Source organism: Lepisma saccharinum, chromosome 30 (genome assembly GCF_977018435.1).
Source record: "Lepisma saccharinum chromosome 30, izLepSacc3.1, whole genome shotgun sequence".
Lineage (NCBI taxonomy): Eukaryota > Metazoa > Arthropoda > Insecta > Zygentoma > Lepismatidae > Lepisma > Lepisma saccharinum.
The window spans coordinates 31,114,879-31,182,318 of record NC_139258.1 but is presented as its reverse complement, the minus strand read 5'-3'; the positions used below and the strand labels follow the sequence as shown (position 1 = coordinate 31,182,318).

The window sequence follows — 67,440 nt, the reverse complement described above, 5'->3', positions numbered from 1 at the left end:
CTAACTTAACATATGTCCTCCTCCGAAATGCAGAATTAACTTCCTTGCTCGCAGGTGGACATCTATAGGAAAAATCCCATATCTCATAACTAGACCTCGGATTTTTAGATTCTAAAAATCCTGAAATAGGTCCTAAAAATCTTAAGTTAGACTCGAAAAATCCTAAAATAGGTTCGAAAAACCCTAAAATAGGTTCTAAAAATCAGTGACGTGCAGTGACGTCGACACTTGGGGTAGCAATGAGTGGCGTGCCCAACGGGTCATAATCCCCCCCCTTTTTTTAGGGCCCGGTATTCCTAAAAGAAGAACGTCAAATACAGGAAAAATTGCAAAGTTAGGAATGACTACAAAAAATTGTACACATAACTTCCACCCACTTTCGAAAATCAAAAACGATTTGATTTGACTACTGAGCCAGAGATGCCGGGTTTGAATCTTGGCTTGGCAATGGGTGATCTTTGTGTGTCCCTTGCCCTTCATCAATTTTATCATATCGTCTTCGCGATTAGCCAAATATGGCGGAAAGCGAAGTAAAATAAACTAAATCAAACAATCAATCAATCAATGATTTGATTTGATTCGCTTTTTTATACATTTGTTTAATCGCGAAGATGATGCGACAAAATTAATGACACCCATGTCCAGGTAGGGGTTCGAACCAGGAACTCCTGGTGTTGTAGCGCGCTGTGGTAACCACTCCCCCACGGTTGGTTGATTTGATGGTTGATTTGACGTTTTAAGTCCATTTTACACACAGAAAGGCTAATCGGGACTAGACCTATAGTTTAATGTGGGATACGAACCACTATAGGCCTCCATCGGGTACAGATCCGGTCGGCCGACAACAAACATGTGAGGAAGGCGCTAACCATTCGGATACGTGGGTATCGGTAAAGCAAACTGCATTTTTCCTGAGTAGTAATTTTCAGTTGAATTTTTGAAATACCATCTTTCGTTTTTTTAAAAATTTTGCATTGCTTGATTTCCATAATTTCTCACGATCTCGTTACTGAAGGATCCGGGCTCGAGCCCTGGCCTGTGCATGAGTGTTTATTTGCAACCACTCTTCACTCGTTTAATTTAATCAACGTTCATCGTCATGGCAGAAATTAGGAAAAGCAATGGAAGAGAGAAGAAAATACAAATAATTTCCTCCCAGTGCATCTGCAGGGTACTGTGAAATCAGGAGCCTAGAATTCTCTGTTTATGATTGTCCCTCACGACTTTCCAAGCTCTTAGCTACTTATTCCGATTAAATCTATACAGCTAGAAAAAGCGATGGGTAACAAAACACAACTTTAAACAAACCATTTTTCTACTTTCTTCAATGATATTCATTTGGCTTTTTGAGTTCTGGGATACATTTTTCATTTCTAATTTTCTCATTATCCACTGCAGGCAGAGTACAACACATAAGAACAAGAATGCACGCTCGTCACGAATCCCGGCCTGAATTGTTCTTTGCGAGGTCCCTTCATCAATTTCATTATATCATCACTCATCCTCATTTTCGCTATAACCAAATGTGACAGAAAAGCGAAGTAAAATAAACCAACAACAAGAATTAGAACGAGCGTTCACTTTCCCAAATAAATAAATCCGTATTTATGATTGTTTAGCTTATCCATTTTTTTATTGGAGGCCAAGAGATTTGTATATTTTAATAAAACACTACTAAAACGAGATCAAGAGAGAGTGTGAGCACATATTTGTTATTTAACCATTATATATTCCATATTTTAAAAAAAAGCATAACATTTTGTCTGCACAGAAGACGTTCCAATTGCATAAATGATAAAAGCACATCCCATAGTATACATACATATTGTACAACGTGTAAAAAGTAGTGTAAATACAGAAGACAGAAGTACAGCAGGAAAAATTCCCCTTAGTTCTTTAGAGGATTTCAAAGAAATCGAAGGGAAACCAATCCCCTATCTGTCCTATAGGAGATAGACTGGAGGACCTGAAAGCACAGGCTTTCAACCATTGCAGCGGGGGCGAGGGGGCAAGGGAGGTAGAGGCAGAAATCTTCCCTTTCGAAAACCCGTTTCTACCTGGAACTGTGAGGCGGAAAAAGAGCGAGCTAGGCCGCTGAACGCACCGAGGGACGAGAAGCGCGTGAAAAAAGTGTTGCATATAAACTGTGGCTTCAACAAAACAATAAATATTGTGATTTGAAAATAATTAGAGATTTGAGATTGATTGATCTATCTCTGCTAGACTAGCTACTCCTCAGTGCACGTCACTGCTAAAAATCCTGAAATAGGTCCTAAAAATCTTAAGTTAGACTCGAAAAATCCTGAAGTAGGTTAAAAAAAAAACTTAAAATAGTTCAAAATTTCTGAATACTGCTGATTAGGTATAGTCACCGGCAATGAAAATGGGACACATATATCCTGAAATATGCACTATCTTGCATAACGTTATGTGTGTTGCCTAACCCTACGGCGATGGCAGAACTCAACATTGGAAATTTGCTATTAAAATCCACTCATCGCCGTATAGTTAGGCACCAATCTGTTTTCATGTTATCCACAGTAAAACTCCGCAATTTTGTCTGTGAAGATCATCTTATATTCTGAAAATCTTACAACAAAAATATAGTGAGTGGTACAAACTTCAATGCTGAAATGTTAGTTTGCAAGGCGTGAATGCCACAAAGCATGGAAGTGACGCCAAAGTGAGCAAGACCACACAGATCAGACCACTTTGTATTGCACAGGTCACAGTGTAACCTAAAATAGGTTCTAACAAGCAAAATAGGTTTTTAGGCACTAAAAAACTTTTGTTGCGTTTTTTAACGAAACGCTGACATAACTTATTATTTCTTGCATGAATCCAGTATAGAAAGATCCAGTTACTCAACCAGTCGTTGCTTTGTTGCTGCACAATATAAAGAATTAAATTTGATAAATCATGAAGTTTTATCACTAATTTTAATTTTACGTGTGGTATTTGAATGTAACTTCACATCAAATATTTTCAAGATGGCTCTAAGCCTTTTTATATTCAAATAAGAGCTGAAAAAAACTCTAAAATAGTTTACACCTGTTCCATGTTACTTCAAAGTGGTCCCAAAACTCAGTTTGATGTGGAGTCGAATTATCCCTTTGCCCTAAGGGTTCACAGCGTATGGGTTAAATGTTACCATTATTTGGGGGCATTTTGTGAAGTTCATTTTTCTTCCATATTGAAATTCTGTGGACATTTCCTTCTTTCCAGTGTGTTTTTATTTTATGATCTACAGTGCTCGAAGTGGATACTCCTATAGCTGGTATGCTTGGTCGAGGAGGATTGGATTGATTTGGTGTTTTAAGTCCACTTTATGCACAGTAAGGCTAATCGGGAGTGGACCTACAGTTTAAAGTGGGATCCGAACCACTTGTGCCTCCACCTGGTATCGAACCCGGGACCCCTTGATTACAAGGCGACGACGCTACCACTGCGCCATCAGGGAGGCCTCTTGGTCGAGGAGGGTCTTTGTGTAGATCAGCATGGAGACAATGAAGAAGTGGGGGATGCTTATGCAAATTATCCTAGCAGGAGGCGATGGTTAATGGAAATGTACATAACTGGGGGAAAAGCACCCCTCTGCACTCCTTCTCCACACCTACAACTCCCGCACTGATGATCTATTATTAATATAAAAAGGTCTTGTTTCATGAAATATATCGAAAAGAAATGCTATTGTTGAAATTATTATTAATAATGTCCACTATTATTAAAATTGAAATCCTTTTCGGAATTCAGTCTTTCCGATCGACTTTCATTGAGTGACGAATTTTCAGTGAATGAAGTCCCATCACCGCCCTATTACCCGTCTTTCAAGGCTGGAGTTCCGCCATATTTCCTTCTACTAGATTTCAATTGAACTTGTGATGCTGGGTTAACACTGGAAATCTAGAGGTCCAGTTCAACCCCCAAAACAGAAATGAGCACATTGTTGAATACATTAGTTACTATTAGTATTAGAAGGCTAATGTGAGGGGATTACTTTATATCATACATTTTAGTCCGATGAGAAGGTCCGGAAAAATGCAGATAGATACCTCAAAAATTTTTAGATCCAATTTGTGCAATTGAAAACAATATTGATTTATTAGTGCGCAATTAATTTCCCTGGACGCCATGGCATTCTCTCTTTTACAACTTTTTTTAGATCATTCGTGCCCAATGGCTGGCTCCCGCCGCCCCTCTGAACTTGATGAAAACAAGAATAGCAGATATTGCGAGCGAAACAAGGAAGAAAATTTTACAAAATGAATTTTTATTTGCATAAAATTTGAAATCGAAGGGGTAATTGCTCGCATTAGCCCCTGTCCCCCCTGTAGTTGAGTCACTGTATAATGCAGACATATTTAAGCAATATATGTTTACTTTGGATACTTTAGGCTCACTGCCATTGTTAGTCAACCTTATTCTGCACAGTTGCTCGACTAACCTTGTGTTAATGCAAATACCACGCACCCTTCCCCCTTCCATCCAAACCGATTCTAAAGGCATAAGAGATAATGTTTTATTTCAACCCTATCGCCGCGATCACCCACAGGTAGGTAGAAAAACTATACATAATAACCAAAACTAAAAATCAATAACAAGTCAATCAAACGATAGTTTAAAGTGGGATCCGAATCACTATGTGCCTCCACCAGCAGGCACGTATCCAGGAATTCCTTTCGGGGGGGGGGGGGGGGGGCTGAACATCATCTCTTTAAGATATATAGATAGAACCTCACAATTGTATGTTTAAGGCCTGTGGTGGCGATTGGGTTCCAAAACGGAGGGGGGGGGGTGCAAGGAAAGTTTACTTTCTCTTGGTAGACAAGGCCTAGGAATAAGAGGCAAAAAAATGGGGAGCAACTATAAAGTAAATTGTTGCCACTGTTTAAGGCTGCCATTTTAATCAACGTGAAATCGGAACGTTTTTTATCACTCGACTCCCCTCTTTCCATGCATTAACATTGTGTACCAGTACCATCTGAGTGTGTGTGTTTGTCCAGTTCTTCTCATCAGGCATCAACACATCTATGGTGCCTGAGTGTTTTTAAGAAGCCGTTACACATGCACGGGATGGACAATCCACTCGACAATGCAAGATTGAAACTGTGGGCTGCGAGTTGGACGCAGACAGTTCTCGAATATTTCTCTCTGATTCGAGCCTGAACACCACTACTGTGTCTTGTCCTCCCATGTTTGCAGCTCTTATAAAAGCCGAACCCCACTAAATTGTTCATATTCAGGCCTCTAAAAAACCTTCCGTTCCCAACACATCTAATGTTTCGTCTCCCAATATGATCAAATGCTTACTTATTTATTTCTATTGACGTGCCGAAGGGAGCATTGGTGGGGTCATAACTCCATTTGATCCAGTATTCCTTAAAACAAAAAAAAAAAAACTTCAATGACAGGAAAGGATGGCAAAATGAGGACTGACTACCAAAAATAGTATTCGTAACCCTTCTCCCTACCGATAATCCTGGGAACGCCATTCTTTATCTCGGACACATTTTTTTTTTTAAATCAACTCACCAGAAGTTTTTATCATTTCGTATTCGAGACTTAAGTAAAGTCTTCCTGCAGGTTTGGATTTTATCCTTTAGAGTGCTTTCGCCTGCCTTCGCACCTAACCTTAACAAAGCCCTAATTTTCCACCCTTGTGACTTGGATCTTCAAAACTTAAGTAGATTTCAGACCGAAGTGATACGCGATACATGACGTATGGAATGAGACAATGAACAAAACGTTTCACACCGTAGCGACACAAAAGGCCTCACAAACCAACGTTCGACTTGTGAAATCCTCGGGCAACACAGTGTGAAAACTCCATCAATAGGCCACGAGCAGCAGCTCGTGTTGACCACCGAAGAAAAATGTCTCCTCAACCGGTGGGAATGCCCATCAGTTTTCTTCTTTCTCCTTTATTTTCTGTGCTTGTTAATAAAACAGGTAACATCTTACAATTTGACATACACAGAACATGTACTATGTAGCCTATACATTTTAGCGCAAGCTCAGTCGAAGTCAAGGGTGGCTCGTGGATCAGTTGGTAGAGCAATGGCATGGTGTGCCAGAGCCCTGATTCAGGTCCTGGTAGAGCCTGTAATCTCCGTTAAAATAACTACATATGCAACATCTTCTTGTTTCTCTTCTCGACATTCATGAAATTTTCGGCTGTCCCTTCATGGTAGTTAAGTATTTGTGCGTGTGTGAACCCAGTAGGCTTAAACAAATTTATTTCTTTTATGCCATGAAATTCTCGGACTGCATACATGAAATTTTGTTCGGGCACATCTAAATCATCACTCAAAACTTTGATTTTCAGTTGATCTGTGAAGCTTATTTCTGTTTTAATAAACCTCTGAAATATTCGCTTTAGAGAGAGAGACACCTTCGATCTCTTCGGCCGTCGACCTGAACTAGATGCACTACACTGAGGCTCCGGAAGTTCCGCTGTCGTCAATGTCTTCAGCTTTGGACCCGAACTAGTAGACTTCGTTACTTTACGATATTCAGTCCATTTTATTTTAGAATCACTAGATCTTACAAAGCAAGCAATGGACACTCACAGATCACTAATCGACTGTATGAATTGCCATACTCTGGAAATTCTGAAGTCTCATTAACCGATTCTGTTGTACAAATCAACTGGTAAATTGAAGCAGCATATTTATATCCTCATTATATTCTAGAACGTTCCGCAGATAAAACGATTCGTTAATATGGCCAGTAGTTCGACTCCTCTTATTCAAGAACGTTCCCTCTCGTGCTTTCCAGAGATTAAAAATTACAACGAATCGTCCTACTAGTTGCGCTACCTTTGTTGTGCAGCTTCCAAAAAGTTTGCTGCGACAACACCAAAAGCACAAGAATGGTTTACGTGCAATATTATCAACAAAAGGGTTATATAGAACATTCTCCGTCTTTATAATTAAGAATCTCCTTCAATTATCGTCACAGTATTCAAGAATACAAAAACATAATTTTATGTAGTGTAAACTGAACATTTCCTGTTTGTGTGTATGTGTGTGGGAGGGGGGCTCAAGTACCCTGATCCCCACCTTGGATACATGCAATTGACAATAACAGGGTTATAGAACATTCTCCGTCTTGTCTTTATAATTATGTATCTCCTTGAATCGTCACATTATTCAAGAAGACAAAAACATAATTTTATGCAGTGTAAACTGAAAAATTTCCTTAAGGGCCGGCTCGAGCCCTCTGATCCCCACCTTGGATACATGATATTAACAATAATAAGGTTATAGAACATTCTCCGTCTTGCCTCTATAATTATTACTCTTAAATTATCATCATATTATTAAATCTCCAATAACCTAACGAAATGTGAAAAATTTTACTGACGGGGGCTCGAGCCCGCTGATCCCCATCTTGGATACGTGCTATTAACAATAACAATGTTATAGAACGTTCTCAGTCTTGCCTCGATAATTATTTTTCTCCTCAAATTATCGTCACATTATCCAAGAAGCCAATAGCCTAATTTTATCTAGTGTAAACTAAAAAATTTCCTGGGAAGGGGGCTCGAGCCCATGATCCCCACCTTGGATACACGCTATTAACAGGGTTATAGAACATTCCCCGTCTTGCCTCAATAATTATTTCTCTCCTTAAATAATTGTCACATTATTCAAGAAGCCAAAAACCTAATTTTATCTAGTGTAAACTGAAAATTTCCTGGGGAAGGAGGCTCGATCCCCCTGATTCCCAACTTGGATACGAGCTATTATCAATAATATAGTTACAGAACATTCTCCGTCTTTCTTCCATAATTAATTATCTTCTTAAATTATCCTTATTTTATTTTATTTCACACCACAAGGAACCAAAAACCTCATTTTATCTAGGGTAAACTGAAAACTTTCGGGGGGGGCTCGAGCCCCCTAAGCCCCCTCCTTGGATACGTGCCTGTCCACCAGGTATCGAACCCGGGACTCCTTGATTGCAAGGCGAAAACGTATTCACGGCGCAATCGAGAAGGCAGTTATAAATATCTGATACATAAAAAATATCAAATAAATTCCCTTATATGTATTAAATACTAATGTATTTTTACATGTTTAGTAATTTAAATTTATATTTAATAACATTATAAATATTAATCATATAGGCTCTTTCTTCTCAGATGCTTGGTAGAAAATTTGAAAAGTTTCATGCACATACATAATATATATGTATAGTTTGTGTATGTCTGTGTAGACCACAATCTTCTTGCGCCCCCCCCCCTGAAAAAAAAATCAATCTTCAATGATTTCGCGCCATGGTAGGGTATGTAGCTGCCTGGCAAAGTCCTCATTCCGTAAATTCACGAACTGCATGAAATCAGAAAAAGACATATATTCCCCCTCGTTTTCAGAAAACCTGTTTCACAACCCACCCCTGTCCTTTCTGTGGTGAAGGACACTCCAGTGGGACAATGAATCACCCCCCCTATTTACTGCGAGCAGCAAAAGAAGACGGCCGCGCCATCTACTGGCCACCGATGGAAATGCAATTTCAAAGCGCAGCGAGGTTTAAATGTAGCTTCCACTTCTATTCCCTAACTTTTCTATGGTTCAATCTATGGTTCACTCAAGCTATGCTTGTTGCATAGCTACAAATAAAAGCGTATGGTAAAAGTTAACTTGGTCTCAATTTAATTTTAAAAAGCATTATTCATGTCTATGTTTTTCAATTCAATTTCATTTATCATGTGTAGTAGAAGCATAGCATTTATAAAATAAAAATAAAAATGAAACGATTTTTCTGGGGTTATTTTCATTGACGTTCATGTTCTACTACCATCTTCGACCGACACACACAAAAAAAAACATAAACAAATGAAGTACGAAGAATGAGTTCTGCGCTTGAAGAATTAGAAAATTATTGCAGAATTTGTGGATATAAGGATTACGGAGGCGTCTCTATATATAGTTCAGAAGGGACAGAAAGGAAACTTGAAACTAAGATTCTTCAATATTTAAATATAAAGGTAAACAAGCAATGATACAATGTGTATCATTGTAGAGATAGAGCTATCCCTGTTTGGCAGACCGTGTTTTAATTTGTGACAGGTTTCAGGAGTATTCAGCACTATACCTTTTAATGAATTCCATTTGTAAATGCATTATAGTTATCAGTCTCTTATAGTTAACGCAAATTGTAACGAATGAAATATGTAATTTACAATGATTCCGTTTCCATGCTTGAATGGCCCCCTCTTGCCCCCATTCTGGGCACCTTTTTACAATTGCAAATATATAGGTATGACTTAAGATGACCGGACCCCTCTCCTGATGTTCTTCATATTTGACATACTAATTGAGGCCTGCTAATAACGAATCTGAAGTTAAAAACGTCTAGAAATTGCAAAATAATTGCGAACCATTGACGCTAGCCCCACGAACCATTGACGAGTGGTTAGGTTAGGCAAACATAATTAAAATTTGGTGTCGTGGTAGTATCAGGATCTAGAAATTGCAAAATAATTGCGAACGATTGACGGGTAAATGTCTGTTATATCGGAGACACATTTCTAACTCATATTTTCTGTTTCAAATGGTTCGTACTTACTAATTGTGTATTGCGGAACCTATTTCAAGGTGCCATTTTGCTCTTTACACGAAAATAACTTTGATATTTCACATTACGAGTAATTCTTTTGGGTCCTTTCTTCCGTTGCGAAGCATAGAATATTTCGCGCACAACTGTGGATCATCACGCGTCGTGCTTGTGTTTTGTCGATTTGGAGTGGGCATGCAGTTTTGCAACCTTTTTAACCGAAAAATACCTACTTTCGTGTTCATTATGTCATCACAAACCATTGACGGATAGCTCCAAAAACTATTCCCGATAGCCCCAAAAACCATTCACAATAGCCCCCAAAACCATTCACGATAGCCCCAAAAACCATTGATAGATAGCCCCAAAAACCATTCACGATAGCCCCAAAAACCATTCACAGTAGCCCCAAAAACCATTCACGATAGCCCCAAAAACCATTTACGATAGCCCCAAAAACCATTCACGTTAGCCCCACGAACCATTTCCGGTAAGGTTAGGTTAGGTTAGGTTAGGTAAGCATAGTTAAAAAAAAAAGGCACATTTGTAAACACTTCTTCCTCTCGCGTGACTTTCAACACTCGTGCCATCTGCAGGTTCATAATGGAAACAATGGCATAATGTTGTCGATTCGCACAAGAGGCTACTTTATTACATCAAAAGTGCTTATTTTCTGTTGTGCAGCATTCCATAGTGACAAAATACCTCCACGAAGTTTGATAAATGCAACAGAAACTCATTTCCGTAAGTAGTTTCTCCTGTAAATTTGAAGAAAAGTGTCTCCGATATAACAGACATTTACCCCATTGACGTGTGGTTAGGTTATGCAAACATAGTTAAAATTTGGTGTCGTCGTGGTATAAGGAATATATATATTTCCTTGTGAAACAAAAAATTTCGCGAAAATCGACTGTTTCCATTCCAAAAACTAACGCCTTATTTTCGATTTATTTCGCAATTTCTAGACGTTTCCGACAACTTTTAACTTCAGATTTGTGATTAGGAGGCCTCAATTAGTGAGTATGCCAAATATGAAGAAAATCTGATAGGGGTCCGGTCATCTTAAGTCGTTCCATATTTGGTATAGCCTACTAACTAAATTTGGCCTCCTAATCATTAATCTGTTGTTAAAATGTGGGGGTCACGTGTGAAAATTGGGAAAAAAGGCGATAAAAGTTGATTTTTTTAGAGCTGTATCGCATTGTTTCACGAACAAAATTTTAACTAAGCGTGCCTAACCTAACCTTACCGGAAATGGTTTGTGGGGCTATCCGTGAATGGTTTGTGGGGCTACCCATGCACAATGTTATAATTTCTACATGTGACCCCCTCATTTTAACAACAGATTCGTGATTAGAATGCCAAATTTAGTTAATGTACCAAATATTAACAAAATTGGAGACATTCTCTATATTGTGCAATCATACGGAAGATATTTATGTTAAGGCAAGGAAATATATTTTGTCCTTGTTTCTTGCACCTGTGATTTATAAAATAGTAGTTTTATTTTAGTATTACTGGCTGCCCATCACATTGCCAACTTAAAGAATCTAATTCCGGGAGATTTCTCTACAGCATTCAAATCCTCTAGTTTAAAATGTTCTGAACAATAACGATTATCATGAAGAGCCAGAAAGGAGGGAGGGCTCCTTGAAAAATGAATGTCAGCCTAAAAGTATAATATTTCACACATATAATTTTATTTAAGTCACAGTCATTTATTTTTATTAAGGGCATACGGGACAGTCTCCACCCGGCTTTTCCCTCTAAGTCAGTGTTGCTAACTTAGCTCTCTTGGAGCCAGATCTGGCTCTTTTGTGCACTCGTTTGGCTGTGAACTGGGGCTCCCACCCCCGTGCCTCACTATGATACCATCACTGGTTCTGGCCCACATAGACCAAATTTTGCCATAATTATACATTTTGCACGTAACGTGATATTGTTATATTGGCCCCACCCCTTCTTGTATCCCCAGCTCCTTTTTTATAGAGCTGTGTTGACGTGAAATTGGCATTATATTGTTATCAGGGAATCCTTTATTTTCGATTTCATACGACCATGAGATGAGTGATGTTGCCGAATCTAGATGGTGAAAACTAAGAATAAATTTTCATCAATTTAGAGTTAATTGTGATAGCAGCGCCCCACCCCTTTGACAACTAACATTGCTCTAGGAAGCACTTCGTAAATCTAGCTCCTTGAAAGTCAGTTTTAACTCCATTTCAGGTGAAATTGAGTTCTTTTATGCGCACCAGGTTTGGCAACACTGCCAGGAGGCAAGGAGAAATGCATTGGGCATATTATTTGATTTGTTATCTTGGGAATATCAAACTTCCGATGGAATAGAAAATGATATCAACGGGAAGAGGGCAGTTTGAAGAAGTGATTGCCAAGCAGAAAAGTCGAAATTCCCATTTGATTAGCCGTAACTTGATGTTGAAGTTGATTCCCCATATTGAATACACAGGGTTCCGGAAATTCTTATTCTGCATATTTTTCAAATGTCGTGTCGAGCTTAATAATCAACATATGAAAATGCTTCCACTTGCAACATGGAGAGAAATTCATACTCTTGGTACACCCAGGATTCTTTTTTTAGTAGCAGTGCCCATTCGGGCGATATTGAGATAAATGTACAATTGGTGCGTAACTGTATCTCCTCCCCTTAAGAGGGTGTTGCAGGAACATGATAAATTCAATGCGTTTTTTTCAGGGTGCTATATGCCTGGTTTACCTCCCTCTGGGAGAAAATATCTCGCTTGCTCCTTGCTCAAAAAAAGTTGTTACTGCAGTTAACTCTGTTTTTTGGCGTTCGTGGCTGTTATCTTGTGGTCTTTTTACCAGTGACGTGCGGTGAAGTCGACATTTAAGGTAGCAGTCAGTGGCATGCTCAAGGGGGGGGGGGGGTTGGTGTGGGTCACACCCCTCCTCCCTTTAGGGTCAGTATTCCTACAAAAAAGAAGAATGTCAATAACAGGAAAACATTACAAAATTATGAATGAGTACTAGAAAAAAGTACACGTAACCCCCACCCACATTCGAAAATAAAAAACTATTTGATTTGACTCTAAGCCAGATATCCTGGGTTCGAATCTCGGATTGGCCATTTGTGTTCTTTGTGTGTGTCCCTTCATCAATTTTTTCGTACCGAAGGTGGCGGAAAAGCGAAGTAAAATAAACCAAATTGAGCAATCAATCAATGATTTGATTTCATTTTTGTTACTTAGCGTCGCTTTTTTGTCACATTTGGTTAATTGCAAAGACGATACGATGAAATTGATGAAGGGACGAGCACAGGGAACGCCCATGCCCAGGTCGGGGTTCGAACCCGGAACTCCTGGTGTCGTAGCACGCCATGATAACCACTCCCCCATGCTTGGTTGATTTGGTGACAGGTAACAAAACACAACACACTTTTTTGTTGTTTCTTCAATGATATTCATTTGACTTTTTGGATTCTGAGATACATTTCTCATTCCAAATTAGTCCATTATTCACTGCAACACATAGGACAAGAATGCGCACTCATCACGGGTTCGAATCCTGGCCTGGATTGTTCATATGAGGTCCCTTCACCAATTTCATCATATCATCACTCAATCCTCGTTTTCGCGATAACCAAATGTGGCAGAAAAGCGAAGTAAAATAAACCAAACCAACAACAATATGAACACGCGTTCTCTTGCCCAAATAAATACATCCGTATTTATGACTGTTAGAGACCAAGAGTAGTATATTTAAATAAAACACTACTAAAACGAGAGTCAGAGAGATCCTGAGCACATATTTGTAATTTAATCATTATATATTCCATATTTGAAAAAGAAAAAAAAGAAAGAAAGCATAACATTATTGTCTGCACATAACACGTTCCCATACATACATACATACATACACACATATTGTACAACGTGTAAAAGGTTGTGTAAATACAGAGAACATAAGTACTGCAGAAAATTTTACCCTGTGTTCTTTAGAGGATTTACAAAAAAAATATGAGAAACCAATCCCCTATCTGTCCTATAGGAGATAGACTGGGGGACCTGAAAGCACGGGCTTTCAACCATTGCAGCAGGGGGCGAGGAGGCAAGGGAGGTAGAGGTAGAAATCTTCCTTTTCCTTGAGCCGGCCGTTTCTACCTGGAAACTGGTCTGGCGGAAGAAGAGCGAGCTAGGGTATCCAGCCAGCTTTGCCCGCGGAGAACACCGATGGACGAGAAGCGCGTGGAAAAGACAGTGTTGCGTATGAGCTGTGGTGGCTTTAACACGACAATAAATATTGTGATTTGAATATAATTCGAGATGTGAGATTGATTGATCTATCTCTGCTAGACTAGCTATTCCTCAGTGCACGTCACTGCTTTTTACTGTGAATACAAAATTGAATCAATTTTTCAAAACGACCTAGCAACCTCTCTTGTAATTAAACAAAACAGAATTACCATACACATTCACTCTTCTCAAGCTGTAATACTATAACGAAATGCTTCAGCATGAAATACTATAAAAATGTAATAATACTAAATCTCTTAATTCCAGGAGTTTGATTCCAGGAGACTCCCCGCCATTCCTTGAGGGTGACAAGCCTGCCCATCACCTAACAATACTCTGTGATATAAAGCAAATCCCAAGTTCATTCCAGAAGGAAAAACACATGTTAAATGCTGTATTGCGTAGTGCGACCCTCAGTGCAAATTATATCTGTATTAATAAGTCTTGCCATAAACTTTTTCATATAATATTTCTGTTTCTGGCTTCCATGTTGTCTTCAAGTACAAAAGAATTTCAATGGTACTAAAAGGCAGAAGATTCACTGAAAAATAATAATTTGACTAATGTAGGGTCAAATCCGTCCCTCCTCCATGTGCAATCTTTCACACTTTTCAGGTATTTTTTTTGTTGAGAACAATGTCTGAAAATAGTTCTCAGAAATTTCTGGAATTATAAACCCAAACTTTATGTGAAGTGAAAGTTTCAGAAGATAAGGTGCAATTCCTGGCTTAATGTACTGGACCCTTCACCGACTGTAATCCCTTTAGAATTGTGTCGAATTCTTTTTCAGTCAATTATTTTGATCTTTTATGTTGTATGTGTTTCAGAATGCAAAAATCACAAATAACTGAGATTTGATCTTGAAGTATGTTCCACTTAAATAAAAAAAATAAAAAAACTATCTCCGAGTACTTGTGTGTTATTTATTAATAAAAACCAGTTGTATGCACACTCAAATAGCGAAAACACATGTGCAAATATCACCAAACTTAGCACGTCTAACCTATAAATACAATTGATAAACTGCTGGCAATAATTTTCACTTCTACTTTGGTTTCGTAAATTTTCAGTCTTTTGTGTTTGATTTAATTTATTATAAGAGGGCCAGTCAAAAAATAAGTTGCACTTATCCATAATATTTTGTTGGAAAGAGACATTTTGATGAACATGGCAAGGAACACTGCTCACAGTTTCCTTGAAAAAAGTGGAGTTACGACTTAACAGTGTTATCAGTGGTGAACATCAGTTGAAAGTGGCATCCAAACTAAAAGTACGTGCAGTGACTCTGTTTTTGTGGTCAAGAAAGTGTAACCCTACTGAGATTCATCACCAATTGCATGAAGTGTGTGGTGATAAAGCAATTTTATGCTAGAGGATTGGAAAATGCTGTGCATTGTAAGAGAATGGGCGTGCAGATATTGAGGATGACTAGCAGCAAGATGGCTGTCAAATACAGTGACAAGGAACAATGTTCAATATGTTAGCGAACTGATTCATAGTCCAGACTTCACACCCTGCAATTTTCATGTCCTTGGGCCTATGAAAGAAGAACTTGCTAAGTAGCTATATCATTCCAATGAAGTTAAAACTGCGATGCAAGAATGGTTTTCGAAAGTTGGATGGAAATTCTTTGAACAAGGTATAGAGAAACTCGTGCCACACTATCACAAATGTTTGAACAGACTTTGTGATTATGTAGAACTGTAGTTTTGCTAGTGTACTTTCATGTAAATACAAGAACTGTCCTCCATATTCCATATGCTATTTCTTTCATGCTAGCCTAGTGCAACTAACTTTTTGACTGACTTTGTATAATACAGTGTAATATAAAATAATTAATATTTATTGTAAATTCATTGACCTGTGTTTATGAAATGGTAGACAACATCCCATCTGCTGCTGTTTTGGATTGTCAGTTTGGGTGCTACATTCACTTGCGTGAAGCCTTTGAGCTTTACATCTCTACAAACTATAAAAGAACAAGACGTACATGATCAGTAACCTTCATAAACCATGCACTTTTTGGTGGGTGTTAGGGTACCTAATTTACTTATTGGTACTTATATATTCTGCTCCAATTATTTATAGTATTACTATTTTTACACTGAGTAGGTTTTTGGGGGTATAAAGGGTGACATTTTCTGAACGCACTAAAATATCATAGTGTGCCCTGGGCACTGGATTCTTACAGAGAAACAAAGTTTCTGGTGCCTAGATCCCCAGCCAGATTAGGCCTCTGTTGTACATGTTGTCTGTCTGTATGTATGTCTTGCAATTTTCATTGCCCATTTATATTATAATGTTATTTATATTTCTTTGTAGATAACAGCAAGTGACGTGCTCCCTCGAAAAGTTTGCTACCCGTGCTGCCACAAGCTTGATTACATTTATAACTTTGTTGAACATGCAACAAAGGTACAGGATGCATTGCAGAAGTTATGGGAAGAGGCACAAAAAACAGAAAAGGTACTGGTGACTCATCTTCTTTTAAAACAGCATGTACGCAGAAACTTTTTTGGGTAATATTTTCAGGTGAAAAGTTGGGAGTGCGGCTACACAGGGTCTCTTACCAATTTAATAATGAATGTGTGAAGGAAGACAAAATATTGAAGAAATATTATTTTAATTTGTTAATTCACTCATTAACCCTGTGTCGGTTGTGCATGGTCTCTACTTCCAGGTGTGTGGTTTTAACGTTGTTATTTATCAATGATTGTTCGGTCAACACCCTCCCTCTGTCTAGCTGAGTTTCTAACCTTCCTCTTTTACACCACGATTTTGTTGCCAGTGTTTGCAAGATCTTAGGGTTTCTAGGGAGGATTCGTCGAAGCCCCTCTCTGTCCGAGTCCATGTGCTACTGTAGGCATACCTAGTTTTTTCTGAAAATCCAGTCTGTTGTCCCGTGCCCAACTACGAAGATTGCCTTTTTATAATTTTATAGAATTTCAGTTTTTGTAGTTTAACAGAATGTCATTTGTTGAAAAAAAAGATCTAATCGTAATAAATGAGGGTTTGGCATTTTAGACCATTAATTTAACATATTTTAAGTACCTGGTCTCTGGCACCATGCACAACTATTGACATTACTTTTATTGCACAACTCATGAAGGGTAAAGTGTGCCATTGTTTTGGAAATATTTTTACATAGTTTTCTTTCAGATTATCACCATTTAAGTGATAATGAGTAAAGCATTCTTGCTTTGTGGTGGTGTCATGTGTCTACTTAGAAATAGCCCCATATAGTTTGCTGCACTTTTTAACTTTCTTTTTCAGGAGCATCGTCACCTTCTAATCAAGGGGTCCTGGGTTTGATAGCCGGTGGAGGCACATAGGGGTTCGGACAGTTGTTTGACACAAATTGTACGAGGGCAAATCGAAAATTCTTCGACTCAATTTATTTTTTCAGCCAAAATAATAAACATGCAGGGAAATGAAAATATAGGAATTGTTCTATGTACTTGCACTATTTTTCCACATAGTCACCACAGCGGTTCAGGTATTCGTCCCATCGTACCACTAGTTTGGAGATGCTGCTGTTGTAGAATTCGGCCGGTTGGACATGGAACCACCGCCGAACAGCGGTCTTCGCTTCATCATCGCAAATGAACCTCAGTCCTGCCAGGAACTTCTTCAGTGGACCGAACACTTAGAAATCACTAGGGGCGAGGTTTGGACAATACGGTGCATGCTGCAGAATCTCGAATTCGAATGACTGAAGTCTGCCGATGGTCCTGTTTGCCACATGAGACTTGATGTTATCGTGGAGGATAACCACATTGTGCACATCGAGAATCGCTTAGCACTTTTTCCTGATATCTACATGAACGGTATCTTAAACACTGCCATAAGAAACGCCAAGCTTCTTGGAAATGTCCTTCAGATGCACACACCAATCCACTTTCACCATTGCATCCATGCGGGCAATGTTTTCTGTAGTGAGTCAGGAACGAGCATGCCCCGACAGCTTATTGTCATGAAGGTCTTCTCAGCCATTTTCACACTCACAACACCACCACCGCACACATCTCAAAGTGAGACACTTGTCCCCATACGTCGGCTCCATTTCCCTATGGATCTCGATGGGCATTCGTCCCTTGCTACATAGCAAACGGATAACACTTCAATACTCATACGACGTGGACATGTTGTGTACTACAGCCATCTTTGCAAAGTGACAGCAGCAATGTGCGGCGGAGCAGCTGAGAGTTTACACCGGGCCGTTCCGAGAAAAACCTATTGCATTGAATATCTCGAATTCTCATTTTGGCTGAAAAAGAATTAGGGGCAAAGACTTTTTGATTTGCCCTTGTACTATTTACTATTCTAATCAAGTCTGAATTAAACTATCTGTTGTTTATGCAACAAAGGAGGGGACATTAATTAGTTTTTATAAAGAAGAGATTGTGGGGAGGGAGCTCCCCATGCTGTTGCTTTAATGGAAGATGTAAGGAGGAACATCTTCTTAGTGAGATTTTGGTCGTTAAATTCTTGTTTTGAGCACATACCGATGAACCTTTGCAATTGTTTAATGTTCTTTGGTGGTGGAAATTTCGTTATAGAATCTAGGCTTTTGGGAGAGATTTCAAATCCAGTTTCACTTACTTGGTGGCCTAAACAGGTGATTTTTGTGTAAGCAAAGCGTGATTTTTCTACAGACAGCCGCAGGTTCACGTGCCGTAGTCTATTGAATGCATTACTCATTACTCGAAGTAACGAGTCCAAGGAATCAGCACTCAAAACAATATCATCCACATAGATGGACACTTCATCCTCACTTACCCCATTGAACACTAATGAAATAACTTTATTTAAGGCATATGGTGAGTTTTTGTATCCCATTGGCAAACAGTAATATTCAAATGATTGAAAATTTGGAATGGAGAATGCTGTTTACTTTCCTCTGAAAGTCTGACCTGATAGAAGCCATTTTTCATGTCTAATTAGGTGAAATATTTCTTTCCGGCCAGGCTGATTAGAACAGATTCTACGGAAGGAAGTGAAAAACTAAGGTAGGGCGTTTTTAAGTTCAAATAATGAAGATCTGTTAGAATTCTATACTTGTTATTGAGTTTCTTGATTAAAAATGTAGGAGAGTTGTAGGGAGACCCCTGGGACTGACGAATGATTCCCTGACTTTCCATTTCTAACAACTGATTTTTAATTTGGTCGCGTAAGTGTATTGGAATATTAAAGTGAGGTCGGTGAAAGGCTGGATTTGTCCCCGTGTCAATTTCATGCTCGTAATCTTCAAAATCTCCTCTATCTTTGGAATCCCAAGCAAATGTATTGCTGTATTCCTGTATTAAACTCAAGATTTTTTCTTTTTCCTCAACTGTCAAATCTTTGTTTATGTTAAGACGAGAGAAATTGAATTTTTGTTGTGCAATTTTTATTTTCTCTGTTAACTGCTCTTCTGTCATTTTTAGACAGGTTTCAGTGGGGGGGATTTGAAATAGTGTCACTTGATATCTGCTCATTCTGTATATTGTTACTTGTTGGGGGAAGGGCATTATAATTTTCCCTGTAGATAGGTTACCTAACACTGTGTTATTTGTGATTTTTATCTTATGAGTTGTAGGGTTAATTATGTGAATTACAGGATTTTCTGTATTTAATAAAGCTCTAGGATCCAGCAGGTTCCTTTTCAAGAGAGAGGGTTCTGGCTCAAAAATGTTACAGTCTTTGTCTGAAGTGTTAATACGTTCTATTCTTGCCACCTCTAGATGGCCAATAGTTGTTTCTGGGGGGTTGGTTTTGCATTTATTGTATTAGCTTGTTGCTATTTGTCACAGAATTGATCAATTCTTGGTGTGAAATTTGCATATCATGAAGTTTGTTTGCAAGATGGCTAACGTCGTGATTATCCTGAGCGGTGCTATTTGGAACGGCCGTGCGTGGAAAAGAGGCACCCTGAACGGTCGTTGCTCTGGCTGACTCGACTAGACGGGCAGCTGTTTCCACCATGGGAGCTGCTGCCCTTGCAAGTTCATGCTTGTGAACGTGTTTCCTTCGTGTCGGCTTCGCAAGGATTTTCTCCTCGTCAGACGAGAAGGAATCGGAAGACGACGTGTCGGAATCAGAACCAAAAATTGTATTAAATTTTTCTTGCCGATTGCGTTCTTTAGCGATGATTTGACGCTTCTCCACGCGTCTGAGCCAGCTAATAAGGTCTTCCAAATTTGCAAATTCCTTTTTGGCGGCTTCCAGGTATTTATCCTGGAGGCCACTTATGATGGAATACATGAGCTTATCCTCTCAAATGCCAGGAATAAGTTTCCTGACCAGAGCGGATTTGCTCGTTACGTAATTCATCATTGTTTCATCCTTCCTTTGGATCCTTGCACGGATCCTGTCCTCAGCTAACCTGAGGTCACCTTTCTTCAGGAATGTGTCTTTTTATTTGTCCTTGAGATCGTTGTAGGACAACGTAGCAAAGTTCGGGGAAAGCTTTATGCCAGAAAACCATCCCAGGGTGATTCCCTTCAACGCTAACGCCTTTGCTCTTCGTTCCTCCCATGAAATTCCGCCAGGTTGTCGAACTTCAACAAGAACTGATGGACACTGTCTCATTTTCCTCTCGAAAATGCGGGCGTCTTACAGGATGCGGTATTCAACATGTTTACCTCAAGGTCGCACGAGTTCACTTGATGCCCTAAGGACTCTTCGGGGTTGTTTCGACAGTGCGGATCAGCTATTGCATCAATTCGAGTAGCCTGTATTTGCCTACTTAAAGATCTGGTCGATTAGTGTGGGGGATGGGGGTAGACGAAACAGCTAATGAATTAAGTTCATCAAGGGTGCGATCAAGTTCATCTTTGAGTTCATTGAGCCTATCCATTGAACACTCATTGCTTGGCAAATGGAAATAGACATGCCAATTGGGGGGGGGGGGGGGTTGATGCCAAGAGAGAAAAAAAGAAAAGTTTAAAAACCGGGAAGCCAAGCCTCCACCACTTAAATCGTCTACTTTACCATATTGATAGAGCACTTATTTCGGGAGAAATGAGATAAGGTCAGATGGTGTTTTATTGTTTACTGAGCCAACCAAATAAGAGTAGTAGGAGAAGGGTAGGTGGCTGAGGGATGCGCCAGCACTCACCTCTGCTTCCTGGCGGCGGCACTGGCTGCTACTATCTATGATCCACCAACTAATTAGAACTGAAAAATAAGGCTTGGTGACAGGGCATCCTTCGCTTAAATAGTAACCAGTTCCGCTGTACTTTGCAACCTCCGTTTCCTGTGGAATTCTCCTCTGCAAGTCGGAGCATTCCAGGAGATGGAGGAAACCGGACGAGAAGTACACCAGGAAGCAAACGTTCTGCACCCGCATCTCCAGCCATCTACAATATTATGAGACTTTCTGTCCTGTATGTATATACAGCTGTGTGATGGAAATATAAGATTGCCATGAGAATTTTTGTATTTATTTTTAATGCAGAAATAAATCATGCCAGACTCCTGCAGGTTGACATTACTGTTTTAACCCCTCCTAAAATGATGCAAGATCACAATCTGTGCATATGTTGCATATACTGTTTCATGTGCTTGTTTGAATACAGATTGCAAATTTTTTGTCCATAGGTATTTACACTAGAGGATATCACAGTGTGACTAAAATATAGGCATTTTCTGACAGGCAATATAATTGTCAGTGGCAACCATAATCTGTGCATCATAGCTTCATGCATATAAGATAGAAAATGCCAATGTTTTGATTGATTGATTGATTTTAGTTTATTGTACTTCGCATTTTGTGCCTCTTGGCTAATTTGCGAAGATGGGGATGAGTGATGAAATTGATGAATGGACATTCACAAACAACCAAGGCATACCCTTGGTGTCGCAGCGCAATGTGCTAACCACTCGGCCACAGGGTCCGGTGCCAGTGTTTTGATAGCTTGTAGTGTTGAAAGTAGTGCTGAACAAGCAAAACGTGACAAAGAAAATTGTTCATCTTGATGTCCTTTGTACGTTGTGAAAGTGTGTGTCAGTTTTGAATAATTTTTTCATTCAGTCACGTTTGGTATACAATGTTGATTCAATATTAGTGAAAATCACACATTTTGCATAATTTCCATGATTATTTTGACTCCACAAACTTAATCAATGCCTTGTGGACTATGCAAGACATCTAGACTCTGGAAAATCAACAGTTGCTATCAGCGATTAAATTCAAACCAATCCCAGTAAACTCACTTTCAGTCACCATATAGATTACATAACTTCTAAAGCCATGAAAACCCTTGTATTAATTTACAGATATAACACATGTTTCTGCCCTCAAGAGCTATTTTACAACCTGCGTTGTACCTAGTCTTGAATATGGTTCCTATATTTGGTCAATGGCCTGTGATAGCAATATAAAGAGAACAAACAGAGTGGTAAATTTCTTCATCAGAATACTCAAACATAGATGTCCAGCCCTTGCAAACTTTTCCAAACACGAAATTCTATTCACTCTTCAAATTTACAATCTTTCCCTTCGCCGTCAAGTTTCAAATCTTAACATTTTTTTCAGAATCATGAATGGACAACTTTTCAATAACGAACTCTTGCTACTTCTTCACATCTGGATTCCATATTCCAACAGCAAATGCAACAACTTCTTTTACACAAAAGCTTCAAGGCTATCCGTAGAACAGAGATCACTTCTGTATAGGCTTCAAACCGTGTACAATTCATTAAATGGTCATCCAGGCTTTCATCTATTCAAGCAGGCTTTCAGAACGGCGTGCGTCAGTCGTGCATCAAGCAGCTGAGGAGTAATTAATATTTGTTATATCCTAGTTGTTATTGTTTTTATTTTTGTTATACATATTATGTGTGTGTGGATGCTTCTCATTTGTTAATTTCATCTTTATTTTCTCTGTTGATATCCTGATATAAAATGGATTATCTCTTCATTAAATTAGGCACACACAGGAGAGTACTATGTAGAACTGTTAGCGTAAAATGCAGGCTATCAGGCGAAGCCAGGCTGACTCGGTAGCTCAGTGGTAGAGCAATGGCACGGAATGCTAGAGACCCGGGTTCGAGTCCTGGTTAAGCCTGCATTTTTCGCTAACAGTTCTACATAGTACATCTCCTGTGTGTGCCTAATTTAATGAAGTAACATCTCTACCCTGGGAGAAAAGAGGCAACGTCAATGTATACTGTGTTTCAAAGCAACAGATCCCGTTGTGGTAGCACTGGCAGAGATGGGTTCCACACAGGTAAAACAGCGGAAGCGAAAAATCAGGCAAAGCCAGGCCGGCTCGGTAGCTCAGTGGTAGAGCAATGGCACGGAATGCCAGAGAGACAGGTTCGAGTCCTGGTCAAGCCTGCATTTTTCGCTAACAGTTTTAGGTGAATTTTCTCTGTATTGAGGAATTTACAAATAAATAAATAAAAACACTAGACTCTCGCTAACGGCCATTCCTTGCACATATGGGTGCTGGATGCGCGGAAGTGCCAGATTATTGAGAGGGTCGGAAATTACGTACTACTATGTAGTTTAAACACATAAGGACTATACAGGCGAAGAGCCTCGGTTCAACTGATCTAAAATTTCGAGTTTCTGCTTGAGGTCAAGCGTAACGTGTTTCCTTTTAGAAGCCATAGTATGTACTGAACTTTACTGTAAGAAAGTCACAATTTCAAATACTTTACGTATGTGTAGCATTTTTAACTAACAACATTGTTGAACACGATAATTCATTGTTGTGCGCGTCATTTCTGCTTGAGTGACTACAGGCTGGATGTGGGCCGGACTACTGAGAGGGCGGACTATTGAGAGCTGGATGGATATACGAGAGTCTAGTGTATATTGATTTGGGCTTTACTCTCCTTAATATAGCTTTTAAAGAGTATAGAAATGTAATGGCTGAACATATTTATATTATTGTTAGGAGCCTGAAAATGCTACAGATGATAGCCACAATGAAAATAGAGAAGATGCCACGTTATCAACTTCAAGTGGGGAGAGAAAGGACAGTGAGAATGATGCAGATAAATTTATTTTCAAGACTGAAGTTGTAGATATCCCTGTAGAAGTGAACATAAAATCAGATGATGAGAATGATATTAATGACACCTTGAATGCTGCTGATTCAGATAATGAATATGGTGAAGATGGGGAAGGTGATCAGAACAGTGAAGAAAATAAGGATGGGCAGAAGGACACAAATTCTTTTTCCTTCGAAGAAGGTATGCAATTTTGTATATAAGTAGACCTAGGATTTTCATGAATGCATATTTTAGAAGGATGATATGTTCCTAAACTGAATAGAAGTTCATGTTATGAAAAAGGATCTAAATTAAGATGTTTTATTGAGGTTTAAGTATGCATATTTGACCACTATCTATGTGATAGAAAATAAAATCATCTGATTCAAGATTGTTTTCCTTTAGATTTTCATGATATTTCATTTCCTATCATAGGTCTGACATTAATATTTTGCCAATACTGATAAAGTATCAACATAAAATTTACGAAGAGTGATAACCAATGTTCAAGCAGGGCAGATGTTTTTTGAAAAATATGAATGGCCCAGTAACCTCCTTAATTAATCAGTTTTGCCTTTGAAAATGATACTGCATACTTACATTTTACAAAACCAAGGGAATATGAATTATATATTTATATTTGTAAAAATAGTAATAAAATAGCAAAATGTTTCACTAAATTATATGCTATTTATAGATAAGTCAGATCAGTAAAACTATTGGTAATATTGGCAATAAACTGATACGCCTGTCGGCTGATTCTGATCCCTAGTACATGTAATTACACACACACTTGTAAAATATCTAAAATACAACAATCCCAAAGTCTTCTGATGCTGAAAGGAGTCTTGTTGACACCCAGAAGCTGAAATATGGGCAACAGGTGACCCAAATTTATTTTCTCCACAAGCAGTGATCTGTTTACTAGTTAATATATCTTCAGATTTTAATATTCTTAACCTTTTAATGGATTTCAGAGGCTGCTGTTTCAAAATCTGAACTCCGAGATCTTCCAGCAACTTCCAAAAGAAAAAAGTTACCAAGACGAAGAAGAACCAGACATAGGCAGCAGCACAGAAGCAGTAAAAAAGATAGCAGTAGTGATGAAGAACTAACAATTGATTACAGTGATAATGACGAGGATACTTTTGATAAATCATCTGATGATGGTGATACTGCAGAAATTGGTTATTCAAAAAAGAATGTTAGTGAAAATGAGAATGAAGAAGGATTAGACATTAACGATGAATTTGTAACTAGCATTGGGATAAAATGCAATATATGCCTTCTCCTTTTTCCATCTAAAGAACAATTTGATAATCATTATACTTCAAGCCATGACAAGGGACCAATATATCAGTGCTGCTTTTGCAACAAAACCTACATGAAGTATACAACCTTTCGTTCTCATCGGAACAGACATATCCATGAAAATCGATACAAGTAAGTAACTTAGAAGTAATAAAAAAAATATGCCTGTTACTCATACTTCAAGTGTTACTTTGGTTTGAGATATTTACTGTAATATGATACTTTTCATATGAATTTATAAGCATTAGTCTTATATCTCCAAAGTTCTTTGGAGAGCTCCCGTGTAGCCCAATGCTCTTCCATTGGTGCAAGTGTTCTGGTGTTTGATCCCTGGGGTGAGTTCCAGAATGTTGTTTTTGACTCATAGGACTAATGGTGACATACTTGGGAGCAATAATAGCTAAATTCAGTTTCATATGTCAGAAAACTGAGATGGGACATGATGTGCTGACCATGAGTCACCCCAGAAGAAGTGCATGACAGGCTTTTGCCCTCACTAAGCTGTGTCAAGAAGTTTAGTTAACAGATCTCTAGAAGTGAAAGACCATGGTTTTAAGATACCATATTGGTTCGAAAATAAGTAGCATCGTAAATATTGTAGGGGGTCGGGGGGAGAAAAGACAATATCCGGATATAAGCTGGCAACATTAAGATAGATTGAGAGAAGAAAAATTACTGGTATCAATTTTATTGTACGTATCTAGTATTTGGAAGCAATATACACATGTCTGCCTACCACGTGGTGGATTCGTTCGAAATAATAAACACAATCTAATCACATAAATCAAACATTCCATTGTTACATCATTAGAATGCAACCAGTTTCATTCACAGACACTAGCTGTATTGTTGGCAGGGCTCCCGATGGCGCATTGGTAGGTTCGTCACCGTGTAATCAAGGGGTCCTGTGTTTGATACCCAGTGGAGGCACATAGTGGTTCGGATACCACTTTAAACTGTAGGTCCAATCCCAATTAGCCTTACTCTGCGTAAAGTGGACTTAAAACACCAAATCAACCAACCAACTAGCTGTATTGTTGAATTATTTAAAAATGATATATAAGCATTGTTTTTAAACTGCATGCAATATGATGAAATGTCGTAAAAGCCAAGGGTGTGAATACAAGCCACACCTTAACTTTTCACAGTTGAAATATAGATAAAAAGTGCAGCTTACTTTCATGCCAATATGGTATATATGAATTTTGGTGCTTTTTTTTCATCTTACTTGTGGAGTGTAAGGGGTGACCAAGGAAGGCACACTCAAGTCAACCTGTCGATCTTATAGTACACCCAGAAAATTACATGTTCTTGAGGTAAAAATGGTGTAATTCCTGGAATTACAGCTGGGTTAATCCTCTGTAAAATTTTACATTGTGTTATGTATGCTGAGTGTCTGTAAAATCTGTTTTCCACATAGGTATAGAGATTTTGGTCCTACGTGGATTGTTTTTAGGTGTAATGAGTTCACCTTTGCACGTTGAGTTTTAATTCTGGCAATTTCTTTTACTTTGCAACACTTGCCCATCATTCCATTATTGATAAGAGTATTGTATTCATGTCCTCATTAATGTGTCATGGTCATATGTTAAACATACTTCTTAATAATGCAGAGTTCAAATCTCAGCCTGGGCATTATTTGTGATGTCCCTTCATCAGAGAATTCTACTTAATTTCCCAGAGATGTGCTCAATAAAGGTAAAACTGTTGTAGTGGGACGTTCTCCTGTGTTGCTGCTAGCGTGTCTCACAAGACACGCAGTAAAGACCATCCACAGACCTCCACTCAAGGATAACCTGGAGTTTCGGATTCTAGGAGTATACTGCATACCATGCGAGTGTGGGATGCCATATAGGCCAAATAGGATGCACCATTGAACAGCAACGTACTGAACATCAGCGCGACATGAGATTATTCCAACCTGAGAAGTTAGGACTTGCAGAACACAGCATCACAGAGGGACCCAGGGTTTTATTTACCGACATCAAAATAATAGCCAAATGTGCTGGTTACTGGGACCGACGAGTAAAAGAAGTAGGGATGTGACGAAGCTGAAAATTTACCGATGCCGATGTACTCACCGATAATTTTTGGAACCGATACCGATGCCGATATTTAACCGATTCCGATACATAAGATTATTAAACAGAAATGGGATGTTATTTTTAGCATGACAAAAATAAATTTCCTATGTACATTTCTATTGCATATCATATGTATATACATATATATTCTCAAGAGATGTGAATGTACATTTGCATCTACAAAATGTTATGTGAACCTGTAAGAAGAACATGGATTCTTAAGAGATTAAACATTAGTACACAGGCAGTTCTTTGAAATGCAAAATGAATTCCTGTTCTGCCTGATTCAACTTCAGAAACACGAGATTTGGAAGCACTTCAGGAAATAACCTACTTCTTCTCTTATCGCAAATCTGTTCAGCAACACTGAACACTCAATCACTGAATACTGATGCAGCAGGTATGCTCAAGTATTTTCTCAGGACTTGCTTCAGGTTTGAATTTCCAATACAACAGCAGATCGTGGTTTAGCAATGTACTGTTTTATTTCCGATTTATAGTTAGGTTGATCCTCTGAATGAGTTTGCAATAATTTTATTACAAAAACTCTACAATAATGATGAATCATAACCAAATTTTCAATAAATCGTACAAAACTAGAATATAAAACTTATTAGAAGGTAAAAACTCTAGTATAATCTGTACCAGTTTAAATATTGGATTTTTGCCGATTCCGATACCAATATGTCAATTTCTGCCTATTTTCATACATCTGTAATCGGCTTCGGCACATCCCTAAAAAGAAGCCATAGCCATATCACGGGAAAGCACCAATCTCAACAGGGACGTGGGACTCCAGCTCAGTCACACCTGAAACCCACTCCTCCATAAAAACAAAGCTCCAGCCAATAACACCAGGATCAAGAGTAAGTCAATAACAAGACAGAGTCCAAACTCCGCCCCATAATATTCATATATGTAACCCTACATTGATCTTCATTTCTACATTCCCTGATGAGAGCAATGTATGCGCTCGAAACGTTGGAACCAACTTCGACTTTACCTGGCTGGTAACCCGAGAACACTTGTTCGAATCACGTCACCAGGAAAGCTACAATTCCTATGTTGGGACCATCAGGATTGAATGTATAATGCAGGAAAATGTAAAATAGGGATTCCACTATGTACATGTGCAGAGAACCTTGATTATACTGCTAAAGAACCAAATTGGGGTTCAAATCTATTTGAATTCATATTGGTTGTATTTAGAATTAAAAGTGGTTAACTTTTTGTAATGTTATGTAATTGCTAGTGTATATTAAACATTTTACAGGTGTGATCATTGCTTCAAGTACTTCAGTCACCAGGGCCTACTTCAAAGTCACATTGCTGCCAAACACAACATTGTAAAGCCATTCATCTGTGAGCAGTGTGGTAAAGGATATGGTTCCAAAAAGGGACTCGAATTGCATCAAGAGAAGCACAAACCAGGGGATAGGGCAGAATGGCAGTGCGAAGAATGCGGAAAAATGTGAGTGGTTATTTTGTTCCTAATAAAATATATAGATATAAGTGGTAGGGCTAATCAGGGTATTCCTTTGTGAGCATGTCTTCATCATTCATCCTCATCATCATGAGTAAGCAAAATCAGGGGTTAACACTAATATTGAGAATCTGGAAAAGGTCAAGGCAATGGATCTGTTCTTTAAAAAATCCTAGAAAAGGCAGGAAGTTAATAATAATATAAGTAAACTTGGAAATGTGTGGGAAAATGAGATTTTGTTCTTACATGTGCCATAAATTAATACATTTCACCTATGTATTAGTCATGGGATGACTAAGTCCCTTAAGTAGAGTACCAAAGTTGTATTATTCTCTGTCATATGACTTACCTTATTGTGGAGCTGTGTAGGAACAGTTGGTGGGAAATCTAATTGCCATGCATGAGACTCTTTACTGATTCTCAGTATATCCATTCCAAGGAGGAAATGTTTTCGATACCTGCATAAAACTGCTCTGGAGCTCTCAAAACCTCTACTTTTTTCTTCTTTCATAACATGCATTACACTCAGATCTACAGTGCATCAATGCATAGAAGAATAGCTTCCTCACATGTTAGCTTCTCCAATAGAATGTGAAAGCAAGTCTGGGTCTTGGTAGAAATGAGAAAAGTCTGAAATCATAATCTCCCTTCCCACTTTAACAGACTTAGGACTGGCAAATAGTACTTGCAAACTTTACTAAGTAAACAACCATATTTTTGTTTTGCAAGTAACATTTGGTGTGGTTAAAAATTATGATTTCAATTTTTAAAACATCAAGTGTCATAAAAATGAAAAAAAAAAAATATCAGCTTGAAAATATAAAAATTGTAAAATTGTAAAGATTGTGTAAAACATGGTTAAATATTAGACGAAAACCTCTGTACTTGTTTTGCCTGTTTTGATTTAGTTGGAATCTATTGACTTTGAGGTTTTACTACTTCATTTTCTTAAGTGTAGTATGCAGGTTGTGCAACATATACAACCAGTTGTCTAGTACAGAAATTTTTGTATACTTCACAAAACCAGATTAAAACAAACAAAAAAAAAAACATGAAAATCTATTTCATCATGTATTAATTACAGAACATTGCAAAAAATAAAAATGGAAATATGAGAGTGCAGCTCTGCAATAAGAAAACTTACATTTGTCCACAAAAAATACAACAACCTGTATCTGGAAACAAAAAATATTAGAACATAGCCATACAATATCACCTTCCAATCAACAGTATAGAAGTATAAACTTACAACTAGCTTATATGAATATTTCACCATAAAATCAACGCAAAAATTAAAAACTAACATACCTGAACCAAGAAACAAAATAGGTGAAACTTTCAAGAGTTGTCCATTTGCAATCTGAAATATCTTAATATATAAGCTTAACCTGCTAGATAAATTCTAATTTTTAAATCTTATACTAACCAGAGTATGTCCTTCAAGATGCTCAAAGCTGTGGATCAAGTGACCTGCAAAAAAGAAAACACTTGAAAGAAACAAAATAAAGCAAATGATAATCTATAAATAATAAATAAATGACAATTACTTACCAAAACTCCATTCCGAATTCGAAGATAGGCGCAGTGATAGAAATTAATCTGAAAAGAGAGAAAAAACTTTAATAAACAGAATAAAATTAAAGATGGCAACGTATCTGTCTGAAAAGAAGACATTGCAACACTGCCAACCCCCAAATGACATTTTCCAGTGTTCATCTAGAGATCGGCTACTCTCCCCCCTCCCACCTACCCTTATAGCAGACCCCGCTCTCAAGGTGAGCGCTGGAAGCATCCAGAAGTTAACAGGTCACTATCTTCTTGTCAGACAGACACCCTGAAATAAAAATAAGATATTAGAAACACTCACCAGAATTCCACTCCGAATTCGAAGATAGGCGCAGTGATAGAAATTAATCTGAAAAGAGAGAAAAAAACTTTAATAAACAGAATAAAATTAAAGATGGCAACGTATCTGTCTGAAAAGAAGACATTGCAACACTGCCAACCCCCAGATGACACTTTCCAGTGTTCATCTAGAGATCGGCTACTCTCCCCCCTCCCACCTACCCTTATAGCAGACCCCGCTCTCAAGATGAGCGCTGGAAGCATCCAGAAATTAACAGGTCACTATCTTCTTGTCGGACAGACACCCTGAAATAAAAATAACAAGATATTAGAAATACTCACCAGAATTCCACTCCGAATTCGAAGATAGGCGCAGTGGTAGAAATTAATCTGAAAAGAGAGAAAAAACTTTAATAAACAGAATAAAATTAAAGATGGCAATGTATCTGTCTGAAAAGAAGACATTGCAACACTGCCAACCCCCAGATGACACTTTCCAGTGTTCATCTAGAGATCGGCTACTCTCCCCCTCCCACCTACCCTTATAGCAGACCCCGCTCTCCAGATGAGCGCTGGAAGCATCCAGAAGTTAACAGGTCACTATCTTCTTGTCGGACAGACACCCTGAAATAAAAATAACAAGATATTAGAAATACTCACCAGAATTCCACTCCGAATTCGAAGATAGGCGCAGTGATAGAAATTAATCTGAAAAGAGAGAAAAAACTTTAATAAACAGAATAAAATTAAAGATGGCAATGTATCTGTGTGAAAAGAAGACATTGCAACACTGCCAACCCCCAGATGACATTTTCCAGTGTTCATCTAGAGATCGGCTACTCTCCCCCCTCCCACCTACCCTTATAGCAGACCCCGCTCTCAAGATGAGCGCTGGAAGCATCCAGAAGTTAACAGGTCACTATCTTCTTGTCGGACAGACACCCTGAAATAAAAATAACAGGATATTAGAAATACTCACCAGAATTCCACTCCGAATTCGAAGATAGGCGCAGTGATAGAAATTAATCTGAAAAGAGAGAAAAAACTTTAATAAACAGAATAAAATTAAAGATGGCAACGTATCTGTCTGAAAAGAAGACATTGCAACATTGCCAACCCCCAGATGACACTTTCCAGTGTTCATCTAGAGATCGGCTACTCTCTCCCCTCCCACCTACCCTTATAGCAGACCCCGCTCTCAAGGTGAGCGCTGGAAGCATCCAGAAGTTAACAGGTCACTATCTTCTTGTCGGACAGTCACCCTGAAATAAAAATAACAGGATATTAGAAATACTCACCAGAATTCCACTCCGAATTCGAAGATAGGCGCAGTGATAGAAATTAATCTGAAAAGAGAGAAAAAACTTTAATAAACAGAATAAAATTAAAGATGGCAAGGTATCTGTCTGAAAAGAAGACATTGCAACACTGCCAACCCCCAGATGACACTTTCCAGTGTTCATCTAGAGATCGGCTACTCTCCCCCCTCCCACCTACCCTTATAGCAGACCCCGCTCTCAAGATGAGCGCTGGAAGCATCCAGAAGTTAACAGGTCACTATCTTCTTGTCGGACAGACACCCTGAAATAAAAATAACAAAATAGTAAAAATACTCACCAAAATTCCAGCCAGAACTCGGAAGTCCTTTCTTGAAAGTAGAATGGTAGAGTTTGGTCTCGTACATCCGCATATTGATTTCCCTCCTCACAGAACCTAAGTAGAAGTTACACACTTCCATAAATATTGGTTAGTTCACAACAAAAAATACGTATTTATTTCTGTAAGTCATGAACAGCTGCAGAGGATCCCTGTGTTAATGGAGGAAACTTTTGTTTACCTTTTCACTTGATCTTTATTCTAAAATGTTTTTATCCACATGTGGTATTTGTTTCATGCATTTCAATCTGCAGTGGTGCCCAGACGTAGGTTCGAATTCTCTAAACTGTACCATAATTTTATTCTTCTGTTACAATATTAGGGGGTACTAGTATCTTGAAGAACAATGTTCAACTCCTGCATTTGAATCTGTACATATATATTCATCGAGGTTCAATGCCTTTTAACATTACAGGGTGAATGATACAGCTGAGACAATATTTACTGAACTTAAATTAGCTTAAGTTGTTTTGAGTGTAAATTCTTGTTATTCCATATGATTGTCTATAAATTAGGGATGGGACCGATTAATCGGTACTCTATCGGTTTTGGCCGATATAGGCATATTGGTTTATCGGTAAAATTACCGATTATTTTACCGATCTGATATATCGATAAATATTTGATAATTTAGTGCAAAATTCTGCCATTTTGTTGTAATTTTTATGGATAATCTCCATGCCCTAATTTATAAAAAAGTAAATGTCTAAATATGCCATTTCTTTTTCACTGCAGTCACCTTGAAACACATTTATTAAGGAGATCAATGAACCTTTCGGGTTCTTCAAGGACAATTTCTAATTAATTATCGGATCGGTAGAATATCGGTTATCGGTATCGGTAAATTTTATATCGTTACTTTATCGGTATCGGCCAAAATTTCATATCGGCCCATCCCTACTATAAATCAAATACATGAATGATTTATTTTTGGGTAATGCAGCAGTTGCATTCCTCAAGAGTAAATATTTTGTATCTATGAATATGTCCAGCAGTGATACAGAAACAAATTTAAATGTAGCTTTGCATCACTTATAGGTAATTTATACACTCCATCTTGGGAATCTGTGGAGCAAGGCCTTGCATGACAGTGAAGAAGGGGAGAAAGCAAGTGGGTGGAGCAAAGCAGTGCACACAGCTGCAGCCTTGTTTCCCTGTCCCCACACTCACTTTCCCTCATACATTCGCTGGTCGATTCACGTCACTACTTGTGCAGAGGCATGTTTTTCATTTGATGCTCTAGAGATTCCCAGGACAGAGTAGAGACTTACTGTTTATGTGATTTAAACTGCCCCAAATCTCTATAATAATTATTAACCTATTTCTTTATCAATCATCAAATTAAATTGTATGAGGAGAATGCATTAAATTTATAATATGCTACAGTTTTGAAAGCAAAATTTAATGTCCACTTGCGAATAATGCTGTGTTTTTTTCAACCTCCTGTCTCACAGAATACTTTCACCGTGCTTTAATAAACTACGTACAGTATCAAAAAATACTGAATAAGTAAAATTACTAAGGCAAATTATTAATATAAAATATCTTAGTAACTGAAAATCTTATGCCTAAGATTACAAATAGACAACTCATGGCTAGTGTACTGGATGTCCTTCACCTGAAATTGAAACAAAAGTTTGAAAGTAAAGATAATCAAAGCATAGTATTCTTGAAAATTTCTATCATTCTGCCCTTACAAATAAAGGTTCTACTTCAGAGTGACATAAAAAAAAGGAAAATCAAGAAATGAAAAAATATGCAGGAAAGATACGATCGCAGATTCAATTGTTCATTGAAATATATTTTATTTGAATGAGAGATAACCAAAATCCTGGATGACAGATATCTGGATTTAACATTTTTCAGTATACACTGTGAAGGCAACAAATAATCTGGAAGTTTGGATAATCTGATTATTCATATCAAGATAATCTAGATGACTAATAATTCAGATATGTAGGAAATGAATAAATAAGTGATATCTCAATTTCTAAAATCCAGATAAATTTTTATCTGGATTTACTCATTAGATGTAAACTCTATGACCATGTGTGTTCCATATGAAGCAAGGTGTAATTTTATTGCCATCTCCCTGAAGTCAAATTTAGCCGCTGTATTTTACTCAATAATAGAGGTATTACACAATATATCTATCCAACCCAATATTTCAATAAAAATTGTCAGTTTTTAACATGATTTTCATTATTTTTTTATTATCATTATTTTAGGACACGTATGTCATGGAATTGGTCCAGAAATTTATATAGGGATTTGAAGGGTTACATATATATATAATTTTAAATGGCATGCTATAACTACTTACAAAATTAAATGTGTGTATACATTGTCTAGAGAGATGTCTAGTTTCAAAGGAAGCAATGTATTTATTGTGTTATTTATTTATTTTGGAACATGTAAATGTCATTCCAAATTCATACAAACTCGAGATCAAGCAGTGTTACCAGATGATCTTTTTTTTTTCATTATTTGAACAATATTGTAAATGTCCTATATTTTGAGCATCACATAATTTGCATTAAAAAAATACATCTTTCAGAAAATTTATAACTCTATGACTTGGTATACGTATAGGAGTAATTGAAAAGTGCATTCTATCTCTTATCAGAGAAAGACCTTCCATGTGATGAACAATTCTGTAGTATTCTCTCTTTTCTAATTTAATTAGTTCATGTTACTGTTTACCTCTCAGGTTAATCATTATGAAATAATGAAATGGAATAGGACAAACACATCCAAACCTTATCCTCAGTTTGAACCCAAGACCTCTGGCTTTTTAGTGCTTTTACACTGACCACTCCATGATGGAGACTGACATAAATGTACTTATTGTATTATATTTAAACATCATTACTTTATAACTGAAGAGGTGTTAATTTTACATTATTTGGTAGGTTTTTTCCTATTAACTGCTTCCTTGTGGCAATGTTGAAGGAAAGTGCTTCCATAAAGAAATCATCTACATACAGATGGAAGCACAAATTTGTTTATATATTCATTCAATGTAAATAATAACTATAAAAAGACTTACCACACAATGAAACTAAGGAAAGCAATCTATAAATAGACTCTGGTGCAAATTGTAAAATATAGGAAAACACTCACATCACAAAAAAGTCATATCTTTAAAATTGACTTTCCACAATACAAGAACCGTTAATTTGCAATACCATCTATATAGATGCACTGCAAAAAAAGGAATACTTTTAGAGTGTCTATATGTAGATCCTCCACAGGTAATGGGTTAATCCATATTCTTCACTCCTACCTCTTGGGATGGTGTTGTACTTTTTTGCTGATAGTGGTCCGGTAACCCTTCGAACAACTTAAATGCTAGAATCAGTTTTCCTATCCAATTACTTTGGATTCTTCCTAAATATTATTTCCCTTTTAGTATCTCATGACTAGGACCCAAGACTTTATGTCCTACACAACTGTAAAATATGTACAGTATGTAATTATGTCATAAAAATTGAAAAACATGTCATAAAAAATCAAAATATGTCAGAAAATGCAGAAATATTCGCAGTAAAGCAAAAAATATGCACAACACTACTTACGAATTTATCATTATATGGGAAATCAATATCTTCCAGGAAAGATTGACTACGGTGGGGTGAGATTAATTGAAATCAGAATTCCTTTAACCATAGAATGTATTGGGAAAATACTGAAAATATGGTGAGGTTCACTGCAAATATCCTACATATCATTTACTATTATGTCAGATTTACACCTTTGTGGAAACTAAAGCATAATCGGTACAGCTCTGGAAGATCAATAGGATCTGTAATGTACCGAATGTTATTTTTAATTTTGACATCCTTGTAAGAAGTGAAAGAAAGGTAAAGAAATTAGAACAATTGAAACTTGTTCACTTCCTGATAGTTGGTTCTTGTGCCCACACAACAATGGTGGAAAACGTTTTTCCTAAATGATGATCACATGGCTATAAATTATCAGCATGATTAAAAAAAGGGGGCTATTATTGTTATGTACTAGTTTTTAAAAAAGACAGCATCTGTTTTTATTTTCTTCATCTGTAATTTCCTCATCCTGTCATCGATAATATAAACTATCCATTGCGCTAAAGATACGAAGAATATATTGTAAATAACCGTTTATATGCAAGACAATTACAAAATTATGTCTTATTATGAGAGAATTGAAGAAATATGTTGTAACAACATGCAGTTGGTTGAATATGTCAAAATATGCCTTATCAAGTTTGTCTATTTCGGCTGATTTTCATCAGATACGTAAAGATCTCACCACAGTATTCGATCCAATGTCAAATAAAAACATGTTATAACATAAAGTCATGGGCTCTACTCATGACACTCATAAATCGTACTCACTCTTATTCTTTAAAAAACACCATCTCTATACTCTTTTACATTTCGACAAAGCCTTCATGAACACCTGTTTGTAGATATTTATTAAAATGTGTTGTCCTCTTGCTTCAGTGGTCTCAAACTTCTGAAATACCACCCATTGTAACATGCACATTATGAAAGAGAATGGTGGATACAATTACCAGATTGAACAATTTGTGGGTCTCCTCAAAGGCATTTCCTACTACCTTGTAATCTAGACGTCCTGGCTTCATTTCCCAGTGAGAGTGCATTCCAGCAGTTTAGATCCTGCTTTCAACTGCAGGCCCAGTCCCAAAGAGACTGTCCATGCATGAACAAAAGTTTGTACAACACATCTACTAGGATACTCGCTTGCCTTTTTACACTTCTCTTTGTGACTCCAACCACTAGTAAGAATATTTTTGATCCACCATATAAGAGAGCAGGCGAGTCTTAGAAATTGTAATATTGGGTGAAATTTGGTATCTTAAACTTAAGGTACAATTGGCAATATAATTATTCAAAAACTTCTAATATATTATGCCCAGGTGGTAAGATTACGATTAATGCAAACTTGTAAATACTTCCAGTATGGAATTTATGAATGTTTATCTTTCTAAGTCCCATGAGGAGCAGCACTGTGTAGGTTTAATTGAACAAGAGGTTTATATTTCTTAATGCCTTGTTTACAATGGAACTAAAAAGAGATAAAAAATTTCACAGGTATCCTAGCAACAGAGAATGCATTGTTGAGACCAAGTGATTATTTTCTTATGCTAAGCTCAATAAAAGAAAATCTGAATCCAAAACTGCTGACAAAGAATGGAAAGAATAACTGAAATTCAAATTACAAAAAGCAGAAATAATTTAAATAAAGATAAAATAAAATTTTAAATATCTCCAGAAAACAAATAAATAGAAATATTTTGAGAATAAAGTAATTTTCATAAATCAAATTTAGTAGTCTCTCTCCAGTGTGTTTTTATGGAGCACCTAACAAGCACAACATATATATTTTTTCCATTGTAGAGAGAAACACCCTTAAAAGTATTTATCAAATTGTCAATTCCTCTTCCAGTGTTCTTTCAGATCCCTAGAATCCAAGTTGTATTATCTCATACTTACCTCATTCATAGGAAAACAAAATCTGATTTATGAAATAAAAAGTACATATAGGAAAACACGCGCACACACACACAGAATCAACTAAAGATGAAAAGACTACCCTTGTATAATTTTAAAATAGCACTCATATTTTTGTTCAGTGTGCTTTTGTGTGTGTATATGTATATTGGTGCAATTATATATATTTTCACTTATTACGAATTGTTCTCTAATGAAAGTATTTGTGTATAAGTATAGTGAATATGCTACCATTGGCTTAATGAGCAAAAGACTCCAGAACAGTGAAGAAAATAATCAGATGCTCTATGGCTGTAAACGTTGTGTGATGAGCACCTTTTGGATACTTGATGCACCTTTGTCCCCTAAGTATTAGGTGCATCCAGAAAGTAAGTTTCTCACTCGCCCACAGGTGGCAGGCCATGCATATTGAAACTGGTTTTGTGCATGCGTGAGAGGCACATGCCCTGGCTAGTGAATGTCCTAGAAGATGGCTCCCGAAAATCATCAGTAGCGTCGCGGCAGCGATGAAACATGTCGGCTCTTATTCCATCTCCCGCTGCGTGCGAGGTTCATTCGGTGTTCAAGTTATTGAACTTACAAAACATACAGCCAATCGAAATTCATCATCATAAGTTGTGCCAAGTGTATGGGCCAGACGTCATAAGGAAGTAGATGGTGTGTCGTGGATAGTCATTCGAAACACCCCCCCCCCCCCCCCACACCAAAAAGAACACTGACTGTACTCAGCATGTGTTACCCAATGAAAAAGCCACTCTGGCAGGCTCTGCCCCTTAGAGGGCTGTTACACCATGTAGTTTAATTTAGTTTTAGATGAGGATTTATTTATTTTTAGTTTGAATACTGTACCTCTCTTAAGGAGAATGAGCTATAAAATTGGGAAATGCAATCATCTTAGGTGTATCCATGCCAGTTATTGAAGAATATAGTCAAGTACATATACTTGCATATGGTTTTGGTCCTCAACCTGAATATTTCAGTCATGTTTTGAGAACCTTCCCCAGGAGTTTATTGCTACTCTTAAAATATGGCATAAAAAGTAAAATGTTTACCGAAGGTGTAAAGTAGGAAGGTGCGATATCAAGGTTTGGCAACACATTGAAGAATATTGTGTTGTACTTGATAGTGACTGAACCTTCCTACTGGTGCATATATTATCTGAACCAGTACTCAAAGTGGAGATTGTTATGTATGGTTTTGCTTCACCATTGGGGCTAGCTGGGTGGGGGGTGCTTGGCATAAAAGTTCCTAGGTAGGAGATACTATCCTTTCATATTATCTTCCACTTCAAGCACTGCTCAAAGAAGTTCTTCTTGATCATTTATAATTGTTACATTCTACAGCCCTCCCCCTGACATTGTTTAGCATGTAAATGCCTGTAATAATTCCTGGTGATGAACCGTGAATTCCTTACCTCGAAGTAGAGTCAAAACAACAATCCATACAGCGGCATCATGAACTTCTCCAAATGCATCATCATGGCATCATGCACTTCTCATTCTGTGTTGCCCCCTTCCCCTCCACCTTACCGGTTCCTCCGAGGGTTGGTTTTAGCTTGCTTTTCAGATTGCAGACCCCCATGGTCATGTGGCTCCAGGCACGGCTTCACCTTTAGAGGGGTTCGGGCTTCAGCCATTGGACATTGGTTCGATCGAACTGGTGCGGTACCTGTCTATGACTTCAAATGGGCATAACAAACAAAAATGCATATATTCCAGATTTAACCCCTGCCCAAGTTACAGTTTTCATTTGCTTTTCAGTCTTAATTACTATTACTATTTCCATAAAAAAAAATGTTAATGGGAATGTTCAATAATGCTGGATTGACATCAAATGGCAAGATCTGAGTGTTAATTATCCTGCAAGTTATTAAAAATACTGGAACATTTATTGTTTTCTATCAAAATGTGAAATGAAAAATGATGACTTTTTTAAAATATTAATTTGTTTAATGTTCCATGTTTTTCACATGTGTGAGGGAAGGTGAAGATCATAAACATGTCAGGGCATTTTTTTAAAAAAAAATTGTGTACCTTCTGGAAAGTTTTCACAAGATCTCTGATTTAAGTAAATAGTAACATAATGCAGAATAAGAAAATACCATTGGAAAGATGGGCAAAATAGACAATTTAGATTAATGCACTGATATTTTTTGTTTGTTTGATGATATAATTTTTATTTTGTGCAGCTTGCAGACCAACAGTGGATATAGATCTCATTTGACATTGCATAAGTTTGGCAAGCGCTTTATGTGTGATCTCTGTGGACGGTGCTTTCATCAGAAGGGCAACATGCAGCAGCATCGCAAGTCTCACACTGGGGAAAAGCCTTTTATTTGTGAAAAATGTGGGAAAAGGTAGGTGTCTAGTTGGTCTTACAATAGAAGCAACTACATAATTCTGCATTTTCATTTTTCTGGGGATTAAGCTGAGAAAAACTTAAAATGCGGGAAAATGTAACATCCAGGAAAATTTTATAGTATTTTGCTCTGTTGGAACCATCAAGATTGAATGTATAATGTGGGGAAATGTAAAATTGGGGTTCCATTGTATATCACAAAGTACTGGATACTGAGCCAGAAACACTGCACTGTTTCATACATACCTATAGTTATATGAAATAATCTCTTATAAACTTTATTTTTGGCATATATACTTTCTCCTTCTTTTTTTTAAAAAAAATATGTTATTTGATTGAAAACCAAAGTGACAAGTGGCACAAGCCTTTCTAGTCTATAAAAACAAATTCACTGCACGTGTGTGAACAACAGACAAAGGCAATGTGATAAATGCTATTGATTGATTGATTGAGTTGGTATTTTAAGTCCGCTTTATGCACAGTAAGGATAATCGAGACGGGGCCTACAGTTTAAAGTGGGATCCGAACCACTATGAGGATCCACCGGGTATCGAACCTGGGACCCCTTGATTACAAGGTGACAATGCTACCACTGCACCATAGGGGAGGCCTATAAATGCTATTGAGAAAATGGCCCAGAGATTCATTTCCAAGTAACACGTGTTGAAGAGCTGGTAACAATCATAAAATCGGTGCAGAAATCAAGTCAGAACTTCATATTCCATTATACTTTTGTAATATTTCCCTATCGTTCAAAGATTTTTCTTGGATATGCTGTTTAAAATGTAATAAAATAGAATCATTGTATTCATTTCAATATGTTAATGGCATGAAATGTGAAAAATCAATTTAGCTTGTAATCACTTGTCTGATGTATTAACTAATAATAAGAAATTGTAAATGAAGCAATAATTTGTAATAATAATTAATATTATTTTATTTTATTGTTTCCATTTTCAATTTTATGAAAATGATCTGACTTCCACCCATAATTTATAATGATGCCCATGGGAATTGGTACCAACTCAGCTCTAGAGTTGAGTGTGTGATTATCATGTTTGTTTCTCTACCACTGTAAATTATTTTAATTATTTGTCTGTTTCTTGCAGTTTTGCCGTTAAACTTCAGCTTCACAATCACTACAGTACGCACAGTGAGGAACGCCCATTTCAATGTGCAGTGTGTAACAAATGCTACAAAACAGATGGAGCACTGAAGGAACATGCAAAAATTCATTTAAATCATAGACCACACATTTGCAGCTACTGTGGAAAAGGTTTTCTTAATAACCGGACATTACAGGTAAAGTGTGCTATGCAATTATTCATGTTAATTTATACCGTCCACTTTTATCTCCAAATTGGCCCAGTTTACACTACTTTTTTATACTTAGATGTGGATTTTATATAAGGGGATTTCCCCACATAACATGACAGGTGCAGATGAATAACCTTCAGTGCTAATGCACCCATTAGTTTACTCATTCATGTGAATGGGATAAATTTAACAAGAAAGAAGCAGTTATGTTCCAACAATGTAACATTAATTAGATATAAGCGAGTTACTAACTTTTCCTGCTTGTTTTTGTTTTCGTTAAATTTATCTCACTGTTATAACTAGGGCCTGGATTTATAGTCACTAAAAACCTCACAAATAGTCAGGCTAATAGGCACCAAAAATAATGGAAATAGGCACTTAAAAGGCATGATAAAATAAAAACGGCTCTATAATATACACTTAAAAAGGCCCCTTGAAGTAAAAAATACAGGGCCGGGCGACAGGGATGACTGCTCAGATGCCAAACTGAGATGCCCTTGAGTAGCATCAAAACCATATTTTTGTTTATATAAGTGTGGCTATTTGTTTTTTTTTTTAAAAAAAGAGTTGGATTTGTGTAGACAAGAATTAATTCAAGTTAATGCTGCATAACATAAGGTAGATCCACCACTGCACTTGCCCCCCAAATTTTCAGGTTCATTAAAATTTGCAACTTTTGTTAATTAATTTGTTCATTAAAATTTACAACTTTTGTTAACCTCCTGGGACCTGGGGAGCAAAGTGAAGTGGAGTAATACTTGCGATTTCACAAAGGAAACAGTTACTTAGCAAATAATTCTGAGCCCTATTTTAATGGGATGGACAATTTTTTGGGTCTCCCCCCCCCAATTTAATTCTAAGTTCAATTCTTCCCCCTGAAAATTAGGTCCCTAGATACGTTCATGCTTACCCTGATTAAGTGACATTTGAGCTTCCAAAGATCTGACTTCGCTTGCGACCCTCAAATCTAGCAAATACCAGATTTAATTCAGTTCAACATAAACAAAAGCTTGCCTTCTTCAAAGTACTTAAAGCATAAACATAAACACATGTAAAAATGCTGAAGTAAGCAAAAATTGCAGAATAGGCATTTTAGGCACTATTAAGCCAAATAGGCATCTGTATGCAATATAAAAAATAATTTTCAGGCTAGAAATACCATGAAACAAACTTAAAACATTAACGCCTATATTTTACTACAAAGGAATAAAAAAGGCAAATTGGTGGAAATCTGCACCCTGGTTATAACATTACCCAAACTAAAAATAAATGATGAAGGAAGTGTGTGTTCTCCCAAAACATTACAGTAAAAATTGTGTTTATATGCTTGTAGCAATCGCAAACTACAAGTGAAGTAACACTGATTTGATTTTACAGAAGTGTTTGATAAATATCGCAAGTTTGCAGTGTATTTACCTCCATTTTGTGCCATTTCATGTTCTCTGGAGTTGGTCAATTTGGCCATGTTCAAATAGTTCAGAAACTTTTAGACATATATTACTGTGATATTTGTTACTGTTCCAGCAACATCTTAACATTCATACTGGAGCTCGACCTTTCAAGTGTAAATACTGCGAAAGAACTTTCACAAACTATCCCAACTACTTGAAGCACACACGCAGACGGCATGAAAATGAAAAATTTACATCGATGCAACAAAGAACCCAATTGGCTCAAGAAATTGATAGTTCAACCAGTTTAAAACCAGATGATGCAAATGCAGCAGCTGTACCTGTACTACAAAGTGAGAATGAGAATGAGAATGAACTACAACAACCACCGATGGATCTCAATATGGGCCTTGTTATGGGGTTCATGTACAACAATTTTAGTTCTATGCAATCAAATAGCGGCAGTTGTGGAATGCCAGCCACATAGAATTGGGGCATTCCAGTGTGCAGCTGTAATATTTCACTTTTTTATATTCAATTGTATTTATACATTAATGAAATTGTATGGTTTTATTTTGATTCTGTTAGACTGTGTGTTTTCTTGTTGAGTTTGCCTTTCAAGTCCACTTCATGCACAGATAGTCTTATCAGGACTGGACCTACTGTTAAAAGTGGAATCTGAACCACCATATGCATTCACCAGGTATCATACCCAGGATCTCTTTATTACAAGGCAATGATGTTACCACTACATCATCAGGGAGGTGCATTGTGTTTTGTTTTTGTGAGTACCTCTTTAATTTTTAATAAGGCAGCTAATGCAAGCAGAAAAAGTACAGAAAATATTATCACCAAAACTTAATTCTAATAATAGAGTACATGGAAAATAAAGGAGAAGGAAACTCTGCCAGTATGGTTGGTCTTAATTTTTATAGTATTAGAATTGATTAATTTGTGTGTTGCAGATCATTTATCAGTACAGTGGAACTTAATATGATGTAAATATCTGTGTATGTAGAATTGAGGTTCCACTGTATTTCTTTAAATCTATTTCAATTGATTACACAGTTGTAATTATTATTAAATTCTAGTATTTGAATAGTCCTTGCAGAATATTATTTTACCGGCTCAGAATCCATTTAAAACTGAAGTCCAGTTGCATAGCTTCTCTGAAAGCATTGACTTCACAATAAACTTTAATCCTTGAGATTATACAATTAATCCTCTTTCATTTTGGCTTAGCTAAATGGTTAACACTCTTGTCTTTAGTTGAAGCAGCTCTATAATTTATGTTCAAAATTTCAATTGTGACCTATTGTCACAAGGGTAGGGTTGTGAGATGTCTCTTTTCCCCAGACATGTCCTAAATTTTCAGCACATAATTTGCATCAAGAAAATACATATTTCAATTGGATAAGGTCAGACAGTAGAGAAAATTGACTCCTCATAGTATGTTTCAAAACCTGCATTACAAAATGCATTATTTTTCAACTCATAAGAATTTCCAGGAACTCATATTAATTGCTGTGAATAACTGTGTCCTACATATGGCATAGTGTGTCATACTTTTTTGGATATACTGATCTGGTAATTCCTTATCAGAGTGCAGGTTGAATAGAAGTAATGGGCTCCAGACACGTGGCACTGACCATTAGTCATCCAAATGACCAAGGAACTTAGAAGGCCTCAGCCGTTACAGATTTAGGGCATTGTAGAGTTTGACTCACCATTAACTTTTAGCTGCCAGAGGGTCGAAATTTTGACTGCCACATGTATACCCCTTGATGCAGGATGGTCGATATTTCGACCAGCAGCACGCGGCAGCAATTAACGTGCCATTTCTTGAAAACTATACACTATATTTCAGTTCTGTCTTTTTGTTTTTATCTTTAATATAGATATGAAGGTATGACATACTCGAATTATAAAACAATACATCCATTGTTACTATTATTAACAAGCACTGTTTTAAAAGGGCCTTTGTTTCCCTTTTGTTACTATTGGATATATTGAAGATAGAAGACTGTAACTTCTCAACCACTGCATCTTTTTTAACAAGTTAAATTCTAAATGTAAGAGTGAGTAAAAAGCAACATTTTAAGTAACATCCGAAAAATAAATGTGGGAGGGAAGCAGGGGCAAAGGCCCAAGGTTCGAAATTAGTTTCCGTTTTTTTTTTTCCGAAGTTTCGGCATGTGCATTACATATCCCCATAGAAGGTCTTTGTCATGCTTCCTTCCAAATTTGGTCCATCCAGCATCCACAGTGCCGGCGCTAGAAGCAAAATTCTGGACATTGTCCCGAAGCTGGCAACACTGCTGCCTTATATATTATTATTTTTTACTCAAGAAATATAAGTCTGATTTCAACGAAACTTTACATGGTTGTAGGAAAGAACCACCACTGCATACTACATTTTATTCACTTTGGTGTATTGAGGGGGCATAGTATGTCATTTTTTTTAAAAATTCAACTTTCTTCTTCCTTTAACACTAATTATTGGGAGGCACAATCTATAAATTTTACCTCTGCTAAAAGCCCTGTCTTTAAGAAAGAAATCAAAACCAATTTCATTTGTCTACAACAATTAGTCTCATTTTTTTTTGTACATTGCGGGAAGTTTGAAAAGTCGTTGCCAGAAAAGGCACCATATCCCTTCAGTTCAGGTGCCCGAGAGGTCTGGCCTCTAAAGGTTAAATTGGATTGTCAGATCTGAAGTAAGAAAATCTTATTCATATTGTATAGTCTTAGGAGCACTCATTAGGAACACACAGGAGATATTTTTATCATGACAAAGTGGTTGAGGTGCCATTTTTTTCTCTTTCCGAAAAAGAAAAACATTATTTATATCTGTTTATTTTGAGTTTGAGTTTGTGCACATATAAGCTAATCAGGACTGGACCTACAGTTTAAAGTAAAATCTGAACCTTTATGTGCATCCACCAGATATCAAACCTAGAACCCCTAGATTGCAAGGTGATGACATTACCACTATGTCATCGGGGAGGCACTTATATCTATTTACAATTTATTCTAGAGTATTCAAGTGAATCTTTGTGTGGTTCACATTCTGTGTTCTCTACATATTTGTAGTGATTTCACAGCACTGCAAGCCCATTTTTGTCACAGATATATGGACACTGGTAAAGACAATCAACAGCAAAATTTGTTTGAATGTTCTAGTAGGAATTGTAGACTGATGTAATTTTACCAGAATTTGGAATATCAAAGCAGAATTGTTGAAAAAGCCTTTGATTATGTAGAACATAGTCCAGCAGCACTATAACGTAGCATGCTACAAAGCTGATGTTTCTAGATTTGAATAAAGTGTGGACATTTCATTGAGTTATTTCACTCATTCAATTCATGATTTATCCTCATAGACCCAATGAAGCTAGGAAAATAGAAGACAACATATAAAAATTACAAATGCACAGAAAAGAGAAAGTGTTTTTGAGGGGTTATGTTTTATGTATGGCTGAGCCAATACCACTTGGCACCTATGCCAATACTCCTTGTCAATACGGATACTGATGCTTGGAAATTACAAGGTGCATTCAATAAATAACTGGAAAAGTAGTATAAAAAATATAAAATACGACCGTGATTGTTATATGTTTGTTAGTGATTGTTATGTGTTTGTTGGTTTTTGAAGACATCTGTAAGCTATTCATAGCTGAGGCTGGCATGCCTGCCGCACGCATGGGATTCTGGGAAACAGTTACACAAGATGGCGGCACCCTTACAGGAATGCTCCAAGCTGGAGCAGCGAAGTGTCATGAGATTTTTGTTGAGTGAAGGCGTGAAACAGATAGAAATTCATTGCTGCATGACAGTTCAGTATGGTGACAACTGTATCAGTCGATCACAAGTGTACGAGTGGGCTGAGAAGTTCAAACAGGCCGTAACCAGTGTTGAAGATTCTCCGCGTTCCAGATCGCTCTGTCACTGCAGTCATGGAAAGCAACATTGCTCATGTGGGGGACTTGATACTGGAGAACCAGCGTATTACTGTCAGTGAAATTGCTTCCCAGATGGAAGCATAATGTAAACAGTACCACCTACTCCAGCCTTTTGCGTGAACAACTGAAACCAGCCATTCTGCAGAGACGATGTGGTCTGGTGTCCACTGGCATGCTTTTGCTCCATGACAATGCAAGACCACACACTGCCAGTGTCACATTATTTACCATCGAGGACCTTAAGTTTGAGTGCCTACCCCACCCTCCTTATTCGCTCGATCTCACACCTGCCTATTTCCACACCTTTGGCCCACTGAAAGAAAAAGGATCAAGGTTCCAGAATGACGAAGTCCCAGTCAGCGGTGCATGAGTGGTTACGCACGTGTCGAAAATCTTTTTTTATTTTACCTGTGGAATCGGTGCGCTTATCAAGTGCTGGCATAGGTGCATTGAACTAGGGGGGACTATGTTGAAACATACGTAGTACTGTAGGTCTTTTGGGGCTTGTAATAAATATTTGTTACAACATATTTCCGGTTATATATTGAATGATCCTTGTATAATAATTAAACGTTGTTCAAAATATTGACTTAGTGGTTGAGCATTCCACTCCAATTATGAGCATCAATTTACCACAGCCTTGCTTCAGAATATTCAAGAATTATATCAGAATATTAAAATACTTGTTATGTAATCACAAAATACCATTTTCACACAATATTTTTATTTATTTTGATGTAGCTCTTCTTTTACATAGCAGACATTAAGGCTTGTACCTTGTCTTACACTCAACCATAATATGTATCTATTTATACATTACATCATAATATATTTCACAATGTAATATAAATTCATAATATAATTCATGTATAAGCACAGAAAACTTGGAACATACACGTAGCCTTCACAGCAGACAAAGTGTAGTAAAAAAATATTGGTGCAAAATGAATTGGAACTTCAAATTTTGCATAATTTTGAGAATAATTATACTCTGCACAAGTATTGCGTGGCATTTGTACAGACCCTGTGTGAAAGACCAAAACAACAGAAAAGTATCACTGTGTCTTTTAATGAAATCCAGTGAATACTTTCTAATATCGATACAAATGATATTGGCTGATAATATAATATAGCCAATAATGTCAGGACAGTGCTTACCTGGAGCTGGTCTGGTGTCAGTAGGGGGTAGTCTTTACAGGCTACCCTTGGAGAAAGATTTTCCATCAGGTTGCAGTAAATGTTGTTCTGTAGTCGCTTCCATTCCTCCTGAAAAATGGCAAACAGCTTGTTGGTGGTATTTGGACAGTATGGCGTGAATGCAGCGGGTGCTCTTAACTCATCCCACAGATGTTCAATGGGGTCGAGACGAGGGCTCTGAGATGGTCAGCCAAGATCATTTACTCCCAAGTTCTAAAACCACGTGGGTATGGCCCTTGCTTTATCGATTGCTGCATTGTGATGCTGGAAATGAAATGGGCCACTTCTGAACTGTTGCCACAAAGTGGGGAGCATGTAGTTGTCTAATATTTTGCGATAGGCATCGACATTCAGAGTTGCAGGCAGCAAAGCCAGGGGACAAGCACCATACCATGAAAAGCAGCCCGATACTGTGATTCCACCTCCGTTGCATTTCATTGATGGGGCAATATGCTCTGGTAAGAACGGCTTCCCAGGCATTCTCCACATCCATCATATTGTCACAATGTGTAGTGTGATTCATCACTCCACAGGTTTGATTTCACCACACGGGAGCCCTCAATGATCTCTATTGTTCAATATTTTTGGCTTCCCGGGTTGTGGTTCTATCATGCCCCTCATGTTTTTATTTCACCACTACATCACTGACTTGCATGTGGTATCTGGTACCTGTCCATACCTCATGGATGGAATGCCTGAATTGGTGCAAGCCGATAATCATACCCAGTTCACCCTCACTCAGTTCATGTTGTCCACTAATTTTGACTGCTGGCAATGGTATACACATTTACAGTGTACTTCAGGAGTCATTCTAATGGCTCATGATGTGTATTGATGTATGGGTGATCCTCCTTACAGTTCAGGGGCTGTCGGGTCTTTATTGGCAATATGGCATCAGTATCGGCTCAACCTTAGTTTTATTGTAAGAACTAATACAACACAAAAGTAGTAATTGCTGATGTTGCTCCCTTGTTAAAAAATTCCGAGCTCTACATTGCTTCCAAAATAAGAATTTTGATCTTGTGTAAATATTGATCACATTAAGTTGTGACAGGGAATAGAAACACAAAAAACTATTAGCCTACGAGTGCCCTCATTATGCCACATTATTAGGTGTAAAAATTACATAAGTCTTCCATGGGTGCCTTGCATATTTTCTTAAATAAAAGGAAACATAACTTTAGCAGTGGCTAGGAAGGTGCTATTGCACTAAGGTACCCAGCAACATTGATATATCTTCGATATATTCATATTGTTCTTGTACTGATTACACAGTGCAACAAATTTGAACTTTGTGTCTTGCCGCGAGATGAAAGAAGGTGTTCTTTACTAAATCAAATACGCTGATTGCAAAAATGAAATCAGAAATGTTCCATCACGTACCATTTTTTCTGGAAAAGATATGCTACATGTACCACTTATCCTATATTTAATTTAGTTTGCAATATATTTTAATTCATGAAAAACAAAGTAGCAACTTTTGCGACACTTCGAAACGACTCCATTACAGTACAGGAGGGACATGTAGCTGGATAAAATACAGATCATGGAACAAAATTAATTGTTTGTATTACAAAAAATAAAAAAGGTACGAGAAAGCTGCAAAAAACTTGAAATATTTTTATAAGTTAGAAACATGTCCTGGAAACTTTCCGTTTGTGGGTGGATGGTGAAACTTCTTGTAGGAGTGTCCAGCAGTAATCTGCCAAAAGGTTTGGTGACCATCTTCCCTTATATCGTCTTTCCATGGCAGCGATATCTTGGTGAAATCACTCACCATGTTCGTCACTCAGATCTCAGAGATTAGGTGGGAAAAAATCCAAATGAGAATACATGAAATGTATTTTGAAAGACATGTTGCACCCCATAGCCTTGTAACAGTTCAGCATGTGTTCTGTCAGTGCCCTGTAATTGTCAGACCTTACGTTACCCAAGAAATTGTTGCATACATCTTTGAAGGCAAGCCAAGCTGCCTTCTCAGTATCTGTCAGCAACTCTTCAAAGGTTATGTCATTTATCCAGTCACGAATCTGAGGACCAATGAAAATACCTTCTTTAATTTTCGCAGTACTAATTGCAGGAAATTGGGACAGTAAAAATTTAAAACCCTACCATCTTTGTCCATTGCTTTCACAAAATTCTTCATGAAGCCCAATTTCAGATGGAGCGGTGGTAACAGCACACTGTCTTTGTCAACAACGGGTTCATGCCAATTCTGGCTGTGGTTGGGTCTGTGATGTAGATGGCATGTAATAAAGATCTTCGTGATCTATTGGTTGGTCACTACCATCATCTGTTTCATCTTCCAGTGTCCATTCCGTTGGTGGTTTTGGAACTGGGAAAGAATCGGAATGCGGAACTGGGCGCACTGCAGATTCCAAATTTATATATGAAACTGTGTGTTTTGATTTACTTGAGATTCCAGTTAGTTTCATTAAACAAAAGTAGCAATCTGTTATGTGGTCTCTAGGTTCCCTTCACAACTGTGGTAAGGCAATGGCATAGATGGGTGGGTTTCATGCAACCAGCCTCTTAAATAGCAAGAGTAACGTGAGCAACAGTTCTTACCCTCATCTACCTTTGATTCAAAATACAACTCGTACGCCTTTTTGACAAGCGGGGAAATGGGATGTCTTTGGGACTTCGTCGTAAACTCACCACACACATATCAGAAAAGGTTTGGTAAATTAACACACTTCCTAGCCATCGCTGAACACAAGAAACACGTGAACACGCACAAACAGTATTCTTCACGTTAGGGGTTTTGCATGACACACAGTGCAGGAACAGACACTGCGTGATCCCACTAGCAACTGACTGATGCAAATAACTGCAACTCCATTATACCTTACTATACCTCAAACAAGTGACTATCTATCCCTTCTCTCTCCACCCCCTCCTCTATGCACTGCCGAGCACTAGTAACATGCTGTGCTGATAAGTGCCGCGACAACAATAACATGCAGTCGTGCGCTGATAAAATTGAGTTTCCAGATAAAAGTTTAGGTGATAGCGAAAAATGGTTTTCACTATCATCATCAGGGTACTGAACTCCATAAGAATCACATGTTTCTGATCTGCAGCAGTTTTCATTGTCGCACAGTGTTATTTCTCTAACCATATGCAGACTGTTGACATTAAATAGTAAAAATATAGTAAACATGACTTTGTAATTTAGAACACTTGTGACAACTTTGTTAAACTGAATTTGAAATCGTTCTTTTTTCATGTGGTTTAATAACAAAGTCAAATTAAAGTTTGATACAAGATGATGTCTTCACCTTGTGGTGAAAAAAAGTATTGTATTTGTAAACATACACACCTAATATGTATTTTCAGGTGTAATGTAGTTATAAGCAGCAACACTAAATTATCATTTACAATGAGTCGCATGGTGCCAGGTTCCATCCAGTGAAGAGACATTGCAAAATGGTTGGTATGCCACTTTAAACTGTAGGTAAAGTCCCAATTAGATCACCTGAGCATAAAGTGGCCTTAAAATACTTTGACTTTTGGGCAATGAATCACATCTGCAATAGTTGAGTGGTTAACTTACAAATCTAGTCACTGAAGGTTCTGGATTTGAGGCCTGGTTGGACCATAGATGTTTGTTTATGAGTGTTCTTTCATCAGTTTCGCCTTGATCAGTTTTGGTTAGTCGTAAGGGAAGAACGTGGTGCAAATTAAGAAAAAATCCATAGTGAGGATTTTTTATTAACATGATAAAAATCTTGTATGAATAATCAACCGTCATGTATGTGACTTGCTGAAAATCACAGTTAAACTTACCTGTTGTTGGTTCTACCACCATTGCCTCTGAAGATAGGAAACAAAAAGTTTTTTTTTTTTATTCCCATTTTATGCTCAGGTATTCTAATCAAGACTGGACATACAGTTTAGAGAGTGTGTTAAAGTGTTATATCATGTGTAAGGCTCATACCCACGCTTATGATGGTAACGATACTGAATTGACTGATTTGGTTTATTTTACTTCAATTTTCTGCCACCTGTGTCTAATTGCAAAGATGGGAATGAGGGATGATATGATGAAGGTACACCATGCCCAGGCTGGTATTCAAATTTGGTACCCCTGGTGTCCTAGCATTCTCTGTTTACGACTCCACCACGGAGGTTGGCTGATATGGATGCTTGAAAATTGTAATAATGAAACATTGTTCAAAGTATTGATTAGTGTTTGTTGTGTGTAAGTATTCCATTCCAATTATAAGCATAAATTTTGCAGAGTTGCTTTAAAATTTTCAAAAAATACATCAGAATATCAGATATGTAATCACAAAATCTGTTTTTTCACATGATACTGGGGCAAAATAAATGGAAATAATTGTGCATCATTTTCTGGATTATTAAACTCCGCAAAAGTTTCACATGATTTTTTTTTGCAGACTGAGAAATCCAAAACACCAGAAGAGTATTGGCTAGTATCAGCAAATGAATTCCAACTGATACCTTATGATATCACTGTCAATAATGTCAGCCAATATTGATATAGCCGGCCCGTGTGGCGGAGTGGTTAGCACATTGCGCTAAGATGCCAGGGGTTCCGGGTTAGAATCCTGGCCTGGGCATGGATGTTTTGAGTGTGTCCATTCAGCAATTTAATCACATCATTGCTCATCCCCATCTTCGCAAATTAGCCAAAAGTAGCACAAAAGGCGAAGTAAAATAAAACAAGTCAATGAACAATCAATGAATATTGATATCTTGACATCTGTATCGACTCAGCCCTAATGATGTGCTGTATATTTGTATCAAGACCGACCAAAAATTTCTGGAACTGGTTACTCAGTTCCAAAAACATGTATATCCAGTGAGAGCTGTATGTATTGTAACTCACGACCCAGATATTTTAAGATCTGGATCTGGGCATTCATAATTGATAGTTGTCTTTTTCTTGTTTTACTTTTCTGCTACACATGGAAGAGTATGATGTGCTTATTATGTGAAACAACTAAAGGGACTACAAAGAAACATCCATGCCAAGGCCAGGATTAGAACCTGAAACCCCCTGTAGGGATAGCATGCTCAACATACTTGCCCACCATGCCACTGAAGAGCTGTTTATGTTTACAAAAAGAAGCAGACATGTAACTTTGAAATTTTCGTTACACGGACAGCTAGTTTTTACAATGCAGTAGTTAGCACTTTTAACACTTTGCGGTAAGGATAAATTTGGAGCATAAATAAGGCTAAGATATTTGCATGTTCAATTGTTGCATCACTTCCGTTAATTCTTTTTGCCATGGCTAATCTGATAACATTGCTATTCAGACAGCCAAACAAATATACATATTTAAAATTGTATGTTCTAACTATAGAGGGTGTTAAAGACAGAGCTACTGCTGAGCATGCGCACTCATCTGGTTCGCCTCGAACATCCGGTTATGCAGACGGTTCTATGGACATTAATATGATACAGCAAAGTAGAATTTTTTTTTACAAGGAAAAAGGGTGCCAGCTGTGCAGCATATGATTGCACAGTTCGACAAGGATCAAATTTATTGAGTCAAGTATCACTTCATAGGTTTCCGAAGGACATAGAGAGAATAAATACATGAAAACTTGTATGTCTGAATATACCTGAACAAATAACTCTAAAACATACCTCTAAATGTTAATAGATGAAATCTATGAACACCTTCTCGTAACAAAACAAATATATGTGTTTTTGTCTTAATTAAAGCACCATTTTATTGTGAAGCAATCAGAACAACGAATTATTATATTTCGTTTGTAGCTTAAGTGAATGAGATTATGTAAGATTGTAGAAGATCTAGACGTGTAATTAGACTATAATTAGTGCTGCCATTTACCCTCGGGTTTGAAAGTGAACAATGCAACTCGAACTATCGTTAATGATTTTGAACATATGACAGCACTTTTGTTATTTTTAAAGAAGAAACATTCGTTTTTAACAATCTTCACTGCAGTTGCTCATCCAAAGAATTCAACAAGTTCACTCCATGGTGAAACTTGAAGAAATGACTATCGCCAGTCTGTGGCGATATCGTCACACAACTGATGAAAAGAAGTGCTCATTTCTTACTCGTATACTTGTGAACTGTACTGCAAACAACGGGGACTGACCTAAACCGGAAGTTCCGGGGGAACCAATGTTTATGTTTACATTTTTAACATGGTCTATAGACTGAGCAAAAATCAATGCAGAGGTTTCATACAAATTTGTATTCGGTGTAATATTTGTTGAAGTATGTATGTTTTTAATCATAGTTTTTCTATTATGCAATATAAATATGTGATGTTTGTATGCTGCTTTATTTTCCTTGGACTCATAGTAAAAAATCATTTACAGGAAATATGATAGAGGTAGAAGATTGAGGGGCTCACTGGAAAAGAGGCCTATACCTCGAAAATATAATTTTGCAGGAAAGGTATTCGGAACCTCTGGTGCTTGCACTGTTGCAGTTCGTGCATGCCATTTTAAAAATATTTTTTTAGAGATGATTGTACCGTAGGACTGGTCATGTAAATTGAACCGTTACCATTTCATGCTAAATTGCACATTATCATTTTATGAGCGAAAATAAATATGTAAATATAAATATTTTTAAACTTAAATGAACTCTCGTATCAATATTAAAGAAGCCAACTTTTAAGTGAAACACTGTGCAACAAAACATGTTACAAGGGAGAGGTGATCGCCTGAATATTAAAAGGGAATGTGTTTCCTATAAAATGTAATACCTGGACATTTGTAAATGTTTCTGTAGTGGGGTAGGCACATTCCTCAAGGTTGGAATTTAAAGAAGTTTACACTAAATGGCAAAATATTCGCAAAAATAACAAATCCATTGGTGTGTGGCATGGACTCCTTTTCCACTGAGCCCCTCAATCACAGAATTAAGGCTCTTTTGTAACAAGAAACTGATAAGCAACAGTAATATTTACTTTTTCAGCTAGTTTTATTTTGCTGTTATGGGAGAACAGTAGATTCAGTTCATTCTAGCCAATCTGATTGAAAAACATGAAACAAAGGCAACTTTAGCATTGACCACTTTGGTATAGACGATACTGCCCTTTGATGTAAAAATGAATGCTATAATGTGTACTGTATTTAATTCTACATTATTTTTTGACTTTTATGATTATCTGTTGATAAAATATGTGACTTGAAATGATATTAGGATTTGTATCTAAAACAGATACAATCTACTCATAATTACTTAAGGATTTGGTGCAAGGAACATCCAGCTGATAACACATCATGAAAATTGGTTGCTCAAACATGCTGATAGCACAAAACTTAATTCTCCTTATGTATTATCCTTACAATTACAATTCTAATAATGCTACTTTGTTAGGTCAGAGGCCAGATTTAGGGCTGTTTAGCAACCGATTTTCACATGTTAGCAGCTGGATGTGCCTCTCACCTGACCCAATTAACTAAATTTTAGGGAATGTAATGAATGAAGAGCTGAGAAAATCGGCCATTGGAAATGTCTCCTTTATTTTCAAGTGAAGGGAACATAAATTGTGAAGCATGTTTTATACAACTTTATATGATGAAGATATAACTTTGAGAGTATACATCAATTGTAATTCTTATAGCAAAGAGGAATCTTTAGTTTCATTATTTCTATTCATTAATAGTAGTAATCAGAGTTTAGAGAAAATAACAAATTTTAATGTAAGTGGAAAGTATATTGTCTGTGTGGAAAATATTTATATAATAGTAATATTTATTGTGTGCAGTGTATATACATATATGCAGAATGATAAATGTATGAACAGTTTCTTGTTTGTAGAATCACCCTTGTGCAATGCAAATCCTGATAGATTTAATATGTAATTTGAATTATTTGAATTCGTATAAACCATTTTTACATGAAAATAAGTCTACTTTATTTCATTTACAAGCATTTTTTTTTACAAAATGTGAAACTGTTTGTTTTAGTTCAAATTATAATGACTTGAAACTTGTTGTCAGATCAGCACAATGGTAAAATCTGGCAAAATTTGCAGATGTCCCTTTTCTGGGTCTTCAGGGAATAGCTAAAAATAAGAGTATCTCCAGTTCTTTATTTCTGTTTAGCTGCTGATATATTCCACAGTAAAGAAAATATGCCACAGTAAAGAAAATATGCCAACCGGGACAACTGTACGTGCCACGTTCTATCATCATATCATCTTTTCTCTCTTTAGCCAAGAGAGTGGCATGCGGCGTACACTCAAATTCAAATTCAGTGTCTTATCATCTTCTAGTTTGCTTATGGAAATTTCCATGACCTTTTTTTTTTTAAAAAAAAACAAATAACGAGCACCGTATGTGTTTTTTAATGTTTGTGTATTTTCTATCTTACGTGTAACATTACGTCATAATAATAAACATGGCCCTATTTTTTTTCATTCACTGTTGCTTGCCGAATATGGCGATATGGTAGAGTCAGCCATATATTAGGATTATTGCCCAGTTTTTCATCTTGTTACCAGTTTAGCTTTCTTGAGGAAAGCCAAGAATTAATTACCTTTAATCCAATCGAATTAATAAATTAAATGTGTTAAGATCATATTTCAAAATATGTAGATTTATCTTAGTTGGATTCATGGCTGTCTTAGACCATATTTGCAAATTAAGAAAAAAAAGAGTTGGCTCCTGAGCACTGTCGTATGCAGAGGGGGGGGGGGGCTGAAGGGGCTACAGCCCCCTCTGAAATTTCAAATAAAAGCAGTGAAGAGCTCTGGGGTGGGGGAGCAGAGTGGCAAATGCAAAGCCTCTATAAAATACCCCCGTTGCCATTTTGAGATAGGAACATTCTAAAAATATAATATATCGTATTGTGTATGCAACCCCCCCCCCCCCCAAGAAAGCACCCCCACCATTACAATTCCAGCCTCCTCACAAAAAAAAAACCTGCAAACACCAGTGTTCCTGAGGACAAGGGGCTGGTGCCTGAATTCTAACCCCATGGGTAAATATACCATGGTACTTGTGTAATATAGAATGAAGTATTTGAAATTTTAGTAATCAAGTTTTCTCCTCCATGCTTTACTGAAGTAAAAGTATTGGCAAAAAAAATTACCGTTAACGAAATTTTATTTCCTTTAAATTTGTTGTTAGAACAATCAACATTTCAGAACAAAGAGTCAGTCTATTTTTAGTAGTGAGCTCTGTGATTTGTTTTTCTGCTGGTTAGGTGGTCAGTGAGCCAGCTTGTGTGCTGAGGAATTTGGAAACTGTGAATCCGGTCAACCATTTTCCGTAAGTGAAGTGTCTGTTCGTCATTGGAGACGTCGACAGCAATCTGTCGTTATCAGCCTCTTATACATGGGAAGAAGTGGACAGTCTCCTGCCGTGGAGTCTGTTAGTCCATTCTTCCTTCCACTCCTGGATGATCTGGGAGTTAATTCTGCAATGGTAGGGAAATATCTGTCAATTACTTTGTAAATTCTCTCTTCTTGGCCTTCCTTGTATCAATATATTCTGTGTTTGATTATTTGGTCTTTATTTGTGATGTTATTTTTGTTACAAATGTTGTATATTTTAGGTAGTCTTCTCAGATTGGTCCGTCGAAAGAAACTATCGCGTTGTAGATTATGAATATGCAGCGGCATGCATTCGGGGTAAGCAATGCGTACCCACAACACAGTAAGAAAAAATAAACATTTTTTCGTCTTCCCCAAACATGAAAATTGAACAATTATCACTCCGAAAGCAGTTGCACTGCAAGAAATTCCGATTTCCGCACAAACACGCTGCTGCCTGTCTCGTGTAGCCTAGCCTGGCCTTCCTGAAGATAGTCCCAAATAATCCCGATTGTGACCGGCAGCCACCCGATCCACGTTCCTGCCGATTTCCACAGAAAGATACTGTTTCTTCTGCTTCGTACCCTAGAAATTTGGATGGTAACCTCATTGGCTCAGATCAGCCCCGACCATGTGTTGGGGTCTGCCCACGCTCACCCTATCTCTCACTTCTTTCCCTGTTCCAAGCATCGAGGGTACCAAAAATTTTGACAGGGTATGCAGTGTTGACAGTAGTCAACATATATTTTTTTTTTCTGGAATGCTTAGCTTACTAGCATTTAGCAGCCACGCGTTGATAGATCACTGTGTTGGGTTGCAATAAAAATGCTCCCTCTGTCCCATAATTATAGTCCGGTATGCAAAAATGGTAGTACAGGAATGACAGACGAAGAGGCAGGTGGAAAGCACAATTTGTACTGATCCTTGAGTAATAAAGTTGTATGACTCATTCCCGTGTTTCATGTTCTTCTTCTGTATACACCAATGTCACAGTTTGAATATCGAGCAATTATTATGAGACAACAAACAAAGGTGTACCGGACAATAATTATGGGACAGAGGGAGTACATTATAAAAAGTGATACAGGAATCAGAGAGGAGGGCAAGAATATGTAGTGGTGGAAGATCATATTTAATATATGCATAAACTATCACATATAAAATATTTATATGAGGTTAAAGTTACACTAGCAAGTTTTTTTTTTTTTTATTTTGTATAGGGAGGTGAGGACCAGAATGGACTGGCCGATTTAGGATTGGGTCTTGCGTGAAACCCCTTTTGACGTCGTCACTGTGTCGAGGGGAAAATATGTGAACAATTTGCAAGTTTCACACAATTCTCAGAGTACGAGAGTATCTGTTGATCTCCTTTCGGGATCAACATTTTATTTAAGTTCCATAGCATGGGTGTTGATTGTTGACCCGACGATATGAATGAATGATAAAAGAAAAACATAATAAAAAACAATGCTTACAATGAGATCCGAATGACCCCCCCCCCTCTTCCCTCCCGCCAGACATTGCAAAGTGATGTAATTGGATGTTATATTGTGCCTATCATAATTTATTTAAGCTTTTGAAGTGTTCTGGGATGTATGCTGACGTATTTTCTACTTGTCCTTAATTATCTCTCTTCTACAAAATACTTTGTCAACTGACAACTCCGATTCATTCGTCCACAAGAACGTGTGGGTTTTCTTTCGGGCATAGCGGACCGGACACACCGTACCGTGGGAGGTTGACTTTTGCTTTCTTCTGTCATGTGAAATGTGCATCGAGTGTTTTGTTCATATTATTTACATTACAGTACAAGATCTCTATTGTTTGTCGGCTCAGTGAAGTGACAAAATAGGGGAACCAGAAGTTATTGATGACATTCTGGAGAAGCGATTTTCGGCATTTACGAAAAAAAAGTGTAAACAATCCGAAGTGGAAGGTCTGTTCCTGATTTGGAAGAATTGTTTCAGGCAGAAGTTGTGAAGGATGGTAAGCAGTATATTAGGCATTTTGAGAATAAAAAAATCTCTACAGAGTGATTGACTGAGTAGAAAAACAGTGAAACTTTATTGTTTGCCTTATTTGTTGGTTTCCTCTGCGAAAGGTGTTTTGAAATAGTACAGGATACTGAGATTTATGAAATTTATTACATGACATTTGAAAGGACAGAAAATGATTGTGTCATTTCCTTCCCGTTCAATGTTCATCGCACTGCATGAAGGAAATAATCAAAGTTGAATTGTTGGACTCTACGTAGCTACTATCAGAATATATTTGCGAATATAAAATATCATAAAATGTGAGAATTTTACCATTATAAAATTGTAGAAGGAAGTTATTTTCTGAATAACATGATGGCACGGCAGAGGGGAGGGGGTGGGGGTCTGGCTCCTATAATCCATTTCGGTTGGCCCATGTTGCGTACCCTAATCTAAATGTCACCGCACGCCACTGTCAATATGTATGGGGTTATAAGCGACATAAGGAATTTGTTCGAACCTATTGCTACCAATTTAATTATTACAGACTCAGCTTTTGAAGTTACGTAATCCATGTCATCGTTGCATTTCTCGTGATTTCACACCTAGATATTTAGCTTCCTTTACTCTTGGAAGATCTTTCCCATGAGTTTTATCTGTGAGTGTTTATTAGCATTCAGCTTACCCTTTAGGATTATGAAGTGTGTCTTCTGGGTGGCAATCGTCAATTTCGCTGTATCACACAAGTCCTTCGCAATACTGGTCTATCTTTCCAACTCTGTTCTTGAATTACCTTCCATAACAATTATTACGTGATCTGCAAAGTCTATTTGTGCTTTTGATTTCCGAAATATTTCCTAATTATTATTTTTTTAGAGATGACTCCAAGTTTAGATTCCACAAATAGGAACCTAGAATGGATCCTTGCATTGTTGATTTTGAGGCCTTGAAGTTAGACGTCTGATGTGCTTCCCATCTGATATGGTTCGTGGGCAATCTATGTCTCTCAAGGTCCTGAAAAGATGGTGCCAACTAATGCTGATACAGGTAGATGTCAGTTCAAAGCCCCACAACGCTGTCAACATCTCTATCATCTATGAGGGCCTCTTTTTTTTTTCAGTTGGAAGAGGGATGCAAGGCCATTTGTACCTTACAGCCTTGCACCGGAGAACCAACTGCAATCGACTTGATATGTCACTTGCAAATACACTCGATATAAATGTCGATTACATCTGTGTATAACAAGATCTCGCTTTCATGTCCACAGCGATCTCTTGTGATACACCATTCTTCCTTTTGAGTCTGCAAATATTGACATGTTTAAATCTAAGGTAATAAAAATTGCACAAAACACTTGAAATACCTATCACTCAACCTAACCTACAAGCTTAAGGAATTGCTTTGTAGACCCAAAAGGAAGAACCGTTAGTGGTCTTACATTACATACCTGCTATATGCATACCTACATACACACTGGCTATCAAGACTTACTTCATTACACAATTACAATTCCCTGAAGTTGCATGGGGAAAATCTCAAGGATTACTGTAATTTTACTGTGGCAAGCTGGCCAAGTTCACCCCAGCATAACAACAGTGGATGCTGAGCAAACATAGGACCTTCCCGACCCAGCAATATTCCAGAGCAGACGAACTCGTACTAGCTCGTCAAACGTCATGTACTATCACACCTAGGCCCGACCCTGTGGCCGAGTAGTTAGCACATCGCGCTGCGACGCCAAGGGTCCCGGGTTCGAATCCCGGTCGGGCTTGGTTGTTTGTGAATGTCCATTTATCAATTTCATCACTCATCCCCATCTTCGCAAATTACCCAAGAGGCACAAAACGTAAAGTAAAATAAACTAAATCAAATCAAATCAAAACTATCACACCTAGTATAGGGCCACCAACGCAGAGACAGGCCCATTGTCCTAGGTGGAACTTCCACGAGGTCTCCTACCAAATGGTAGAGAAAAACCTTATCATGAGAGATCCTACAGTTTATCTTGCCATCCAAATAACAAGAATCCATGGCCCTTAGGGTAAAGGGATAATTGCCCCTGGGCTCCACCTCCTACTGAATTCTTGGGCACCTTTCAAGTAAAACGTAACAGGTGTGGACAATGTAGGAAATTAATTTCACCTTTTTTTTTCAATATGAAAAGGCTTGGGTCCCCCTTGAAAATATTTAGTGTAAAGTTACATTTTAAATGTCACGTGTTTATTGTGTAGCAGTAAGGAATTGCTGGTTGAGCAATTTCTGCTGGATCCATAACTGCAGACAATTAACACACTACACCACGTTTACGACAAACTATGTAGCTATATAGGTATGAGATGAGGGATATTTTCCTATCAATGGCCATCTGCGGAGAAACTAAGTTCATTTTGCATTTCAGAGGAGACCCATACACTACTGCTAATTATTGCAGACATCGTCATTTGATGTTACTGGGAACCATATTTCTGTTTCGTAAATAGACTTTTTTTTGTAAGCGACACTGGAATTTTTTTTTTAAATAGCATTTTGGGATCGTTGCTCTTTACCTCTATCCAGGCCCGTAGTCAGGAATTTTTTGTAAGGGTGGCGAAGTCAATCCTAGAGGGGGCAAATTTTAATATATTGTGTCGCATTGGCAGATATAGCAGGGTACACAGAGGCACTTGCCCCCTCTCCCAAAAGAGATAAGTAACAGAAAGGGATCATATCTTGAAACTGCAACAAACAAAAAAACTTCAAGCAACATCAAATAGCAATATTTCGATGATGGCCTTTCCAGATTGACAAAGAATATAAAGTTTAACATAAATAGGCTAATAGGAACTGTATATACTTAATATTTACAGGTCGATAATGTTAATAGACGATTAATATAGCTTTGGGCCTCTCTGCAGAGCTGATTAAGGGACCCTTTATAAATCATGCTTCATAATAATTCCCTCTAGTTTCCAGTTTGCAATATTTTTACGCACAAAGGAATCTAACGAGAATTCAACACCACCATTGTGTTGTATTATGCAAGATAAATCAAATGGGGGACTCTTGCATCATTACAGACAATGTTTGCCTACTTGTTACATTAAACGTTTTGCAAAATATTGTGTGAATTGAAATACATGTTTTGACCCCTGACAAACAAATAGGAATTTCTTGTATGATCAATGACTTCTTGGATTACATTGTCATCATTAATATTCCATATTATGTTTCACAGAAAGAAATTGTTTTAATAAGGCGCAAATAATTTTATGAGGCGCCATGGCATTCTCTTTAACGTTTTTTTCTCATATACATCGTTTGGCTCCCAGGGCCGACTCCCGCAAATTTTACGAAATGTATTTTTATTTGTATAAAATTTGAAATCGAGAAGGGGGCAATTGCCTCTCTGTGCCCCTTGCAAGTGCCCTTGGCCGTCTGGAAGAAAAAGGCAAGGAACACATACAAACAAATTCCATCATGAGTGCCCAATTGCCCTGCTATTTTTAGATTCTCCTAGTCTTGTTTTTTTACTTCAATGTTTGCTTTCCCTAGAATGGAATTCCGTCCAAGGTCGGGGGGGGGGGGCACATACGCCCCTGTGGTTGAGGCACTGTTTATCAATGTCCCTTCATCAATGTCATCACTCATTGTTGCGATTTGCTAGAAGAGGCAGAAAAGCAACGCTAAGTGACAAAAATCAAATATCCACTCCCTCTCTCTACCCATGAATCACTATTACCAGACTTGGGAAACAAAAATTTAAGTTGTTCCAGTTCATAGCAACACATCCTAGAAAAACATCCGAACACATTGGGCATCTTTAATACAAGACTACTCAAAATGTCACAAACTGTTCTAGATACTGAAAGTTGCGAAAACATTTCCCGAAGTCTGAATCTGGAATGGAATTTTATCCCCCAATCCTGATACGACATTATACGGAATCCCATATACCCTCTTTGTTATGTTGCTAGAGTAACACATGATATAATTGTAAAGATTATAACTTGACAAGTTTAAAAACAAGACGCTGCAAATAGTTCCTGCGCATCTCACACCACATTTCCCCACTCCATTCTTCGCAGCGACGTTGGTTCGCAGTGTTGCAACCTGGAGGGAGCGGAATGGTCTGAGGATTTTCAACGAAATATGTATTCGCTTTTTCCTGGGCTGTTTTCTACCTGTCGGAGTACAGAAATTCAGCTCACCTTTCGCCAACGACTCCTTTCCTTCTTTTAAAACTTGGCCTCCCCGATTGCGCAGTGGTAGCGTCGTCGCCTCGTAATCAAGGAGTCCCGGGTTCGATTCCCGGTGGAGGCACATAGTGGTTCGGATCCCACTTTAAACTGTAGGCCCAGTCCCAATTAGCCTTACTGTGCATAAATTGGACTTAAAACAACAAATCAATCAATCCAATTATTTTAAAACTTTGAGAAACCATCCATTTAGATACTCCCGTGGCGGCACTTGTGGACTCGACAACATTATACTTAAGTTTATGTAACTCCTTTTGATTTCTCAAATATGTTGCAACATTGTAAACAATTTATCTGGCCTGTCCTCTAAGGGGCTTTCCAGAGCAGATTGTGGATTTCGTTGGACCCGGCATGATTTGATGTTTGCATTTCAAAACTATGCAGTTCAAAGTAAAGAGCAAGAACATTTATTTCAATGCTTTAAAAAATAACACAGGCAAGCATGTTATCAGATTGCCTTCTCGTAGCGATTGTTGCACGATAAACAAAAGAACCCCCACCCCACTCGGCTTTAAAAAAAAAGACAAAAAAGAAAACGGGCACTGCTCGATGTCGCATTTAGAAAATGAAGTCATTCGCCTAGTAGTTTCTCTTCGTTATAAATCTTAACGCGCGTGCGTAATACTACAGTTTATGATCCGCGCACCGCACGCATTTTCAAAGACCGGATTAAATAAAATGAACCACTGATAAACTGATATGAGCCGGCATCGTCAATGTACACACTAAAAATCGTTTGTCATATTTGTTTTAGCTTAATTGTGCTGAGTTGGCACCACTCGTTCTCTCAAGGCCAGACTAGTACGTAGAAGAGTGGTGGGGAGGATGGCGTAATAGGAAGTGCTCCGCAGCCATCTGCGCATATCGGGACTTAACTTGTCAGGCTATAGTGAGAATTCCAGGTAGGAATGTGTTCTGTATTTTTGATAGGGGGCAAAGAAGGTTCTCAGAGGGCAACTGCCCCCTGCCCCTCCTCTAGCTACGGGTCTGCCTGTATCAGTCCATTTTGAATTTCAGAACGTGGATAATTATTGTGAATCACATTTTATTGTGTACGTCTGAAATGTTCTTGTAATTGGTTCTATTTTGAAAGAAATTTCAGCAAATCTGTGAAGTTTCCATAATTTTCTGTCGTTTCTGCTGTGTTTAATGTGTCTCGATGTTCTCGAACCGATTATGAGAAGTCGAAAATTATGTTTATGCTTATTAACCCTTGTAAGAGAATGTTTCATTGTTGTTCTTTGTCTTCTTGAATATTCTAAAATTCGACTACTACCACCCGGTTTATTTAAAATACTTAATAGTTGACGCATTCATTCAAATTGTAATGTTTCATTAGAATTTATAACCGGTTTAAAACATAATATTGTAGTTTTATTGTAATAAGCCCATGGAACGCAAGGCCCCTACGCCTCTGTTGTTATCACAATTCCTCCCATTGTCACGATAAACTGAAGGTCAGATATAAGGAGGAAAAAGAATAAATAAAGAAATAAAAACGCATTCTCTTTAGTGGTCTCAGGTCCGATTCCCTTTTAGTTTTAAGGCACCTTGTAAGACTCGTTCTGATCCAAATTTAAACTGTAGGTCCAGCCCCGATTAGCATATCATGAGCATACAGTGGACGTCTCGAGCCTCTTAAACGTGGTGATAAAAATACAGAACGAATGAGTCTTGAATATTATTAGAAATAATAATATATCCAAAATATGGCAAGGCAAAAGCGCCACTAAGGAGGCCTGAAATGAGCAAAACGTCATCAAGAAAGCTGTTCTTCATGTTCTCTATACACGCCCTGTGGAAGTTAATCGGGGTGTAGGGCGGCATCCTACTATACACGCCCACCCTACGCCCCCTTACTACGGCAAATGTGTGAAATATTGGAAAACAGCAGTTGTACTGAATATCCACTCATCTAGTGGATCGAGTTGAAAGTCTCCCCAAGAATATACTAAGAAATTGGGAATAAAATTGTTTATTTATTAGATTATAATAATTATTATTGTACAATAATAATCACAGAGATGATAATAATAATTATTATTGTTTTTGTGTCTGGGTGTTGCATGCTTCTCTTTCCCTATCCGGTGGAGGCACATAGTTGTTCGGATCCCACTTTAAACTGTAGGTCCAGACTGGCCAGTCCCGATTAGCCTTGTTGTGCATTAAGTGGACTTAAAACACCAAATCAATCAATCAATCCCTATCACTTTCTCTTTGTTACTTCTGATTACAGCATGGGACCAAAACGGTGCAGATTTAATTACATAAATTGGACTGATAAGGATTGTTTTTCTTTTTTCTTTTTGGAGCCCAGTGAGACGAGATTTTCGTTCGTGACGCCTCAAGAGCGGAAAAAATAATTGAAGTCTGCTCTGTTTCGACTCTTTCCATCTTCCTATCACTATCTTATACCTCGTTCTGTTTTTCTATACGCTACTTTTCTTTCTTTCCCTGTTTGCATTTATACTTCCTTCTTCCGGTTCTCTGTTCTCCCTCCCTCCTTCTCTTCCTATATTTTCCTTTACTTTCTAGTTCTCTATTTTTTCTATATCTTTCATTAATTCTCTCTATCTTCTTCTGGCTCTCAACTCTTGCTCTCTCTCTATTTGTCTCTTCTACATGTTTCTATCCCTTTCTCTGTTTGTACTTCCCTCTCTCTTTCTTCCTTTGGCTCTCAATTCACTCTTTTCTATCTGTCTCCTTTTTATTCTCTTTTTGCTTTCTTCCTCTGACTCATTTATCTCTCTCTCTTTTTCATTATCTCTCGTTTCTTTATCTTTCTCTGTTCCTATGTTTGTATTTATCTTTCCTTCGTTCTTCCTTCCTCTGGTTCTCAGTTCTCTCTCTTTTTCATTTTCGTTTCCTTTCTTTCTCTGTTCCTAGGTTTGTATTTATCTTTCCTTCGTTCTTCCTTCCTTTGGTTCTCAGTTCTCTATTCCTTCTGTTTTTTTTATATCTTACTTTTCCTCTCTTTTTCTTTGTATCTATCTTTCCTTCTCTCTTTTTCTCTGGTTCTCAGCTCTCTCTTCTCTTTATTTATCTCTCCGCGACATTTCTCGTGCAGCCTATTTGGGTGGGTAGATAATAACGTTGGCTAATAAATATGAATATGCTTCAACTGTAACGGAGTAGGTGAGCATTTGCATATAAATTAAGTTCTTCCTCGCATAGTTTCCTATTTAGAGACTTTTCATACATTATTTATTATATGAAATTGTTATGACTTGGTGAACTATATAGATGCCCATTCTCTCATGCTATAACTAAGCGCTTGCTTGCTAATGTCATATCAAAAAGTGAGCACACGGTCACCACATGAGTAGGTTCTGACCCTTATTCGTGTTAAGTTGAGAAAATGGAGAAGGAAGAAAGTTCTAATTTTTATTAATATGACCCAATTTCACGGTGGGCTGTAGCCACTCACCCACCGTGGTGAAGCTCCTGGCTAGCGATTTATCCACACACACACACCCCTAACACCCCCCAACATTTTCCAGAAAGGCCCAATTGGGGCACTCGCCGACCGCGAGGTTTGGCATATGTAGATATGTATTGCAGAACGTGCCTGTGAATGCATCATATCAGCAGGAGGAAAACTTGCCTTATCTCTTTGGGCATTGTTTACGAACTCTCTGACTTGAATGATATCAACTTGAATGTCAAGCACGGAAAGTTATGCTTTAGATTCTCGTGTAGAAGTCCTCGCACGTTCATTGTAATGTTCTTTTTATAGTTTAACTCCTTGACAACGAGATGTATTTCATTTCTTGTTATAGTTTGCTATGTACTGTAAGGATCAGGGTTCGTAATCATTGAAAACACGGGGGAGCAGCAAGATCTTAATTAACACATACACACATTATATGATATATATTTATTGTTTTACATATAAAAGTAAAATTTATATATATATATATGTATACACACACACACACACACATATCAGATACTTGTATTTATGTTGTGTGTGGATAATCACTGCGCTTGAGTGTACCTGTCACGTCACTA

General features: G+C 37.5%; 1 protein-coding gene across 1 annotated transcript; it reads left to right on the top strand.

Annotated features, from left to right (window-relative positions):
• The first annotated feature begins 8,829 nt into the window (after nucleotides 1-8,829).
• On the top strand, nucleotides 8,830-44,900 carry LOC145981882 (uncharacterized). The gene is made up of 8 exons (XM_083115363.1): nucleotides 8,830-8,992; nucleotides 16,155-16,298; nucleotides 23,720-24,017; nucleotides 24,794-25,259; nucleotides 28,485-28,682; nucleotides 39,900-40,067; nucleotides 41,179-41,371; nucleotides 42,911-44,900. Exons 1-8 carry the CDS (start codon nucleotides 8,855-8,857, stop codon nucleotides 43,262-43,264), a joined length of 1,959 nt encoding a protein of 652 aa, XP_082971489.1. The 5' UTR covers nucleotides 8,830-8,854; the 3' UTR covers nucleotides 43,265-44,900.
• Nucleotides 44,901-67,440: the final 22,540 nt, after the last annotated feature.

Bases quoted from the DNA above. Each gene is read 5' to 3' on its own strand.
- LOC145981882 (XM_083115363.1), top strand. From the start codon at position 8,855: ATGAGTTCTGCGCTTGAAGAATTAGAAAATTATTGCAGAATTTGTGGA. The intron at 8,993-16,154 runs GTAAACAAGCAA...ATTTCTTTGTAG, and splicing joins TTCAATATTTAAATATAAAG to ATAACAGCAAGTGACGTGCT. The intron at 24,018-24,793 runs GTATGCAATTTT...AATGGATTTCAG, and splicing joins TTCTTTTTCCTTCGAAGAAG to AGGCTGCTGTTTCAAAATCT.